The sequence below is a fragment of the Panthera pardus genome, unplaced genomic scaffold, assembly GCF_024362965.1.
Source record: "Panthera pardus isolate Hobbes unplaced genomic scaffold, ASM2436296v1 HiC_scaffold_10, whole genome shotgun sequence".
Classification (NCBI taxonomy): domain Eukaryota; kingdom Metazoa; phylum Chordata; class Mammalia; order Carnivora; family Felidae; genus Panthera; species Panthera pardus.
Window position 1 is genome coordinate 20743093 of NW_026526655.1, and position 60948 is coordinate 20804040.

The following is a 60948-nucleotide window of genomic DNA, read 5'->3' on the forward strand; positions in this document are numbered from 1 at the left end:
TCTAATAGTTAAAACGTGGTTCCCATTATTGTGTTTACAGTGTTTGCTTGTGAAGGAAAGAAGGAAACTAATGTTCCTGGGTGTCTGGTGCGTGCCAGACGACATGCTGAGTGCCTTATAGGCATATTCTCCTTTAATTCCACGGAAAAAGTACCATATTGTCTTAATTTGACATATGGGGAGACGGAGGTCTTTAGCTCAGAGGGCAGGTAACCCTCTAGGCTATACCACCCATCGTTTCCCCGAGTCAGGGCTCAAAATCAAGCCTGTGCTCTCAGCACTACGCCGTATCTGCTCCCACTGTAACATTCTATGTGTCATCTAGTTTAATTCTCAGAGCAACTCTTTGAGGGAGACGTTATTCTGCTCATTGTTACACATGAGGCAACTGATGCTCACAAAATTAAATTATTTGACCAAGGTCAAAGAGTTAGTAAGTGACAGACCAAGTGCCTTCGAAACTGTGGTCTTTTTCTAGAGTCCGTGCGGCCTCTCCCATCGCCTCCTGTTTGAGATAAAGTCGAATTTCCATCCGGGCCTGCAAGAAACCACCCTGGATGGGGATGTCGGAGAGACGTGGATTCTCCTCCTAACTCTGTCACTTATCAGCACAGCAGCCTTGGATAAATCGCTTTGCCTCTTGGGGCCTTTGTGCCCTTATCTGTCCAGAGATAACACAGGGCTCACACCTGCCACAGGTCTCCAGAGGAACGACAGAGAAAACAGGCTGAGAGCAGACTCCGCTGGCATAAACCCGGGCTAGGAGCCCGCAGAGACGCCCAAGGAGCGAAGAGGGAGGAGGCTCCAAGGACGAACAGTCTTGCCGCTGTGTGCCACCACCTATATGCGAGAGGGGTCCTCAGTCTTCTACCTGCCGGACAGGGAGGGGCAGGATGGCAAGTATATGATTTCTTCAAGACTGGGACATTCCGTCTCACCTTTGCAAACTTCGGCAAACGTACCTGCAATGCCGTGTTATCAGGCTTTTAGGTTAGACACGGTCCCTGCCTCATTGGAGAGACAAGACGCACTCCTGAAAGAAACAGCCCAGTGTGGAAGCACAGACCGAGGCCCACGGGAGCTTAGGTTTGGGGGCAGGGCTGGGAGAAAATGGGAAAGACTTTCCAAACAAAAAGGGAATGGCCCTGGATGGGGACTCAGGGAACAGGTCCCGGAAGAAAAGGGAATAAGGGCATCCTGGACTGAGAGAGTGCTGGAAGGTGAGGATGGACAGGAAAGGACGTGTTTTGAGGCTAATTGATAGATCAGGTGTCTGCAGCGGGGGGCTCACAAGATCTTCTGGAAAGGTAGAGTCCAGGCATGTGGTACTTGAAATACAAGATCGAGAGACATGTTTTTATCTTTTTATCCTTAAAGAATTTTGAGCACGAGAGTAATGTGATCATAACAGGCCTTTGCGGCATTACGCGGAGCCAAGTATGACAAACAGGTTAAAGTTGGGAAAAGACGGAACAGTCAAGAAAAGTATGATAAGGATGAGCAAAGGTGATTTGGAAAACAAGGCACCGTTGATGACCTTGCAATGGCGCTCCCCAGGGTCAAACCAGGTCACCAAGCAGGGAGGAAGGGGTCGGCAGTGCCGAGATGGAAACGAAGAGCGTTACAAATCTCACGAGAAGCTTCAGAGTGGATGGAAGGTCCATAGGTTAAGGGCCAGGTTCAAGGAAAGTTTCATCTATCACTGACCAGGTTAAAGACAAAAAGGAAAAAGCCCGCAGAGAGAAGGAAGGAAGGCGTGACAAGAAGAACAATAGTGGGCAAGACTACAGGGCGGAAAGAGCTCCCAAGGAAAGGTAGACTGGGCTTGCCTGGTCCTTCCTCCACCCTTCACTTCCAAAGCTCAGATATATGGACATATTTGAAAGTTTTATGGGTTAGATATAGAGGCAGTTGGATGAGTTTATATAGACGTCCCCATAAACTCAGCTGGCCTCAGTGTTTTCCATAAAAGCGGTATTAGGTTGTCAGCTGTGAGGAAGATAGATGGAGGAGAGAAGGGGATGTTTGGGTTTGGGTGTCCCCAGAAGCAGACTGAGACAAGTAGTTTGCTTGGGAGCTGGTTCCCGGAAGCACAGTATAGGAGCAAGTGGGTGGGAAAGGGAGGGGAAGGTAGGCAGTAAGGATGCCCTCTCAGCCCAGGGACCACTGTGGGGGCTTCATCTGGTGGGGAACTCTGGGAACCCACATGCAACACGCTCCTCAGAATTATCCTGCAAGAGACGTGAGGGAGCCAGAGAATTTATCCACCAGCTCTCATCAGTCATTGATTTAGGGCTGCTTCCAACGGGTACATCCTGCAGACGCACTGATGGACAGTACCATGCACATTGCAAGAGAGGGCATAGCGGGCTCTGGCAGCCAGGTGCAGGCAGTTGGAAGCATTCCTGGAAAGGATACTAGCTGAGAAGATACGGATCCAGCACCAAAAGCATCTGCTAGAGACAAGATCTTCGGTGGATAAAAAATGTTTGAAATAGAATCAGGTGAGGTGTGTAATAATGGTTCTTTGGGGATACGTAAAGGGAGTTCTTTTTTTTTTTTAATTTTTATGTATTTTTGAGAGAGAGACAGAGTGCGAGTGGGGCAGAGGCAGAGAGAGAGGGAGACACAATCCGAAGCAGCCTCCAGGCTCTGAACTGTCAGCACAGAGGCAGGCCGACACGGGGTTCAAACTCATGAATGGTGAGATCATGACCTGAGCCCAGTCAGACGTTTGACCGACTGAGCCACCCAGGCGCCCCCGTATAAAGGGAGTTTTAACAACTGGAGAGTCAGCTCAGAGTAAAGGGTGTGAATCTGTAATGATCTAACGAAGCAAAACTTGGGACCCAAAAAGATTCCAGACACACAGAGGTGAGAGCAGGGACTACAGATGGTCAGGATGAGCTATGGCCAGGCATAGGCAAGAAAAAAGGTCATAGCGGAAAGTCAGGGGATGGAAAACATTCCAAGCTCCGGAGACCCACCAATGGGCTGGTTGTTGCTTCCTCCAGACATGATATGAGGATATAAAAGTGAACACCACCGAGAACCTAAAGGGCTGGAAATAGATTATCGGTTCCACTGCCCTCGTTCAGCTGATAAAGGAGCTGAAAGGGGCAGAGGGGGGAATCTGGAGGCCGTGGCGTGGCTAGTGAATTTCAGTGCCAGAATTACAACCCACATGTTCCACTGCTGCCTTGGGCTGTTTTCCCCTGGGACAGATTCCAATGATTATGAAAGGTCGACTCAGCAGATGGAGGGAAGCAAGAGAGTAAAGAAAATGTAATCAGAGCATAGTCAGAGCTGGGGCATCTGCCTGGAAGTGACAATGGAGCAAAGTTTCCGCCTTAAGTAGAAGGAGACAGTGTGGCTTTGCCATCAGGGGAGCCGTGCTTCTGGAGCTCTCACGGAGGAAGGTGGGGGCAGTCTGGTAGGAAGGGGTCTTGTGAATGTGGCTCGCAGCTGCCTTTGCAAAGTAAACGATGTTTTCTCTTAGATTAGGAGGAGTTCTTGACGGAGATTACAGAGAGCGAGCTAAAGCCCACTCCCCGCTTTCAACAAACCACCCTCTGGTCCCGTCCTGGATCAAAACAGCAGATAGATGATCCATGCGCACGTCACAGAGATGGAGTGTGGAGGAAATGTTCGCCCTAAGGTAATGCAGCCCTAAGGAATGAGGGGTTTGGTCAGACACCGTGAAGATGAAGGTCAGGCTTTTGAGAACAAGCATGGAGCCCACGTGTCTTTTCTACAGCCTCCTGCACTATGGAGGCATGACAGGAAGATACAAGTCTTCCTGTCTAGTAGGTCTGCCCCTTGCCCAGGGTTGGGGGACGCTTAGGGATGGGGACAGAGCGAGGAGTTAGCCATGGAGGATCACATGATAGTCGTGCTTGGAAACGGTGCATCAGCTCGGTCTGCCTGCTGAGTGAGGAGACCTTCGGTCCCGGAGGCACCCCGTTGGCCTCCTGCCTCTGGTCTCTGTGACATTTAGTGGCGTAAGCAAGCCACTAACCCAAGTTTAAAGGCTACTGCGACGTAATGTCCGGGATCTTTGGGGGCCACCTTTCAGTTATATGGGAAGGCACTGTCTGAGGTGACTGGGAGTCGTCTGCATTGGCAAAGGCACCCTAAGTGAGCAGCAGCAAACCGCGAGAAGGCTCCTAACAGAAGTGGCCCCAGGCTGCCACAACGGGTTGACGCTAGTACTGTGATGAGAGGGCCGAGGCAGGAGAGGTGGATGAGACAAGACTTCAAGAGAAGAGGTATTTAGTGTGAACGGTTGGTTTTTAACAAGCACTCAAAGACCATTTCATGGGGAAAGCACAGTCTTTTCAACAAATGGTGCTGGGAAAACCGGTCAGGCACATGTGAAAGAATAAAGTCGCACCCTGACTTTACACCCTATACAAACGTGAACTCAAAATAAATCCAAGACCAGGGCACCTGGGTGGCTCAGTCGGTTAAACGCCCGACTCTTGATGTCGGCTCAGGTCACAATCTCATGGTTGTGAGTTCGAGCCCCGCGTTGGGCTCTGTGCTGAGTGCAGAGCCTGCTTAAGACTCTCTCTCCCCCCACCCTCTCCCCTTCTCCCCTGCTCACTCTCACTCTCTATCAAGTTAATAAATAAATAAACTTTTTAAAAAAAGCACAGGAAACAAAAGAAAATCTACCAAAATCAGATTTCATCAAAATTAAAAGCAATTGTTAGGAATTATTATCAGGAATAATTAGGAATTATTAATAAGGGACCAATATCTAGTTTATATAAAGGATGATAATGCAACAAAAACACCTCAGTTAAAAATAGGCAAAGATCTTCAAAGCTCTCATCAGACAAAAGAAGTCTTTCTGTAACTGCGTGGTGACAGATGTTAACTAGGCTGATCGTGGCAATCGTTTCTCAATATACACAAATATCAGATCATCGTGTTGTACACCCAAAACTAGTGAAATGTTGCGTGTCGCTTATACCTCCATAAAAAAGAATAGGCAAAATGGTAAAGTTTACATTATGTGTATTTTACCACAATAAACAACAACAGAGAAAAGACATGCAGTTTGTGGGAGCAGAATAATCATACAGAACTGAGACCACGGAGGAACCAGAAGCCAGAAGCCAGCTGCCCGCCCCCCCCCCCCCCACCCCGCCAGCCACCCCGTCTCAGGGGAGGAAAGTGGTGTCATCAGGGGAAGAAAAGCACCTGAGAGCGTTTGGGGTCAGCGGATGTGTAGATGGGTCTGAGCATGCTTGGAAAAGGTACCCGATGCAGAAGGGTTTTTGCTTTGAAAAAAGAAAAAGCCAAACATCCCTGTGGTTTAGGGATTAGAGAGGGGGAAGAGCCAGCTAGGGATCAGTGTGGGGTGGGGGTGGGGGGCTAAGTGGGATGAGATAAGCGGTAGGAGTGGGGGTGTTGCTGGTGGGGGAGGAGAGGGGTGGTGGGTAGGGAGGGTAGCTGGCGTGGGAGATGTTGCCCACGGATTGTTTTTTAAGCCAATAGTTCCAAGCTTGGAACGGGTGTCAAGGCTGGACAACGAAGTGCTGTCTCCTATGTGCTCCACGGTGTGTGTTTGTACGAAGTCCTCGGGGCCCTCCCGTGGGACACTACGCCTGTCTCGCAAGGACAGATGCTGTCCCTCCCCTCTCTTCTTTGCTGTACTTCCTACAGCCCCTGTGAACTTCCCCATCTGGCCGTGACCAGTCTCCAAAGGGCATGACCACGGTTCTAACTCGGCTTTTCATGTTCCCAGCTCTGGCTTTGGAAGTCGCCCAGAGGAAGGAGCAGGATTAAGGAGAAATGTGAACGCATCCTTCCTGTGTATTGTTTCCCCCAGAGCCAGGATGGCCAGCACTTGGACATATTTTGAGCCAGAGATTTAGAGTCTAAGTTAATTTGGGAGAAAGGAGCTTTTGTCCTTAAGGAATTTAAAGCTCAAGAAGAGGGTGTCACATTCTATAGCTGTGACAAATTGAAGAGAGAAAAAAACGGTCTTTCCAAGGATGGGGTTAATTTACACAGTATGCAGAAAACTGAGCCGGGTCTCAGGAAAATGAAAATCAGGAAAGCCAGCAGTGGCCCGGGCAAAAGCCAAATTAATCTCTAGAACCTGCGTTGGCTTGTCGAAAAGTAAACACAGGTGAGTTCCAACGGGAATGGAGGTAAAGGAAGGTGGGGGGCGTTCCTTCCCCTTCCACCGTGGGGACATAAAACCCCCACCAGCCTGTGAGCTGCCCGAGGTAGAAATCATCACATTTGGCCCCTTGGTGACTTACAAGATGTCTGGCCCTCAGCAGGGTCTCACCCACCACGGGCAGAATGAATGACTGAATGCCAGACCCAACAAAGGAAGGAGGAAGTGAAAGACGAGCGGATAAGGCCCCATTCCAGCCCACATGTCACTGATAACGGTGGTAAAATGAAGGACAAAGTGGACTGAGTTATGATAGCACTTCGACTTTGTCTGACTTTGTGCAAACACTTCGTGTTCGGCTGGGATAATGGGAGTCCCTGGACGGGTAATAAACAAGTAAGTGAGCAGAGAAGTGGTGTCTTCCATTTGCAGCCATTTACAGTTTACAAAGCTATCACGTGCACATTTTTTCCATAGAGTCTGTAAACCACCCCATGCACAGGCATGACAAATAGTACTTTCTCCTTTGATGAATAATCAAACTGCAATTTGAAGGCCTGAAATAACTGAAATCACAGAGCTAAAAGTGGCAGAGCACACATTTTTGACCTGTGGTTCTGGCTTTCAGGGGGCCCACGCTCTGGAACAAAAAAATCCCACCCATGTGTTCAGCCCCGTCAACGCCACGCAGAGCCTTTTTTTTTTTTTTTTTTTTTGACCCAGGTGTCCAGGAATAACATTGGGTCTGGTTTTGTGCAGGTTGTTCATTTTTTTTTTTTACAAATTTTTACAATTTTTTTTTTTTTTTTTTTTTTACAAATTGTGCAATTAAATTATGAAATGTGTGACTCAAAAGAGTCACATCTCCTCCTGCCAACAAAACCATCCATTTCTCACATCTCACGAACGAACGTCAGAAATGCCCATTTTCGTTTCTGCCCTTCCGGCGATTTCCCCACCTCCCCGCTGTCTGCCCCCATTTCTTTGCTCGTTTTCCCCAGGCTGGTCTTCCTTTCGGAACTTGAGAAGCATTTTTGCCTTCCCACTTGCTGCTGTGCTCACTTCAAATGTGTGCTCTCCTCCTCCCTCTTTACTTTTCCCCAAGGCCCTGGAGTTGCTTTCTTTGGAGACAGCCTCTACCCACTCTTTCTTTCCAGCGCGGGGGCCAGCTGGCCCCCGAAATCAATCAGGGGCCCATCAGAGACCGGGTTAGCCGCTGTCACTCCCGCCGTGGAATTTAGGTAAGTTCCCCGGAGGCCCTTTAGTGCAAACGTGTCCAGAGTCGGCTCTGCCTCACGGAATCCTCCCATTTCCTGACGGCTCCTGCTCCTGACGCCTCAAGGATGTCTTTATCTGCTAAGCCATCGAGTTTCTACTGGAGGAGCGTGGACTCTCTTTGTGTTCCTTCCCTTTCTCCTGTGTCTTTTTTCTTTTTTAAAACGGGCTGCCTGGTCTCCCAGGAGGCTGTCAATAGGCTTCGCCCACTCTGCCCTCTCCGCAGCTCTCTCTTGTCCATTTTTAAAGTTTCCCTTTTCAGCACCGATTTCAGCCAGCCTCCCACGCCCTTAGCCTTCCTGGGGCGGCGTGCCCTGTACTGCCCGGTTTAGGTGCTGGAGGAGTTTAAGAGAACTTTCAGTCCGGGAATTCCAATCCTTTGTGTGTTTTCCTTGTGGTCCATCCATGCACTTCTGGGGAAGCTGGGATGCTCCAAAGTCTCATGCAAAGGGTCAAGGGTCTGGCCACTAACAGGGTAGCGGGCGAGAGACCCCACAGATTCCCATTTTGTTCCCAGGAGGCTCCCCTGGCCCAGCCCCCTCGTTTCACAGATCCGCAAATGCAGTCCTGTGGAGCTAATGGGTGCGAGCTGGGAGCTCCACTTGGGGCCTCTCTTATTTGTGCTCTGCCGTATCTGCGTGGATCTTTCTGCCCCTCGAGGCTTCCCTCAACACTCCTCCTCCGTCCCGGGTTTTCCCTTTGGATTCTTGCTTTCCCACATGGGCACACACATCGCATACTCCCTTACGCTTCCACAGGACTGGGGGCTCGCTGCATAACTGGTGGGGCCCACGGCAAAATCGAAAAAGTGGGTCCCAGCAGAGGGTGGGAACGCGATTGTGAGTTTGGTGCAGGGCACCTGCCTGGGTCCCTGCATGGGGGATGCGTGGGAGGTCCATGTTCAAGTGTGCATTGAATCAGCCGTGGAGCTGCAAACCCGGGAGGCCGCCATACCTCACCCCACATGACACACTGTGGGGCACACGCTGACCCTAACCCTCCCTGCACCTGAACCCAGGCCAGGGCACATGGCCCACCATGGCGCCAGGCAAAGGGCGGCCGCCGTGGTGGAGGGGGTGGGGGAGGAGAGAAGAGGCCATCCGGGGCCTGGGAAACAGGATTCAGACTGCAGGCTGTGGCCACCCCAGCCCAGAGAGGCAATGGGGGGTGGACTCCACGTGAACAGAGGCTCCAGGCCTCCTGCACATGCTCCATGGTCCCACTGGACTTGACTTACACGACCAAAGATGGAAGTGTTAGGAAGCTCCAGATGGCAACAACTGAACATCAAACCGAGTGTGGACCCTCCTGCTTGGGTCACGTGCCCATGAAGTGTCCTGACAGCCTGGGACAGTTTTCAAAGCACATTCACATCCTTGCCTTTGTTCTGACCTCTAGATAGCCCTTTGACTCAAACCGATTGGGTGTCTTAAGCCTTATTTTACAGGCAAAGACAAGACTCCACCAGGCATAGCTTACATACGTGAGTTCTGGAGTCAGACAGCTCAAATATGGGCTGGGCCTCAGAGGGGTGAAGGTTCTTCTTCAGGGTTGTTATGGGATCACAACAAATAATGTATGGAACACGTTCCCTGGTGCCAGATGCAGTCAGAATGCTCCATAAATGGAGATGTTAGTGTGCCCAGCGGATGTATCTGGCTTTTCCCAAAATTCTGTTCATGAACACTGTCACCAGTTTTCAGTTTTTACATCTTATCTGTACCATTATTGGCTTAATATTTTTTAAATTTAAATCTATCTACTTCTTTTACACTTCCAATGTTATTTAATTTAATTTTATTTCAAGTGGTTTTTTACATTTATTTTTGAGAGAGACAGCGCAAGTGGGGCAGGAGCGGAGAGAGAGGGGAACAGAGGATCTGAAGGGGGCTCTGTGCTGACAGCAGATGTGGGGCTTGAATTCACGAACCGTGAGGTCACGACCCGAGCCGAAGTCGGACGCTCAACTGACTGAGCCACCCAGACGCCGCTCCCATTTTGTTTTATAGGGTAACTTCACTTTACTGTCGAGAATGAAAGACCAGCATCACTCATCTTAAATAGAAAGGTAAAGTAAATTCGTGGAAAACAACAATGGTATGCAAATCTGGCCAGATACTTTTGCTTGCTGAACACTCTGAGCTTGTACCCATTCTTTGTTAAAGAGGGAAATTAGCAAGGATTAAAGACTCAGCCTCGCCCTGAGATTTCTCTTTGACTTCATCGGCAGGAAATCATTTTGTCACTATCCCATTCAATGTTACCCTGTGTCCAGCTGGTGCCTGTACCATGACCACGAACTCTTGTGCATTTCTTCGCCTGCCACGCTTCGGGAGAGCCTAGACACGAGGTTAGGACGCAGTGGAGCTAAGTTTCACAAAACGTGTAGCATGACTGCAAAAAACTAGAAACCCACACAAAGCAGCTCCAAATGTTTTTCAAGGACACATGGACTGAAAGAATTCACATTGGCTCCTTAATAGTGATCACCTCTGAGGAAGGGAAGAGGAAAGCGTTGTTGGCAAAGGGACTTGCACCAGAATCCTAACATTTTAATTGTTTTCCCAAAAAATGCTTGAAATAGGGAAATACTTTTACAGTTGTTAATTCTGCATCATGAGGGTGTGATTATGTAGCGTTCTTCAGACTTTTACGTGTTTTTGAATTTTCTTAAATGTAAAAGACAATAAAAGGGAAAAGGAAGAAAAGAAGCTCAATCAGGCAAAATGCTCCCAGATACGGATGCAGGGAAGGATCAAAATGCTTTGGTAAATCAGGGACTGTATCAGTTTGCTACAGCTGCTGTAATAAATACCATTGACTGGGTGGCTTAACCAATAGAAATTTATTGTCTCACAGTTGTGGAGGCTGGAAGTCCAAGATCAAGGTGCCAAAAGGTCTGGTTTCCTCTGAGGCCACGCTCCTTGGTTTGCAGGTTGCCACTGCCTCCCTGTGTCCTCGCACGGTCTTCCCTCTGTGCGTGCCTGTGTCTTAATTTCCTCTTATAAGGACACCAGTCAGACTGGATTCGAGCCCACCCAAATGATCTCATTTTCCCATAACTACTTCTCCAAAGACCCTATCTTTAAATGTAGTCATATCCTGAAGTATTGGGGGTTAGCACTTCAACATATGAATTTGGGGGGCACAGTTCAGCCCATAACTCTTTAATTAATGACCCCTGCTGACCTACTTCATTATACAGGAGTTTCTTGTCACCTCCCTTTACTGATTCTATCGACCTTCCCTCTTCTTCCCAATGTCCTGGACATCCAGGCAGGGTTTCCTGATTGCCCCACTGCTTGCTGCTTTTTGATCCTTCCTGGAATCAATTGCTGCTTCCTCCAGCCAGCCTACAGAGTTCCATCTGTCCTCCTTACCCCAGCTTAGCCCATCTCTCTCTTTCTCTCTCTCTCTTTTTTTAACGTTTATTTATTGTTTGAGAGAGAGAGAGCGGTGGAGAGGCAGAGAGAGAGGGAGACACAGAATCTGAAGCAGGCTCCAGGGCTCTGAGCTTTCAGCACAGAGCATGACATGGGGCTCGAACCCACGGACCACAAGATCATGACCTGAGCCGAAGTTGGCTTAACTGCACCACTTGGGCGCCTCTAGCCCTGCCCATCTCTTTGAGTTCACTCCTGTCTTTGGATTCTCCACTCAGGAGCCCAATGGCACAACCTCCACCCGGGTTGAATCTCTGCAGCTTCATGAGCCCAAACTACCTGCTCATTGACTGCACATGCGACACATTTCTCCCGCCTCCCATCTGCACACAAAATGCCTACGTCCTCTATCTTGTCTCCTTTCTTGAGATGCCTCCAATGGGGCTGTTGGTGGCATTCACCTGCCCTTTCTCCCTGTGGTTCTTACCGTTTTGAGTTCACAGACTGTATCAGTCAGCATCCAGTCAAGGGAGCAGGAACATCTCTAGACACTTAGCCAGATTAGGAACATACTACAGGGAATTGTTCACATGAGGGACGAGAGAGGAGAAGCCAGGCGGGGCGTGGTGAAGGACAGGAACATGGTGGCCCATGTGAACAAGGGCGACACGCTAGTGACGGTGGAAAGATAGCAGGACAGAAAGAACCTGGTCCCGCCATTCCCCGGAGCTGCTCTCTAGCTCTGCACCATGTGAACCCAGCCTGTTAAGTGGAAAGAAATAACTCCTGTTGCTTGCTTGGAGTCTCTGTTAGAGCTGCTTAGCTCAGACCCAGGAAATGCATCTCTTTTTACGTTGTCTGTTTGAGGGAAATCTGCAGAGACAGGCTCTCTCCCTTCCCTGGGGAGACAGAGCTGTGGCCTTGTTCTTGCCACCTGAAATGCCTTTAAAGGCCTTAAGGGCGCTCGTGATACAAATGCTGCAGCCTGGGTGACCAGCTGTCTCTGTTTGCCCAGGAACAAGAGGCTTCGTGCATGTAGAATTTGCATTGCTTAAATGGGGAGAGTCCCTGGCAAACCAGGATGGGCCTGTCACCCTCCCTTCTTGTGCTTGTAGCAAGCATCTACTTCCTCAGACAGAAAATCACCTGCCAGAGTCTCAACCCCGACCTCTCTTCCTGGGTCCAGGGTCAGACCACAGCCATTCTTGGTGAGTCTGGTTGCCTCCCGGTGCCTCTTTGAACGAGACATGGCGAGTTCCTCCGTGACCCCTGCTTCATTCCCGACGAGAATAAACACCATCTCCAGCCTCGACCTGCCGAACAGAATCACCACAGAGTACCTCCAGCAGCCCTGGCCCTCTGCACCCGAGATATTTTCCAAGATAAATGCAATTTCTCTGGATCTGAGGCGCGTGTCACATTCCCTGCTTCTAGGAATCTGCCTGCCCACAAACGCAGGTCTCTGGTCTCATCCAGGTAGACGACAAGAGACAACGGGGTTCTCCCACCACACAGTCCTTGCTCAATCGCTGTTTTCCTCCTCTCCGAAGGTAGCCTCTTGGCGAGGTTGTACCCATCAGCACGTTCCTTCTGTCATCCTGCTTTCATCTGGGGCACAGCTTGCTGGATTGGAGCAGTAGATTGAGCTCAAGCCTCTGTGTTTGGAAACATGCCTCTGCCTCTGTTCTCCCTATCGTGTCGGGCAAGTGGCCTCACCTTGCAGAGCCTCAGTTTCCCCACCTGTATAATGGAATGGTATGGTAGGCTGAAAAATGGCCCCGGAAACATATCATTATCCTAATTCCTGGAATTTACAAATGTTACCTTATTTGGAAAAAAAGAGTCTTTGCAGATGTGATTAAGGACCTTCAAATGGGGAGATTATCCTGGATTAGTTGAGTGGCCCCTAAATGCTATGACAGATGCCCTTAAAAGATGGAGGTAGAGGGAAACTACAGGGACAAAAGAGGAGGGAGCAGTGTGACCAAGGAGGTGAAGATTAGTGATGCTGCCACAAGCCCAGGAATACTGGCTGCCACCAGAGTCTGGGAGAGACAAGGAGCAGATTCTCCCTTTGGGCCTCTGAGGGAGCACATCTCTGCTGTTATGGCCTGACCTGTGCCCTCTCAAAACCCATATGCTGAAGTCTTAACCCCCAGTACCTCAGGATACAGCCACATTTAGAAATAAGGCTTGTAAAGAGGTGGTTGAGTTAAAATGAGGCTATTAGGATGGGGCCCCAATAGGACTGCTGTCCATATGAGGTACACATGTGTGCCCAGAGGGAGGACCGCCGAAGACACAGTGAGAAGGCGGCCATCTGCAAGTCAAGAAGAGAGGCCTCAGCAGAAACCAACCTGGCCGGCATATTGTTCTTGAACTTCCAGCTTCCAAACTGTGAGAAAGTACATTGCTGTTGGTTAAGCCACTTAGCATGTGGTACCTTATCATGGCAGGCCCCGGGAATTAATGTGGGTGGTGATACCTAACCCAGGCTCGTTCTAAGATCGAGATGATCACGAGGGTGCCTGCTGGGCTGTGGGTGAGTACTTTCTACATTTTAGTGGTGTCTGAATTCTCCTTTCGTGGAGACTTTTCTACACCCAAGCAAAAGTAAAATAACAACTACAACAATCACAAAAAATGATACACCAGCCATAGTGACTTTTTTCCTTTGGTCTTCTCTACTCCCTGACCACCCTTCCTATGTGTGTGTGTGTGTGTGTGTGTGTGTGTGTGTGTGTGTGGGTGTGCACATGCACACCTATTTCCCACCTTAATATTCCATCTTCCTCCAGTGAACTGCATCATCTATTGGGACTCCATGAACAGCATCAATTTCCTGTTTATAGATCTGTCCCATCACCACTTACTAGTCGTGAGGATCGCAAACATTTACGGGATACTCATTTTATATGTAGTCAGGAATTGTGCTTTTTCTAAATTGTGTCATTTAATGCTCTGAGTATCCCTTCAATGTGGGTACTATTATTATTCCAACTCGACAAATAGACAGACAGAGTTTGACCGAGGAAGCAGCACAGCTGGGAGGCAAGCCCAGGTAGCTGGTGCCCAGGCCCACACCCTCACCTCCTCTTAAATCTCCCGAGGGCAGGAATCCACCCTGCCTTAGTCAACCTTTATTCTCTACCGTGTGCTTGGCACAGAGTTTGGACTCAACAAAGGCCGGCTGGATGAACAAGTGAATGACACTTTCCACATGCCAAAGAAAAGTCAAGAAGATGTTCTCCAGAAGATGTTCTGCTCGGTCCAGCATCTCTTTATCTTGACTCTGCTGCTGTTACTGCTACAGCGGTCCGACCACAGACAGTCCTACACGGCCCACGTCCATCACACGCCTGTCACACTCTCTGCCCTCAGCCTTTTTGACCACGGAGCCGAGACATTGTGAGTGGACGCAGCAGCCCCCGCTGCCCTCTCCATCCACTCCATCCACTCAGCAGTGGCCTTGTCTCCTCCCATGGCCACTACTCATCCGTGTGGATGGGAGAGACTGGAATTCTCAGAAGTCTAGTGAGAGAGGTCTAGATTCCACAAGAATCTGGAAACTGCACAGGGCCATGGTAACGCCCCACATGTTTGCTCTTCCAACTTACAGAAGAGAAAACTGAGGTCCAGAGGTATTAAATCCTTGCCCAAAGCCACAGAAGACTGGGTGTCATGTTTGACTTCCACTCGGGCCTCTTTCCAATATACCAAGTCAGTACAAAAGTGACCCAGTCTAGCAGAGAGAAGAAGATTGGGCTCAGAGCCTGGTTTCAATTCTTACCAACCATGTGTGGTTAGGTATGTTATGTAAATTCCCTAAGCTTGGGTCCCTTGGCCCACACAGTGAAGACAAGGCTATTTGCCCGCTGCCATTAGAACTAGTGCTGGCCACAGAAGTCACCTGGCCAGACTCTACTGCACGCAGATCGCAGACAGAATCCTGAACTACATACTTCAGGAACTGACCAGTCCAGACCTTGACCTGTCTCATTCCACCTGCCAGTCAAGGCCCTTTTGGGGAGCAGGCTGCTTTCCTATTAATAACGGGGAAGGGACTCAGAAAACCTTGATTCTCTATCACTGGCAGCCCCATCTGTCTCCAGACCAGGATCAGGAAAAAGGAGGGAAAAATGGTAGCTCGCCTGAATAATCCCATCCCTGAGTAACCTCATAACATCTCTTTGGAGTCAGGAAAATATTTACCTGGCAATGACATTCTAACTTATTCAGTTGTCCCTCCTTCGTAATGAATGCCGAATCACTATGGAAAATAATCTCTTCTAAACTATGTATTTCATAACATAACCCATACCAGAAATGTGTTCCCACGTCTCTTTTCTTCCAAATATTTTAAAACACATTTGAATGTAAACACACACACACACACACACACACACACACACACACACGCAACGATGTTCTATTTTTCTTAAATAGAAATCTGCAATAATGTTTTCATTGAACATAAAAGAGGCCAGCCCTGATGCCATCATTGTAAACTCCTAGAGCAGGGTTTCTCAACAGCCCCGCTATTGACATTTTGGACCAGATAATTCTTTGTTGTGAGGCCGTCCCGCGCGGCATCGGGTATTTAGAAGCATCCCTGGCTTCTACCCAGTAGAAGCCAATAGCACCTCTCTTCCATCATGACAATGCAAAACGCTCCAAACATTGACAAGCATCCCCTGGGCGGGGGGAAGGAAGGGGGGAGATGCAAAATCATCCCCTGTTAAGAACCACTGTCCTAGAGAAAGAGACGAGGCCTGTAAGACTCTCTTTGCCCTGCCCCACCTGAATTTAAGTTCTCTATAGAAGTGCTTTCGACAACACTGATGAATTAAATGTAAGGGTAGGAGTTGCGTGAGCAGGGAAGAAAATACATCCTTCGAATATACAAAATGCACTAGGCACTATGAAGGAATAGTAATACAATCACAAACTACGCCACGATTGTACATGTCAGCGCCCTATCCTTCTGTCTCTTGGACTGAAGATGGGCCATCAGTTGATGAACATCTCAGAAAGTCTTCATGGTCTTTATCTGTTTCCTTTTGTTGGTCCTTAGGAAGTAGGTTGTGTTAGAACAATTATATTCTGAATTTCTTTGAACAGAAATTAGAGATGAAATGGAGAAGAACCAAAAGGAAGCACAAAAAGACCAATAGTGAAGAACCCTGGGCTTAGCAACGATGGGGAAGCAGTGACACACTGTTAGGGGAGAGAATGTTGTTGCCAAAGCCCAGCCGGAGGCCAGACAAAGGCTTACGTACTGGAGGAAGGGCTGTCTGATGAGAGGACTGCAAGGCAGGGATGGGGCAGGGCAATAAACTCCCCGTGTGTCTTTCTCTTTTCCTGCTTTCTAATATCTAATCAGTACCTCCATTGGTGAAACCCAAACAGAAGGCCAGGGCAAAGGAGCCCGGATGATGTCGTGCATAGAGGTCAGCCCCCCAAAGTCTTGGAGAAGGGCAGATGATGCATCTAGTGAGTTCTAGGGGCAAATGGAGAATCATCAGCCACACAAGGTATGTTCAGAGAAGAGTCCATCAGTCTGAACTCTTTCCAAGAAAGAGTCCAAACACAAAAATTTCTCTGAGTCTCAGTATTCCTGACTGTGAAATGGGCAATGCCTGTGTCATGAAGTGGTAATGAGGATTCTACGATATGCCGTACGGAGGGACCAAGCACAGGGCCTGGTACATTCTGGAGGCTCCATGTATGTCAGTTGCTTTCACCTTTCCTGCACCTAAATGGCCCTGGACCGGATTACTTTTCCTGGTCTGGTGCTCCAAGTGACCTCTGTGCCTCTTTCCCCTTCTCAGTTCATTCACCCATTCGTTTATTCAATAAGTATACATTCCCTGAGCATCAGATATGACCACTGCACGTACCAGAGTGGACAGTGCAGATGTCTGTGGTCCTTGCCTCTGTCCCTTCTTTCCTCACAGACCCGTCCCCATCTCTTTGATCGGGGCCCCTGGTTCCTCATTCCCGACTCTCATTGCTTTTATTTCTTCAACGTGTACCTAGTGCCTACCTCTGACAAAATCATGAGGACGGCGGTAGGAAGAAAGAGCCCTTGTTTTTACCTGAGGAAGTTACTTAACTTTTCCGGGGATGCTGAGCCCAACGAACAGAAGGCAGAAAAGTGGTTGGCTTTATTTTGACCATGAGTCCCTGCCAGGATCAGTTACACAACCACGCATGCAAGTGAAAAGGGTCCACCAAGAGAGTCAGAGGTGGAAAGACACGGAGAGGGCCCAGAGGCTTTCTGAACCATCTGTCGTCAGATTGCCACAGGCTTGGAGGCAGGAGGGTGTCCAGAGAGGACCACGTCCAGAGAAACTCTGGACGTGGTCTCATTCTCAGCCTTTCATGTTCTGCTTATTGCCTTGCAATTCTAATCATCTGTGCTTCCAGACGAAGTGTCACCTTCTAAGGCTCAGGGTTGTGATCTGTAACATGAAGAGGTTGGAGCAGATGAATTCTTAGTTGCCACAGAATAGTCTAGCTCTAATATTTTGAGTCTATAATCACGGGAAGGCTATGGGAGCTTTAGAACTGATTTTATGGTTTTGGATGTTCTGGCAGCTTCAATCATTTCAAGAAGGTTAAAGACTCTGGGATCTGGACAAGTTTCCTTCCGAGCTACCACCCAAACTATTCTTGAAAAGAGCCTACAGAATGATTTTTCTACCAGGGGGCCTGAAGCTGGCCTCCAGATATGCAAACAATGCAAAGGGAGTGTGAATCAGAAGACAAGAGCTAATTGGTGCCCTGGAGTCTGAGCCAAGGACCGGCTTGGGTGTGTGACCCTAAGGGGTGTGACTGAACTTGAAGGTTTAGTCACTTCAGCTATCAAAAGAATTATATCAAACTTGATGCAAAGCTGAATGTGGAGACTATTAATACATAATCACCATAATGATAACTCTTTACTGAATGCTTACACTATGTCAGAGGCCATGCTAAGTACTCGATAGGAATCTAACTCCATTTTCGCAGCACTCTAAGGTACGTATTATCATTCCCAAGATACAGCTGGCAAAACTGAAGTTTAAAGGCGTAAGTAACTTGCCCTAAATCCCTCAGCTATTAAGTGAAGGATCTGGATCAGATCTGGGATTGAAACCCAGGTCTGTCTGACTCTGAGATCACTGACTAACTACCCGTTACGCTCTCAGAGCTCCAGCGGACTTTGGAAAAACTTTAGTTCATTATGTCTGCTTCTGAGGGACTGCTCGGTAGGATCACAATGTTCCCGATTTAAAGACCTTTGGGATAAACTTTGCAGATTTTCTGTATTCATTACCCCATCTCTGACCACGCTAATGTCTCAGCCAGCGCCCCTCCTCCCCTGTCCCCAGAGGTCTCTGGACCATGTTAATCTGTCTGGTTTACAAACTCTCTGGCTCCACATTCTCTAGCTGTTTCCATCTGCTGCCCTGTCTAAATTCTCTGGGAGGCCGCAGGAAAGGAAGATAGCAAGGTGAGCAGAGGGGCCAAAGCAAGCAGAGGGATATCAGAGTATGTGATACAAAAGCTCTCCATGTCACCTACGGGATCTTTCAAAGTTCAAGTATGCTGCCCTTGGTCACCTTGATCTAGAGTTTATGAACTTGAGCTTTGGAGTCAGCTAGAGCTGGGTTCTAGGGGTAGTTTGGAAGTTAAGTTACCTCCTCTCTCCGAGCCTCAGCTCTCTAATGAAGTAGGAAGAAGTCCGTGAGAGGTTGTTTTTTCCACTCCTGGAGGTCATGCCTCTGCAGTTTTCAGCACAGCACCTGTCGGTCACGTGGTAAATGCTCCAGACTGGTAGTTGCTATGGGTGGTAAGCTCTCATTGGCTGTCAGCTCAGCTCCTTCTCGCGTATGCCGTGTAGTGCCAAGCGGCTCATGTCCTTTCTGGGAGGTTCAAAGGCTTGCCTGCCTCTGAAACTCCCTTCTGATGCTGTTCCCCTTCCCAGTTTGTGAACAGAAACAGGTCCAGTGAGGCACCTGGCTGGCTCAGTTGGTGAAGCGTGTGACTGTTGATCTCAGGATCGTGAGTTCCAGCCTCATGTTTGGTGAAACAAGTCCCACGGCTTTGAGAAGACGCATGATTGACTAAGCACTGTTATCTAAGCACCAACTGTATACAGAACACTAAACTGGGCATGGAGGAACTATCTTCTTATGGAGTAGAGCATCTAGTTGGAGAAATAAGACCAATACTCATGAAAGAAGTAGGCTTTAAGAATACAAGACTGGGGCGCCTGGGTGGCTCAGTCGGTTAAGCGTCTGACTTCGGCTCAGGTCACGATCTCGCGGTTTGTGAGTTCGAGCCCCGCGTCAGGCTCTGTGCTGACAGCTCAGAGCCTGGAGCCTGCTTCAGATTCTGTGTCTCCCTCTCTCTCTGTCCCTCCCCCGCTCATTTTCTGTCTCTCTCTGTCTCAAAAATAAATAAAACATTTAAAAAAAAAGAATACAAGACTGTGCATAACTCAGTGTTTTGCTGGGACAGCAAATGCTAAAGTTGGTTAAGACTCAACTAATGGCTCATCCAAATCCCTGACAGATCATTATCAGAGGCTCTGGGGACCCCAGGAACCTCATACTTAGTTATAAGTACAAATAGCCTGCAAGAGTCAGAATCATATTGCTGGCACGGGCAGTGGCAATGATTTGTGTGTGGGCTGTTTTTTCCATTTCCAGAGGGCAGAGCTCATGTTTGGGCTGGTAGGGTGTTTCCCACTCAATAAACAAAAAGTGGCCACAACCGGATTGGGGCAAAATGCTGAGGACAAAGAGCACTGAACTAGAGGTCAGGGGACCTGGGTCCTAATTCCATCATGACCATTGACTCCTTGTATGACCTTGAACAAGTCTCTTGCCCTTTTGTTTATGAAATGAAGAAGGCACATCAGATAGAAATTTTTGAATTGTGTTTCTTTTATTTTTTAATTTCTTTTAATGTGTATTTACTTTTGAGAGGGAGAGAGAGAGAGAGAGAGAGAGAGTGAATGGGGGAGGGGCAGCGAGAGAGCGAGACAGAAACCGAAGCAGGCTCCTGGCTCTGAGCTGTCAGCACAGAGCACGATTCGGGGCTCCAACTCACGAACCGTGAGATCATGACCTGAGCCGAAGTCAGACGTTCAATTGACTAAGCCACCCAGCCACCCCTTGAATTGTGTTTCATGGTACCCTAAGGTTTCTAGAAATTCCGGAGCTTGGAGGAAGCTAGTGGGTCAAGGGGAAAGGTGAGTGGTGGTTTGAGACCATAGGCTACCCCTCTCCTACCTTTCTGTACCTTCGAACAGAGCAACTCCACTTATATCTTTTTACATACGGAGATTCTATGGTAGCTTTCTTGGAAAGTCACCTAACTTGTTTCTCTCCACCATGTTCCTCTTACACAAAGGTCAGCTGAGTCTCAGAGAGGTGAAGTAACTTGGTCAAAGTCATACAGTGAGTGGCAGGAATGGTATTAAAGTCTCCTCTCTTTTTATTTTTATTTATTTATTTTTAAAGTTAATTTATTATTTTGAGAGAGAGAGAGAGAGAGAGAGAGAGAAATAGTTCACACACACGAGTGGGGGAGGGGCAGAGAGCTAGGCAGAGAGAGAATCCCAGGCAGGCTCCACAAACTCACAAACGATGAGATCACGACCTGAGCCAAAGTCTGACGCTCAACTGACTGAGCCACCCAGCTGCCCCTCTCCTCTTTTTTGAATATTTATTTATTTTTGAGAGAGAGTGAGGGGGAGAGAGTGTCAGTTGGGGAGGGGCGGGGGGGGGGGGGAACGGAGAATCCGAAGCGAGCTCCATGCTGACAGCAGAGAACCCGATGCAGGGCTGGAATTCATGAACTACAAGATCATGACCTGAGCTGAAGGCGGATGCTTGACCAACTGAGCCACCCCAGGTGCCCTTAGAGTCCCTTTTGTGATGATGACAATTATGTGGTTGTTCTCCCGCAGATTTGGAACAGGTATGCCTCCTAAATTCTGAAAGGGGCACCCTGAAAGCAGGGCAAAGGGTAGGGGCTGAGCACCCATGAGCAAATCACATTTCAGCAGCAGCTCTGACAAAGTCCACCCGAAGTCCCAGCAACATCCGATGGAGACGCTGCCACGAGCCTGGGTCCTTGATGACTCCCCCCCCTTGGGTCACCATAGGGGACCCAAGCCAAGGCAAAGAGGCCCACTGGTCCTTCCGAGGCATCTCTAGAGTGATGGTCACCTTCTCCACCCTCTGGCTCCCTAGCCCCTCTCCCCTCCTTTCTTCTGCCTGACATTCAAACCAGGACTCTGCATCTTTGCTGCCCCTCAAAGTCCACGTTCGATCCCAGCCTCTGTCAGTTCTCCTGCGAAGCATCTCTTGAATCCTCATCCTTCCCATCTCCCCTGCGGCCACCCGGTTCAGCCCGCAGCCACTGCCATAGCTGCCTGACGGGTTCCCCGCTCCCCTGTCTCCCTTCCACTGGAATCCCCAGACCGCAGCCGGACTGAACTCTCTAAGAACAAAATCTAATCAGGTTACTTTCCTGCATAAGTCCTGTGACGGCCCCCAGGGTCCTCAAAGTCAAGGCTTATTCTGACCAGGGCTTACAGACTCCTGCGGACTCCCGCCTGCCTTTCTAGCAATATTTCTCACTGCTCACCTCTCATTTTTGATTCTTCAGAAAAGCCGAACAACGTGAACTTCTCTGACTATATCTCGCTCTTTCCTTCTCTCAGCTACTCTTACTTATTCCTCTCAAGTCTCGGTTAAGTGTCCTCACTGGCGTGACTACCCCCTCCATCATATTACTCCCCAGGCTACATCATAGTTACTCATCGGCATCTGTCACTAGACTCTAAGCTCTGAGAGGGAAGGCGGTTTGTCTGGATCACTGTAGTGTCCCTGGCCACTGAGTGCAGTGACTTGTCACATAATCATCACTCCGTAAGAATGTGTCGACAGAACAAGTTCTCCTTAGGCCAGCCGTGTCTTCACGTCACCGGGCCAGTGAAATCAAAGCTCCTGAGTGGGTGATGGGGTGAGCTGAGTGGTACCCCACCTAGCTCCTCATTTCCCTGGGCTCGGCCTTTCCTAACCCATTCACATTTCTCGGCAGGTTGTGCAAGATTCCTGAAGGGGGTTTCCTGGGCAAATGCCTAGCAATTTTGCATTTATCAACAACAACCTGGGAGGCTGGAGGCCACAGAGAAGCACCAACTTGTATGTGAAGTCAGGGTTTTCAGGGACATCTCCTCCGCCCAGAGCATACCCTAGTTTGGCCCAAGCCAGAATTTTTCCTAGTAGGGTCCATCTAATCTGATCAAACTATAAAGAGGGGAGAGGAAATAAGGTAATGTATGTCATTTTCCATCAGAAAATGTCGACACTGCACACAGAATGGTTAATCCAGAGTGAAATAACAAGCATTTGTTCAAAGCTGATTTAACGTTTTCTTAAGACACTTCACATTGTTGCAAACCTCTCTGTGCTATAAAGAAGAAAGAAAAAGGAGAAAGAAAGAAAGGAAGAAAGAAAGAAAGAAAGAAAGAACAGAGGGAAGGAAGGAAGGGAAGAAGGGAGGGAGGGAGGAAGGAAGGAAGGAAGGAAGGAAGGAAGGAAGGAAGGAAGGAAGAAAGGAGGAAGTGAGGGAGGAGGAAGGGAGGGAGGAAGGAAGGGAGGAATGAAAGAAAGAGAGAAGGGGGAAGGAGGGAGGAAGGAAGGTAGAAAGAAAGAGAAAGAGGGGCGCCTGGGTGGCTCAGTTGGTTAAGCGTCCGACTTCGGCTCAGGTCATGATCTCACAGTCTGTGAGTTCGAGCCCCGTGTCGGGCTCTGTGCTGACAGCTCAGAGCCTGGAGCCTGTTTCAGATTCTGTGTCTCCCTCTCTCTGACCCTCCCCCGTTCATGCTCGGTCTCCCTCTGTCTCAAAAATAAATAAACGTTAAAAAAATTAAAAAAAAAAGAAAGAAAGAAAGAGAAAGAAAAAGACAAAAACGAAACAAACAGCCATTTGGATTTGGGAACAAAGAGTCCCAGGACAGTTTCATTTCCACACCACAGTCACTGCAAAACAAGCCTTTGGAAAATGCTCTTTAGTTAACAAGCCTATTTACATGTCTTATTGGGTCCTTGCAACAGTGCAAGAACTTCCTGCATCTTTTGACACCAAGAGCAAATCCTTTTCCTGCTTTTGAAGTCATCCTTGGTTGGGGGGGAGGGGAGGGTGGGTGAGGGGTATTGAGGAGGGCACCTTTTGGGATGAGCACTGGGTGTTGTATGGAAACCAATTTGACAATAAACTTCATATATTGAAAAAAAAAAAAAGAACAGGCATTCTTCAAAAAAAAAAAAAATGAAGTCATCCTTGATCCCAGCCCCTGCCTTGACCCACCCCCCCCCCCCCCTTTTCCAATTCGGCATGTCATGGAGTGTGTGCTAAGATGTGGGTCCTGGGAACACTCCCAATTGCATGGTCGTCGTGGCTTCGGCCAGGGCATTCTCAACCGTAATGGGTTTTGGTCTTTCTGCTTTCTTTTACAGAGTCTGTCTGCCTTTGGCGTTCTGCAGTTTCACGATGGCGATTCTAAAAGAACATTTGGTTTTATTTCTCTAGTTTGGGGTTCATTGTAATTCCTGAATCTAAACGTTCTCATCATCAAGTCTCAGGGAACTTGCCTTCAAACATCACCTCACCTCATTCTCTTTTCTCTTCTGGAACGTCTATTAGCTCAATGTGAGATTTTTCATTTTATCCTCTGTGTCTTCTGGAATCTCTTTCACAGTTTCCATCTCTGGGCTCTCTCTGGATAATTTCCTCGATTTACCTCCAAGTTCACAAATTCTTTTTTCAGCTCTGTCTCATCTACTCTGTAGTCTGTTCCTGGAGTTTTAAATTTTAATGAGTACTTTTTTTTTTTTTTTTATTTCTAAGAAAAAGTACTACAGATGGTCCCTGACTTACAATGGTTCGACTTACGATTTTTTGACTTTACAATGGTGCAAAAGCAATACACATTCAGTAGAAACCATGCTTCTAATTTGGGTTTGGGATCTGCCCCCCAGCAATATGTGCCGCGATGCTCTCTCCTGATGCTGAGCAGCAGCCGGAAGCGCAGCTGACAAGGTGAACGGTCACAAGGTGAACAAGGTGAACGGTCACAAGGGTGAACAGCCTACACGATGACAACCATTCTGCACCCAGACAGCCAGTCTGGTTTTTGCTTTCAGGATTCAACAAATTACATGAGATAGTCAACACTTCCTTATAAAATAGGCTTTGTGTTCATGTTTCCCCCCACATTGCTGGCTCATGTAAGTGTTCTGAGCATGCTCAAGGTGGGCTAGGCTATAGGATGCTCGGTAGGTTAGGTGTATTAAATGCATTTTTGACTTCTATTTTCAACTTACAATGGGTTTATTGGGACGTAACCCAAGCGTAAGTCAAGGGAAATCTTTTTCTTTAATCTGCCTGATTTTGTTGACATTCTAGATACTTATGTTTTTGAAGCTTTATTTTATGCTACTAGTCATTTTAACACACTGTTTACAGTCTCTTAGGATGCTTCTATAATCCAAGGTTCTGGGACATCTAGTGCTATTGTTTGTTGGATCTGTGGACTCTTGCTCATGTTTTTCTATGAGTGTCTTGTGTGATTTCAGATTGTGAGCTCATCTGCAACAGGGTCTTAACCTGGTGAAACCAGTATAATCAAAGCGTTTGCTTCTAACAGATGACCACTGGTCCAGACCAAATTTTATGTTATTTCTTAGCCTAGGGGTTTCTAGGCTGTTCGGGAACTATTTATTCAAACCCCAAAGCCACTAAAGGCTCATGCCAGTGGTTTTGAATTCTCAAGGGAGACATTTTCCCCTCCTGACCTAGAGCTCAGCTCAAGATAAACAAGATCTCTTCCCGCTTTTCTAAGCTGGAGATTGACTATTTCTGGTCTACAATTTTTTAAACGATGTTGTCCTTCTAGGGTCGTGGCTTTCTGTGGATGCCTCAGTGCCAATACTCCACCTCCCAGGGACTGAACATCTTGTTTCTTATCCCTGAACGGTATTAAAAACTCAAACCCCTGTGTGAATAAGACCAGCTCTAACATCAGCACCACTTGTCCACCCCCGTGGTAACTGCAAAGGGCAGCCCATGCAATTACTTTCCCAGTTCTCAGTTCCCTGTTGGTTTCTGACTCCTGGAGAGTTTTTGTATACTTAGCTTTGTCAATAACAGGTAACGTTTCTAGTGTGTAAGCACCTGGCATCATGCTAAGTGCTTATCCATACTAACTCGTTTAACTCCTGTAACCCCCCTTCAGAGATTGAGATATTATTATCAGGCTCATTTCATATAAGGAAATTGAGGCCCAGAGAGTAACGTAACTTGCCCAAGGTCTCGCGGCTGGTAAGTAAAGAAGTTCAGATCCCAAGTGTAGGCACACTGGAGGCCTGTGCTCTCACTACTCTTCACTGGTTTCTTATTTAGATACTTCGGTGTTTTTGTAAAAGAAACTAGACTCCACGCTGCGGTTTCATGCTGTTTCTCCCAAAACATCCAAATCAAGAATAACTGTGTGAATAGACATGCTTTCTGACACATAGACAGACATCCCGGCAATTTTGACTAGCTCGTCTCGTGGAGAAAAGCGCAAGCCTGTACCTCAGAGGAGAAGCCCAAACCCCAGGCTCCATCAACAGGCACGCGTACTCGCTCCAAGTAAATACTTACGGTTACGGAAACTTGGGTACGTCAGACTTGTCAGGGACATTAGACGCAGCCTTTCTCAAGGGGTGGTCTGTGGGCCACCTGCACCAGAATCAACCCAAGGTACTTCCTAAAAATGCAGATTACGAGACCCTATGCCAAACCCACTGAATCAGATCTCCTCGGGTTGGGCCCAGGAAACTACTTATTAAGATAAGCTCTCCATCGGGTTCTAATTTTAACATACGTTGGAGTTTGAGAACCACCACTCAGCACTTGCTTTGGAGCCCACGCTGGGCTCGAGCTCCTCCTCGATGTATGACCATGGCAGGCACGTGAAAGGCACCTTCTCTTCCTTTTGTGACCTGGTCCCACCACTTAAAGCACAGACACGGAAGCAAGCCCACAGGAGGGGGCCCTCTGCTGGGGTCCCACTGCACCCGGGTTCCTCTTGGCACACCAAGTTCCACTCTATGATATACGCAATAGCCTTGACTGCTTGTTTTTCTCCCCGTGTCGTCTGGGAAGATGGAAGATGTTCTGCTTTGTCGCCCCAGCGCGCAGCACGGTACCTGACGTGTAGCGATTGCTCAGTGTTTGTTGACTGAATGGATACGTTGATTTGCCGAAGAGCCTCCTGAGAATCAATGATGCTATGAGGGCCAGAGCTGAGGTCTGAATTACCCCAAGGAGCCTCTCAGACTTCCAACCCTGCCGATCCAGCAGGCACTTTCCTCCCATTCCTCCAGAGGCCGATAGAATTTTTTTCTTTGCCAAAAGGACGTCTGAGGTCTGGACAACAACTCATTCCTTCTCACCCGCTTCATCGGGCTGAGACACAGGGATTGCCATCCAGCTACCTCACCGGGAGGGGGTGTAAGCAGACGGGGTCAGACCATTTAGAAGCTGCGGTGTGGGAATCATTGGAAAGTGCTGTCTGGCAGTGACCCAAAGGGCTCGGCCATCTCCAAAGAGTTCCTCACTGTTGGTCCTCGAAGGCAGGGAAGCTGGGCTGAGATGCCGGTGGGCTCCCACCTGCCTTCCTCCAGCAAACATGACCCTGAAACTTGCAGGCCTGCCCCCTCGTCCCTGCAGTTCCAGCAAAGCTTGGCAAGGAGACTCTGGGTGAAGGGAACTAGCCCCAATTCTCTGTCAACACTCGCAGCAGACAGAATGTTCCAGCAGACTCTCCACCCACACTCCCTTCCTCACACCAGGTTAGCCCACTCACTTGGGGTTGCCCTTCCTGGAAGCCATGCGTTAAAGTCTTCTAGCTCGTTTCTGTGTAAAATGTTTTGCTCTAGAGATGCCTGGGTGGCTCGGCCGGTTAAGTGTCTGACACTTGGTTTGGGCTCAGGTCATGATCTCACAGTTTGTGAGCCTGCTTGGCATTCGATCTCTCCCTTTCTCTCTGCCCCTCCCCTGCTCATGCTTTCTCTCTCTTTCTCTCTCTCTCTCTCTCTCTCTCTGTCTCTCTCTCTCAAAATAAACAAATAAAACTTTAAAAATAAATAAATAAAATATTTTCTTCTAGGTCTTTCTATGTGCCTGGCCCCGTGGGGTCCTCTGCAGATTACTGAGAATAGGCCTTGCCCCCCGCCACCCCACCGTAGACAGGAAGACAGACCTTCCCACGCACACTTAACACGACCCTTGACAGATCATCCTCCGGCTGGGGGTGGTGGGGGGTGCTTTCCGGCTCGCGGGGAGGCCTCCCCTCCTCCTGCCTGAACTCTTCAACCCTGCGATGCAGCTCTGCAGGTGCCACATCTTGAGGGGTGATGTTTCAGCGCTCCCGGGGCTCGTGGCCTGTGCACTTCTGTGCCCTGGAATCCCCCACCTCTCCATGGAGCTCCCCCACACAGGGGCCTAGAAGCAGCTTCAGGGCTCCCCTACCCCCTCCCCTCACTCCTGGCTCCGGCTCCCATGTTTCACCTCTGGCTCCCACCTGACCTTATGTCTAAGTTCTCACCGGTCCAGAAGCCTCCGTGACACTGTTCCGGGGCGCTTGCCGGCAGGAACGGTGAATTCTCAGCAATTCCCCATCCTGCTGCCTCCCACCCCGGATTCAGGAAACGGGTGAGTCCCTGGCCACAAGGCCCCCAAACACCAAGTGGCCTGCTTAGCAGTTTCCCGTGGTCTGTCCGTGGACACACTTTGTTCGCTCGTTTGTTTGTTCAAACGTATATGTTTCAGACAAAAGGGAACGTACTGGCTCGGGTATACTCTGAGCCTCTGGGCGTGGAGCTGAGGCATGATGTGGGGAAACTGATTCTCCGCCTGGGCCTTGGTTCCCCTCGCCGCATCTCTCAGCTCTGCCAACTCTGGTGGCTCCATCCCACGCATGTGCCCACCCCCCCCACCCCCCCCCACCCCCCCACCCCCCCGCATGGTGGCAAGACAGCCACAGCGGCCCAGGCTCCCCCCTGGTCTCCATCCCCTTCCAACGGAAGCGCCGGACTGGCCTCCCTGGCTCTAACTGGTCTGGACTGGGGCGTCTGATCACCCTGTTTCCCAGGCCAGGGAGACGTGATTCACCCACTGGCCAGATCTGAGCTTCCTGCTACTCCCTCTTGGGGGTGGAGTCAGCTCCTCAAGGACCACGTGGGCAGGAAGGAAAATGGGCCACCAAGCAGGAAACGGAGAGAACGAATGAGAGTGATCCAGAATGGCAAAGGTCTGGAAGAACTAACACTTTGAGTGTTAGTTAGTCTAGTTAACTAGTTAACTAGTTAGTTAGTTAGTCTACACTGGAAGTGCATTCTTTTATTCAGTGCCAACCTTGTGAGGGAGGTACTCCTATTTCCACTGAATGATAAGAAAACCCAAATATTACCTCAAATGGTGGAGAAGGGGTAAGACCCCAGGCCCCCCCGATTTCAGAGCCATTCTTAAACCATTTTGCCTACAAATCACTCCATCTGACAAACCAGTCAAGCTTGAAAATTCATTCTTCTTCCACTTTTTCTCCCTCACTCCCCGAATCTAATGGTCACCGGATCCTGCTCTTTCTACCCTGAATTTCAGGTTCCCCTGACCTACGTGGCCTCCATTACCTCTCTCCTAAATGTAGACAGTAGCTTCCTGAGGGATCCTGGAGTCCCTACCACAGGATACCCCAGTGATGGGCTGAGACTGGACATAACTCAGAGACATGCCTTAGTTAGCCGGATTTTTTTAAAAAAAATCGAGCCAACAATTTCAAATTAGAATGTTCCTCAAGCGTATTATTTTTTCCAACTTATTTTGAAAAAAATGGAAGATCTGGCAATATTAAGCCTACAGTTCCCCCCCGCCGCCCCATCCCCACGCCAATAATGGATAAAACTGCATAGCTATCGCCTGCCTTTAAAAGTGCATCTGTGCTTTGGTTTGCCAGTGTTCCCACGTTCTTGTTCTTCTTTTTTAAAACGAAATTAAAATATTTGAAAAAGTACCATATCCACTGATTTGGAAGATGGAAGTTACAAGCGGGGGATACAGTGAACAGTCTTGCAACTCTTATGCCTCCCTTGTAGCTTTCCAGAGGTATTCTGTACATAAACAACCAAGTACACACACACACACACACACACACACACACACACACACCTTTTTCCTGATCTTTACGAACACAACAACATGCCAAACTCCCTACCAGTTACCTTGCTGTTTTCTCTTAACAATGTCTCTTGGAGATTATGTTATGTCTGTACAAAAAGAGCTTCCTCGTTTTGGGGGTTTTTACAGCCAGATAGAATTCCATTATATAGCTATACCATAATGTATTTAACCAATCACCTATCGATGGACTTTTGGGACATTCCAAATCATTCGCTATTACCAACACCACTAGAATGAATAATCACACACAAGTGCTATTTCACAGGTAAATAAGAATACACTCCAGAAGTAGAATTGCAGGGTCAAAGAGGATATGCTGCAATGAAGCTTTTAATTGCAGGGGACAAAACATGATATCCAAAAATTAAAGATGGCTCTTGCTACATCACCGACGCACCCATACTGATGTCTCGACTCTATCTCTCCCACCAGGCACTAAGTTCCAGCAAGACAAGAAGCTCATTTGTCTTACTTATCATCACATCCTCACCCTCCAGCACCATGCCCGGAACAGAGTGTCAACAAATAGGGGCTAGAGGGAGGGAGAAAGAAAGCGTTATTTTTGAAAAGAGTTTGTTTATTTTTAAATGTATTAATAAATACATTTTGAGAGAGAGAGAGAGAGAGAGGGAAAGAGAGCAGGGGATGAGAGAGAGAGAATCCCAACCCACATTGACAGTGAGGAGCCCAACGTAGGGCTCAAACCCACTAACAGTGAGATCATGACCTGAGCCAGAATCAAGAGTCAGACATTCAACCGACTGAGCCACCCAGGTGATCCAGAAAGGATGATTTTAAATAAAGGCTGGTTCTTAGGAAGCTGTGCTCACCCAAAGGCCCTGATTCCATGAGCTAATAGAATAAGAAATCATCAGGCCCTCCAAAAAGTCTCCAAAGTACACCAGAGGGAAAAATAAAAGTAACTCAACCCTAAGGTCTGGCCGTAGTAGAGTGAACATGCCTCCTTCTAAGACAAGGAGCTGTATTAGATGCCATTCTCCTACTTGGCCTGAGTAAGAACAATATTGTGGAAACCAATCTCTCTCTATTCCAGGAAGGGAAAAGTTGGGTTGGAGGTAGAAAGATGGTCCACCAGGGGAAAAGATAACCAACCCTCTGTTCTTTTAATTTTAACTAGATCCACATTTGCTCTCCAGCTTGACAGAATGATGTTGATAGATGCCTTTCCTTTTCATCCAGATATTTCCCAGATGGCTTCAGGAGTCCCTGAATGGTATGTTTTGGCACAAAATATACCCAGAGGATCTTTAAGAGGTCTTACTCCTAAGCAAATTCAATAAAACAAAGTGAACAAGTCCTTGGCACTAACTAGAATTTTCTCCAAACCCAATATTGAGGCCTGATGTACTTTCCAAAAGTGGAAGCTACCAGTAGGCCCTTGGTATTTTTGGAACGTATGAGTGCCTGAAGACAGAAGTGTAAGGAGATTACACCAAGGATTTGAGAGCTCCTTCCCTCCCAACCCAATAACACCATCCAAGCTTGAGAGGAGGAAGGAGAAGAAGAAGGACAAAGAGAAAATGGGGTAGGAGAGATTTGGTCATGACTGGAGGGAGTTGGGTGACTCTGGGAGGGAAGCAGGAGGGCAGTGGTTCAGCAAGACAGAGAGAGAGAGAGAGAGAGAGAGCAGGAGAGGAGAGAAAAACAGAGGGAGGGGAGAGGAGAGCTGGGGACACAGGGAGACGTGCAGGGCTTAGGAGGGCTGCTTCTCCCCACGCTTGGTGGAGACTATGCCTGAATCCCCCTGATCTCTTTCATGGAAAAGGCAGGTCTTCCTAGAGGAAGACCACAGAGGTCCATGACAGGCTGCCTCCTGGGAGGTTATGGAAACAGAGGCTGTGGCCAGGCCAACTGGAGAGGCGTTTCGGCGACGGTTTGCCCTGGTATGTGAAAAATTTTTCCTGCTTAGATAGTTGGCAAACATTTTAGAGGCAAAATGGAATTTATTAACAGAAAATATTTGTCAAGGATTGTTCCTTTCCCCTCCCTCTGTTCTTTTCTTCCTTTTATTCCTTTCTCTCCCTCTCTCTCTCTCTCTTTCTCTTTTATCTTCTTCCCCGGGTGGAGGACTTCATCAACAAGGTTCTTTCATCTTCCTCTGTGGTTTGGATCCCTAGGCCTGACCTGAAAGAAGAGGGAGATGGCTTTAGAGGAAAAATTTGGTCCTCAGGACGGCTTCCTTCTCTACATGCAGGTGTCAGCCTTCCGCCCCAGAAAGAGCCTGGACCGATATGGAATTGTCTTTCTGTTCTGCTCTGTTCTGTTCACCCTGGTGTAGGCTTGAGACCCCACACACTTAGGTTTGACTCCATGATCTGCCACTTATTATTGGTGTGGCTTTCACCTTTTTGCGCCTCCGTTTCCTTAGGAGAGAAAGGAGGGGGTGTGATCCTTGCCGCTTGCCATTGCTATGAGGCTGCAGTGAGAAAGTGTATGTTAAATGTCTGGTATGTGTCTGGTATGGCGATCGGCCCGGAGTAAAACCTCAGTGGATGCTCACTCTGTTACTTCTGATAGAGGACAGAGAGCCTGTGCTAACCTGCTCCACACAGTTACTCCACTAAGAATCAGAGTATGGCAGCTACGGGTATCGGTTCATATGAAACCTACAGTTAACCAGAGGCAGCAAAAACAGATGATGTTTATTGAGAGTTCACTAAGGACCTAAACAGTCTATCAGTATTATTTAGCCCACACTACAAGCCTTCCATTATTACAAAGTTGTGGTAGAGTGGCTAAACCAGCATTTGAACCCAGACCATCTGGTTCTCCAATGTGCTTTGTTAATCATAATGAATGCTCTGTCCCTGTGGCGATGTAAAGGGAACCATGGAATAAAATCACTCTAGAAACCAGATGGGCTTGAGAGATCAGCTTTTCCAGATCTGTTTGGTAGAGGAGGGAAATTAAGCCCAGAGAAGGGAAATTCTCACCCAAGGGGATTTCTCCCATATAGTGGGAGAGCCAGGACTAGAAGCCCAGCATCTGGAATCTCAGGCCAGTTGTCCTGTCACTGAGAAGAGAGGAATGGTCAGATTTGCTGGGGAGAGAGACTGCTGGTTGGCCACCTGCCCTCGAGAACCACAGGTCTTAACTTAAATTCTCAGATTTGGCCCACAAACCAAACTTTTTTCAATCACTTTTGATCGGGCGTCTGCCATGAGGGAGGCATCAGAGGGTGCATTTGCCATGAGAGAGACTGAAGACAGAGAACCCCTTCTGTGTGGAACTAGGAATAGGCTTTGGGTCATGTTAAACTCATCTCTCCTGAGCTGGAACGAGGCAGCTTCAGGAACACTGAGCAAGAAACCAATGTTGGGTTCTGTGTGGAGATCTAGAAGGAGAGGGACCTGTGGTACATCTCTTGAGGGGTCAAGAAAGACCTATTTGCAATGCTCCTAAGAAACCAAGGGCAGGGCTCCATTTTTTTCTGATGCAGGGAGAGCCCAGCCACACCTGCACGTACAGGTATAGCCCAGCAGCTCTTCAGACACTGAAAACATCCATACCACTTGGAAAATAGCCACTACCCTGAGCCCGAGGAGTGCCCTTGCCACCCCGGTCTCTCTACTGACGCCTTTATACCTCCCCCAAGTCCAGCAGCTGAACAGCTAACACAGGCCTTAGCAGATGCCTTCTGGAAGCTTGCTCCCGCCCTCAGAGTTGGCCGTTACAAATAATCTAGCACTAAATTCACTCTTACTGTTTTTAACGTTTGAATGTCACCTCCAGATGAAGCTACCCAAATGGAATGAAGCATCTAAACAGAGCCACATGGGGTCCATCTGGGTGGCTCCCCAGAGGACAGATCCCGCAAAGGAACTCTGAAGGGGTAAGAGATGCAATTTAGTGGCTAGGAGAGTGGGGGTTTGGACAAAAGCTCTGATTAAGGGGCAGTCCTCTCGGTGCATGCCGAGATTTAAACACAGGGTTCAGGCGCCTTTCGCATCCCTCTGCCCTCTGCTGCCCCCTGGCCCCTCCCCTGCGACAGACTCAGAGGGCCGGCCCAGTAGCCAGCGGCCGCATTATTAATACTTCTTGATCTGCCGGACTCCCTGTGGTTTCCCTGCCAGCGATGCCCTCCCTCCCCTCATTGCACATGCTTGGGGCTTATGCTCCTAGACAACTCATGCTGGAAGAATGCAGGTCAGAACAGCCACAGAGGGCTCCCCAGCAACCCACCAAATCCTCGGCCCGGCACGGTCCTCCAGAGGTCACCCAGTCAGGGTCCGAGGTAGGAGGCCGTGAAAGCAACGTGGAGACATTTTGCAGGGAAAGAGGTTCAATAACTTGCGGGGGATGGTGTCCCATATCTTATGACGGTTGGAAAAGTGTTCCTTAAGTCTTCCCCACAGGCCCTCCTATTCAAAGGGAGAAAGAGCAAATTGGGACAGGGAGAGAGGGAGGGCCGGGGAGGGCCAGAGCTCATTCACCTTCTCCTGTGTTGCTATGGAAATGTAGATGGCAGTTCATCCCGCTGGCTCTGGAGCTGGACAGCCCGGGTGGGGTTCACATCCGGGTGCTTCCTCTTACCAGCTGTCCGACTCTGGATGGGTAATGGAACCTCTCAGAGCCATTTCCCCATCTGTAAGATAAGAATAATGGCAACACAGAGTCCTTACAGGGATTAGATGAGGTAATGAATGCAAGGCATAGACCCATGTGACCATCGTTAGTGGCCTTCTCTTCCTTCATCATATTAAGCTGGACAAGGAAACAAAAACGATCTCCCAAGCCGTTCAAATTTGCATAAGATTAGTTCAGGAGTGTTTTCCGCCAGCTACAGACTTTCTCACACATCTTCACCTGGGTTTTCTTCCCTTGGCTTCCCTATCTCCGATTCTCCCCCAGGAATGAAAGAGTGAGCGATGCCTAGACAGTCAGGAGATGGTTCCTGAAGCCACACAGATATTCCAGAAGGGGTTTTCTGCCATTTTGTACCTCCTTCATATTAGGAGACTCCCAATGTTCTGTGTTTAACATGAAAAGTCCGCCTCTAGGAAGATTAAAGATACAAGGATAAGGTATATCTGGGTGGTTCAACTGACTGGGTGTCAGACTCTTGATCTCAGTGTCGTGAGTTCAAGCCTCTTGTTGGGCTCTGTGCTGGGGGTGGAGCCTACTTTTAAAAAAAAGTACAAGGATATGAGATACACATACATATATTTGATGTACATAATCATACATAGTACATGTTATAATGATATAGGTTGTGATATTATATATTTTTATATACAATTATATATTAAAATATAATCATATATACTATTATATAATAACATACATATCACAACCTGAATGTCAAATAAACAATGCTGAACAAGTTTAACAAATAATGAAATAATTAAATACATATTTATTTATTTATGCTAGACCACTATCAGGCCATTAAAAAATTAGGTTTAGAAGCGCCTGGGTGGCTCAGTCAGTTGAGCGCCCAACTTAGACTCAAGTCATGATCTCACGGTTTGTGAGCTCGAGCCCCGTGTCAGGCTCTCAGCTCTCAGTGTGGAGCCCCCTTTGGGTCCTCTGTCTCCCTCTCTCTCTGCCCCTTCTCCACTCTCTCTCTCTCTCTCTCAAAAATAAATAAACATTAAAAAAATTTAAAAATTGGGCTTGGGATAATAGAAAGAGTCTTAAAATAGAAAATACGGTGACAAAGTCAAGACACAGAACCATATTTATGGCATGATCTCCATATATCCAATAGATGTTTGAGTACAGAGGAATGGCTGGAAGGAAGCTCACCAGAATGGGAATTCTGGTCAATCCTGAGCATTGGAATTGGACGTGAGTTTTCTTTTCTTCATTACAAAAGCAATCCATGTCCATTGTAGAAAATTTGGAAAATGCGGCACGGTAGAAGCAGAAAAGGTTGATTTTACTTTTAAAATGTTTTCGAAAAAGAATGGTCGGTTTCCAACGGGCTCACCGGGAACCTCGGCAATCAAAAGGGTCTGTTCCTCTACTACCCGATACCCACCCCCAACGTCTGCAACACTGTCCCCTGCACACACCAGCACACACACATGCACGTACACATGTGCACGAACACACACGCTCACACATGCATTCACCTGTGCACACACAGCACACCCTGAGATTTCACCAAGGCGTGCGGTTCAGTCCCCTGGGGGCATTGCGGGGACTGAGAAGAATGTATCTGCTGGAGAGAAGAGGAAGGCGTGAAATGACAAGGGAGGGAATGGCCTTTTGGGAATACAGTTCTTACTAATCGTCGTCTTCATTCAGAGAGAGTCTCTGCCAGAGAAATTAGAGTCTGTGGGATGGCGGGCAGGCTGCTGTTTTAAGAACAATACAAGCAAATGTCTAGAAGGACTTGAGGGCCCTTGCTCACCAGCCCCAGCTCCCCCGTCCTCTCTTGTCCTGTGCCAAGCAGCTGTGTGACTTAGTGGCTTCTAGGAGCACCACGTACTTGCGGTGATCGCGTACCTATAACCTGGGCAGGGTTTGCTGGGGGCCGCGTGCCTCTGCTCCACATGCTGTAGGCTGGGCAGCTAGACTGGGGGCTTCAGGACGGCTCACTCACGGGGCTGGCACGCTGGCACCGGGCGCTCCGCCAGGGCCGAGGGCTGGGAGCCTCGGTTCCTCTCCACGCGGGCTTCTCCTCCCCACGGGCTGCTTTGGCTTCTTCTCAGCGTGGTGGCCAGGTTCCAAGGGCAAGCAAGCATCCCAAGAGACAGGAAGTGGAAGCTGCCAGCTTCTGAAGGCTGGGGCCCAGATATTGGCACGGTACCTTGTGTACTCCGTTCATTTGTCTAATAGTCACAAGGCCAGATTTAAGGGCAAGGGAGACATCCCACCTGTCAAGGGGAAGGGGATCAAAGAATTTGGAGGCCACGGTTCCAAAGTGCCACAGACAGACACAGACAAGACCTCTTCTTGGCCAAGCCACCATGGCCCTCACGAAGGACGGATGGGATGAGAAGTTTGTCGAATGAACAACATCACACCACATCCATCAAGAAGCAGGGAGCTCTGGCCTGGAAAAGGAAAGCCCACTATCTCTCTCTGGCCCACCTCCCCAGCTCCCACAGAATGGATCCCTCCAGCCTCTGGGCAATCGTCTCCCATCCCCTCTGTCCCTGACAATTCTGAACCACCTCCCGTCCCTGATGGTCCTCAGGGCAAAGGCCTGTGTGAGCAAAGGGAATGTTCTGTGACTCCTCAGAACCAGCTCTAGAAGCCAGGTGACAGAAGAATCAGGCCACTTCTCTCTCGGCGAATAATGAAAGGGAAGAGGGAGCCAGCTGTGCTTTGTCCAGTCAGTGTGCAGCTCCGTGGGACTGCCCTGCTCGCGGGATGGTGACTCCCGAAGCCGCTGAGAAAGGACCTCACAGACGGGGTCCAGCCCCTCATCCTCAGAGGACACTGAGGCTCAGAGCAGGGAAGAGGCCGGCCCGGCAGAGCGGAGCCTCGAGCCCAGTTCTCCTGACTCCAAGTCCAGCGGCCCCTGTTCCAGGCCACCTCTTAGGGCGCATTTGTTCTTTCCTATCTATGGAGCTTCCGCTGTGAGTGAGGTTCTTACACACACGGGAGCTCATCTCGCACACACACCGGCCTGCGCCCCTCTTGCCCAGGGCCAGAGCACAGCCCCAGGGCGGGGGTGGGGGGTGGGTCCATCACCTCACCCATGTATGGTGGCCTGCAGTGCTCGGGAAGATTTGCCACCTGCATCCAGGTATCTGGGCACAAGAGCCGGGAGCGTTAGAGTTCTTCCCCAAGCAGTCAGGTCACCCCACACGCCTGTGCAAGTCATAACCTGCCTTGGGGCACCCGGATGAAGGGGCAAGCGAGCGCTGACATTCTGCGTGGGGCCAACTTGCCCAGACATGCCCTGCAGGCAGCCGGGACCCCGTGCCCCTCACCCTTCCCCACCGGGAAGCAGAACCGCCCTCCCAACATTTCCGGGGGACGATCATTTAACAAACGTCTATCGAACATCAGGTATGTGCCTGGAACTGTTACAGACACTGGGAATAGAGTGAAAAACCAGGCAAATGAAATCCCTGCCCCTGTGAAGGTACTGATCTCATGGAGGAGACAATGTAACGCATGGGGGTGGTGAGTGCTATCGAGGACAGGAAAGTAGAGATGGGCTGGAGAGGGCTGGAAGAGAAACATTGCACACCCTGATCTGGAAAGATCTCTTTGAGGACGTGATGTGTGGGGAGAGACCTGAGTGGGGGAAAGGAGCCACAAAGAGATCCGGTGGCAGCATGAGCCAAGGCGAGCAGGGGTCAAGTGCACACCCCGTGAGCGGGGAGGGTCTGGAGGTTGAGGCTGGAGTGGCCTGTGTATAGGAAAGAGGAGAGGGAAATGAATCTGGAGAGGTGATGAAGGGCCCCTGCTCTCTCTGCGCCGGAACAGAGCCTGAAAGGGAGAAGCTGTAACAGGCACTTGTTTAGTGTTGACCGTGGGTCCAGCATCTCCAAGCACACGGAGACTCACGGAAGTTACCAGATCACACAACACGCAGCGGTGAAATTGGGATTTGAACCCAGGAACATATGATTCCACAGCCCATTCTGTTTCTGCTCCGGCATGTCGCCTTCTGCGAAATAGGCTTTCCCCTTTCAAGAACAGAGACACTTTTGTCTAAGCAGTTATGGCATGGGACACATTGACTCACTGTCTGAACATTGGACACACAGTGGTAAATACCTGCCCTTTGGGCATCAGCTTGGACAAATGCAGACAGCAGAGACTCACTCTTACCTGTGCACTGACCCCTGTCCCCAAGGCTCTGGAAGGGCTATGGTTTGTGCAGCCACGAGAGGCCCAGGAGCCAGAACAGAAAGAGGACTCTCTGGTGGGCCTATACCCTCATCTCCTCCAGGTCCCTGGGCCTTTGAATCCCTTCTTTTTGGGAACAAAGGAAGAGTGAGACGGTAAATGAAGAGAACAGAGGGGCAGAATCAGAGAAGCAGAGAGCATGGTGCCATTTTTAGAAATGCAGAGAGCTCTACGTCGATTCTATGGTAATGCTCCAGAAACCTTTGCTTTCTGTAGTGAAGGTTCTTGAGAATCAAGGTCAGGGAACCACAGAGTAACTGAGATGGGATTAGTCAATCATACACTTTCTCTCTTCCCCCTACTGTGGAAGAAAGAAGGGACAGGCCAGAGACGCACAGAGGATGGCCAGGTGGAGCCCAGGCCTTGACCTATCTAGTCAGAAAGTTCCAGCATCACAGGCAGAAAGCACAGGTTGAAGCCAAGTTGCTTTAACTCGGCCTTAATCCCAAAGCACCAAGCCTTGTCTCCATCCTGTTGGGGGGAAGATTGCTACTTAATACAAAAATTGGTTTCCCTTTCAATTCTGAAGAGTCACGATGTGTGTTTTTGTTTTTTTTTTTTAATTTTTTTTAATGTTTATTTATTTTTGAGACAGAGAGAGACAGAGCATGAACGGGGGAGGGTCAGAGAGAGGGAGACACAGAATTGGAAGCAGGCTCCAGGCTCTGAGCCATCAGCCCAGAGCCCGACACGGGGCTTGAACCCACGGACCGTGAGATCGTGACCTGAGCCGAAGTTGGACGCTTAACCGACTGAGCCACCCAGGCACCCATCACGATGTGTGTTCTATCCACTTCATAGAGAAAGCCTTCCATCAAGCTTTCTTTGTTTGTTTTATCTTCCTCCTCTGTGTTTGAATGCGCGCTCTCTCTCTCCATCTCTCCCTCTCCCTCTCTCCCTATTGCTCTCTCTCTTTCTCTCCCCCCTTCCCCTTCCCTTTCTCTCCCTCTCCCTTTTCTTCACAATGTAATTCAATGGCATATTTGGGGCGGGGGCGCTCATGGGGGCATTTCTGACATCTGGGAATGCAGCCAAAGTGTATGTATTTATATGAGTTCTGTCTCAAGAATGTGCTTCACGACCCCATTCCTTTGATTATAATCTAATCGCACGCAAGTGCAGGAACACCTTCTGCTGCGACAATAGCCTGGAGAGAGACATACTACCAGTGATCAGAGCCTCCTCCCTGGTTTTTCAGTTCAGAGGACACATCATACATCCCCAGGCCATTTCTTACCAAGCAAAAGTCTTAGAAGAAGCATGCTTCCAGAAAAATAAATATGCTATTTTTAAAAACATCACTCATAAAACTTGCTCTTAGCTTCTTTGAAAGACTAATAATAATAATATAAAAAAGCTTTGGAGTAGATCGATCTGGGATTCAGGTTTTCAGGTTGGGATTAAAAGAAATACATGTATGATGTCCAATGCTAACAATGACTCTAAATGCACATCAGCTTTATGTGTTAAATCGTCTTTCCGACTCAGTGCGTTTGTAAGTGCCCTATGCCCCACCTTAGAATAAAGACAGGGAATAGTAAAAAATGCTTTGTCATCAAGGACTTTGTTATCAAATGTGGACTCAGCCACTTACCAGCTGTAGGTGTAAAAATCCTTCTCCGAGCTCCAGTTTCCTCATCTACAAAATGGAGACAAAAAATATCCAACTCTTAGGGTTGAAAGGATTCAATGAGATAATGTCATACAGCCTTGGATAAATGTTAATCTCCCTCATTCCCACATCTTTGCTTTGGATGCAGTAGAGAGATCATTCAAACACGTATGGCCACATCCTTACCACCAGGAAGATTACAACCTTGTCGAAAAGACAACACTTAGTAACGTATAATAAACTGCCAAATTGGTAGGAGATTGGAAATGATCAACACATAACAGGTGACGTCATAAAGGGGATGGCCCAACTGGGAACACCTCACAGAAAAGATGTGTTGTGAAGGACGGGCAGCTTGGAGCAGAGAGGAGGCATCAGTTCCGGCCCAGGCGTGAAGGGAGGAATCAAGTGGAAGATGTGTATTAGAGAGTAGAAGACAAGACGAGCCAGACCAGGGAAGAGAGGCCACGGAGGGGAGCCACACAAAACGGTATGGCAGAGAAGGTGCAGGGGCATGGGGTGGGGGCATTGAGCAGCCAGGCAGAATCAGGTGGGCATGATTTCATCGGAAATGAGGTTAATTGCAGGTTCTGATATCATGAGATCAGAGTTTTATGAAATGAAATGCTAACGGCCTCCTCCCTCCCCAGACAAGAGGCAGGAGGAGGGAGTGAGAAAATCGTGAACAAAGGAGGGAAGGGGGAGGTCCACCAATGGCTCAGATGTGGGGGATAAAGGCGAAGAGGAATCGGGATGACCTCTGGTTTGAGTCATGATAACAAGGGAAGTATATGGACCATCCCAGGGACTCAGGGGTTAGAAAAGGGGGTTGACTGAAGAAGAAAACCATTTGGTCAATTTTGGACAAGTTTATGGTGAGGTAGCTGAACAAGGGCCCTCTGTGTGCATGTCTCCGGGGAGTGCATGCCCCGAAAGGCAGGGCCTGGTTCCACTTCTATTTAATTCCATCCCCTCCCCTCCCTTTACTCCAGCATCGTGTTCCTTAAAACCTCAACGGGATTCATAACTAGGTCTGCCTGGATGGAGGCAGGAAGTTATTCAAGCTGTCCGGAGGAAGCCAGAGGCGTGTTTCACACCTGTGTTTCCCAAGTCGCAGTTGAGTCCCTGAAATAGTCAGCTAGTGGTCCCGTAAAACTGTTCAGACTCCCTCACCTTTTTGCAGCGAAAAATAAGAGTTTCTGGAAAGGATTTGACTCCATATCAGAGATTCTCATGTCTTAGGGAGAGCCAAATGCTATAGAGAATCTTAGAATCCTAAGGTAACCTGGAGATGTTCTTTTATGTGCCCTTGATAATATCCTTCCTCAGTCATGTGTATTCCAGACATCTCCTCCCTGTTGGTAGTTTGTCGTGTCTCTTTCTGTAAGGTACCCTTTGATGAATGCTCAGAGGTACCTTGGATGGATTCTCTTGCCCATGCATTCTGCCTCCAGGGAAGCCCACCCTTATCTACTGCTGTGGTTGACCATGACTTGGGCCAGCATTGCTGTGTGGGATTCCGGGCACCAGAACAGCAAGCAGGCCTGGAGGCCGCCAGCATTAAGGAATCGAGGAAGAGAGTTCCAGATGGAAGCAGCAGAGTGTGAAGATGCTTGACTGCAGGCCAGCCCTGGGGCGGGGGGAGAGGTGCGGGGGCTTGGAATGCCCTAAAAGGTTCCAGACCGGTGGAGAAAGGCTGCTAGGAAAGGCTGAGAGCATCGGCACGCAGACCCAAAGGAACGTCTGGTATTCAGCCCCTGTGTTAGGAAGATCTGAGGCATTACTGACTCCCCAGGATTGAAATCATCCTCACCCTCAAATTCTCATGTCCACACTCCAGCCTCCTGCCAAGATCACCAAAGCAGTGTTTCACGAACCGAGAAGGAAATGCGCCATCACCCTTGTAGGTCATTCATTCAAGACCCCCTAACACTTCCATTGCCTTCTATGCAATGTCAAGAAGAATTAAGAAAAAAAAAAATCAAACTTCAGATTGTTCTGAACTAGAAGGAAACAGATAAATGCAGGGGAAGTAAGGCACACTGAGGAAATGAATGAAAGCTGGAGAACAGAAGGAACAGCCAGGAGTCTGAGAGGGTATGACATACAGACCATACTCTCGAAAGGGCGTCTCGATGTTCTTTCATGGAGAAGACAACCACACTAGCCTCTGTTTCCTCATCCATAATATGGGGAAACCACTCTCTACCTTGCGTTATTGATGTCACAAAGGGTAAAGCCCGTTTTAGATGCTAAAGACCTTGACATGTCGAAAGGACGCTTCGCCCCCAGATCCTCTTCCAGAAGCCCTGGATGAGTAAGTGGGGCCAGCGCCATCTGTAACGAGCTCCCAGACTGTGCTCATCCTTGCAGCTGCCAACACTCTTCCTGCTTGCAGATCATAACTTACTTCCTTCACCAAATGAACCATGACTGGACCACTCCCAGAACTTGGTGATCCCAAGCCCTCCAAGACCATTTCCCACCAGTCTCCATCAGAGCTCCCACGTGGCAGACGCAGACCCCTCCTGGAGGCAGGGACCAGCCACGGGCCCACACGGAGGTGAAGAAAGAACACTGAGGACTGGCTTAGAGCCAGAAAAGCCTGAAACATCATCTTAACTCCTGTGTTTGAACCGCAGCCTAGGGAACTCTGGAGTCTCGCTGAGGTGTTTCGATGGGGAACAGGGGTAGCTGAGGATTAGTTTTCAGTCCCCTACCCCTGCCTCAACCACAGAAGTTATGTTACTGGTCTTATATACTGGGGTTCCATATATGCTTTTATTTACAAAATGGGTCGTGTCCTTCTAAATTATGTTTATAAACCATCTGCTTGCAATAATACATTTTATAGATAAAGAAACCAAAGTTTAGGGAGGAAAAATTAATTGTAATCAAGACTCCTTTAGGATCAAATACCAAACCCAAGGGGAGAATTCTATTGAGAAAAGTGCCCATGCTGTTGAGCCCAAACTAACATGACATGCACAGGAGTCCCTGTGTAGCCTTATATTTTTGCTGAGCCCTCTCCTTTCTGATTCCTAAGTACTTCTAGGACAGGTAGAGGTGCTATTTAGGAAATGTCCTCTGTGCATCCTCACTCTAGGGCTCTGTAGGTCCTTCCTTCAGCCCTGCTTTGTTCATCCTCCATCATTAACACTCTGTATAACTGGTCAATCTAGACTATGAACACTCTGAGGGCAGAGACAGGGTCTAATTCCATAAGTCTCTGTAGTCTCCACATTAAGCACAATGCCAATAACTCATGAGAAGCCCGATAGATGGCTCCTAAATGACTGAATGACTGAATGAATGAATGAAGACACTTCTGAATGAATGAAGACACTTCTGAATGAAGACAGACATAATCCCCTGGTTTCTCTTCTCTAAGTAAGTTAACCTCCTTCACGTTTTTCCCCCCTTCTGGGTTACAGAGGGCTAATGCTGTAAATTCTCTCTAAGGGAAAACTGGGCAGATGTACTTGGGAACATTTAAAAAACTAGGTTGGCATTGGAGAGGAAACAGCCAATATATTTAGCTACCCATGGCATGCCAAGGCCTTATTGAGACAGAAATAAGCACTGGAGGAGGAATCTCAATTAAATATTTTTCTAAGCAGTCAGTTCTGGGCTTTGCCTGAACATGGCTCTGCAGAGCTGGGGTGAAGCACAGGACAGAAAGCCAAGAGGATTGCGAGTGGGCCTTCTGAATCATCTTGGACCTCGGCGGCTTGCAACGTAAAGCTGGCGACCCCAGGGGTGGGAGACTGGCCTACCTTCCTTGGTCCGAGGATCAGGACACCCTAGTTTCAGGTGCTTTCCAGGATCCCCTACATTGGAGGGACGCATCCTCTCCTCTATACCTATTCTTAAGTGGTACCATATATCTGAAATATTCCTCCTGCGAGTTCCCCCCAACGATTTCCATTAGTCAACAGTTCCTGAGAATCCTGCCTCATCAAGAAAGTATTCTAGGAGTGACCTGAGGGGAAACAATGACATCTTGGGCACTGACTCTGCCACGCGTCCTGCTTATCTTTGTTAAAACACACAGCACTTCAGTCCAGAGTCAGTAGGATGACCACCACCCACTGGCTGGGGCTTGGGGACGGGCCCTTGTGCCACGCAGGGTGGATGGAAGCGGGTACCTGGTGCTGGCACAGGCAATCCAGTACAGAAGCCAGATCAGTCTGCCAGGGGACACACATGGGAGTCATAACAAATATCTCTCTTTTTTCATATTTTGAGAGATCTTACTGTTTTGAAAACAGCTTTTCTCACTTAAAAATGTATCATCAACATTTTCCCATGTCATTGAGTATTCTTTTAGAACATGATTTTTTAACATCTATATAGCATCATGCTCTCATTTGGAAGTCAGACTTTATTTAGCCAACCTCCAGCTGTTAGGCATTTAGATTGTTTCCTGTTATTATAACGCTGAAATGAAGACCCTCAGGGGTACAACGTTGTGTTCATTTCTAATTGGGTCAAGAAGCAGGATGGCCGGGTGGTTAAAATCAGGGGCCTTGCAGCTGTCGTCCCCAGATCTCAATCCCTTACCTCAAATGACATAACCTCTCTTGGCCTCATTTTCTTTATTTGTAAAATGATGATTTGCTTGGGAAAAGTATTAATACTTACCTTACAAGGTTGACCTGATAATTTCTGAATATAAAGTACTTAAAACAATGTCATCCTTGACACTGTGTCGTTGGTTGAGAAAGTATTCAAGCTTTAATTATTATGTCTTTGGGGTTATATTCCTTGAAGAAGAGTTTCTGGATCAGCAATTTTATATATATTTTCAGGTCTTGGAAACATATTGCCCACTGCCCTTCTGAAGGATTATGCCAAACCCACAAGCAGCTTGTAAAGATGTTGGGTTGTCCACAGTCTTCCAAATCTCTTCTTTTAAAATACCCAAGATGTTTGCTTTCGCCAACCTGGACTTCTCTGTAGCTGTGGGATTTAGGACTACTGACCTCTCTTTCCTGAAGCCCTCGAATCCCCGGGTTCTGTCCCCGTGTTCTCTGGGTTCTCCATCAATGTCTCCGATCTTCCTCCATGTCTCTTGTTGGGTGCACACTCCTGGGACCAGGCAATCCTGGATGTTACCTCAGGTCCAGGCGTCAGTGGTCTCCTCTCCATTTTTTCCAAATGCTCTTTCTTGGAGGTCTCATCCCCTTCCACCCATGCCCTTGGTTTGCTAGTTGACATGTCTAGTTCTCACTTGTCATGAATGTCCCAATCCCACATCTCCACGTGGGTGTCCATCATCTCAAATCTTCAAGCCTGATGCCAAATCTGCCATATCCTGCTTCCTCTCCTCCACCTCTGCCAGGCAAGCTCCTTGTTTCTATTTTCATGTCACCAAAGCTTGAAATGTCAAAGACACCTTGGATTCTTCCTCCTCATCCTTGGTCATCAGACCAATCCATAATTTTTTCTTAATAGCTTTGTAGGGTGTCTCCCCCTTGCCATTTCCAACACTTTCTCCCTTATTCGAACTTTAATCATAAGACAGATCCTCTTGTCTTCCAGCTCTCTCCTCCTGCACACGCCTTCCTTTGCTCGACTTTACAACGGATCTCAGGATGCCCAGTCACCCCCCTGCTCAAGGATCCTCTCATTGCCTGAATAAAGTCCACACTCCTCCACTTGGCATTCAAGGATTTCAAAGACTTGACTCTACCCTAGATTTCCAGGTGTGTCGCTTTCTATTGCAGCTCTCTTTGCCTGGAATGTTCATTTGCTCTAAATTCTATCCATCCTCAAATCATTCTCTTCCCTGAAGGCTTTTCTGACCATTCTTGCCTGCAACCATTTTAGTTAGGACTGTTAGCACTACAGGTAATGGTTTCAGAAACACTCGGACTGGTTTCACCCACAAGGATATTTGCTGGCTTCCGTCAAAGGAAATCTATAGGTAGAGTAGCCAATGAGGTCAACTATTGCTAACCAATATTTGTCTCTCTCTCTTTCCCAACAAAACTTCAATGTTGTTCAAGTCCCCACGTCCCCTTCACACAGCCATGTGCTCCAGGGAGGCTGACTTCATTCTTCACTTGAGTAAGTGGTGATTAAGGACCCAGGTGCTGGAGTCTGAGTTTAAAACGTAGTTCTGCTACTTCCTAGCTGTGTGGTCCCTGGGTAAATCATTTAAACTGTTTATTTCCATTTCTCCTGTATAAAATGAGAATATTAATAGTATCTCTTCTAGAGCATTATGATACAGCACTTAGGAGAGTGCCTGGTCCATAATAAAAATTATATTATGGAGGGCTTGCTATTTTTACCCCACCTAATAAGACAATCATGGCATTCCAAGGGCACTTGTGAAAAAGTCATGAGGGAAGTCTGCCAGGGGCCTCCTGGGGAGATTGTTCTAACTCTTAAGAAGGAGGCACAAAATTTCTTGACTCTCATTTTCTCGACTGCGCCACGTCTGAAGTCTTTGTCTGGGATGTACAGCCGGAGGCAGACGGACCTCAGTGTTGATCGAATAATGTCATCAAGGACCCCGACTCTCTTGTCTCCTTGCTCATCCCTCTTCCACGCGCTGGCAGCAACCAGCAGCAACCAGAGGAGTAGAGAGACTGCCCCTTCCTGTGTCTCTGCAGGAGCAAGACAAGTTTTCCCATCCGCCGCCCGGCATTCCTGCCTCGTTAGCTAGAACTGTGTCGCATGGCCTTCCTTGAACCAACTGATGGCAAAGGAAATAGGATTTTCTGTAGCCCCATCAGGGCAAGCACAGCGCTGGGAGTGAGGTCATCATTCTCCAAGACGACAGTGCACTTTCCGGCAGCACCTCTGCGGGCTCTTTGTCCACCGGCAGTGATATCAAAATAAAGTATTTCCACGTAGGCTTCAAAAGACCTGGGTTCTGATCTGCACACTGCTGTTAGCTAGCTGGTGATTCTCAGCCAGTCACTTAAATTCTCTGGGCCAGTGTGCTCATCTTGAAAGTGGGAATAGTCACCCTGCCTTCTTGTAAGAATCCAACAAGAATGTGTGAAGGAGCCCCTCGTGAGCTTGGAGATGCTCTATAAATGTGAAGTATGTGAACTCCGGAGGGCTGTTGTCCTCTTTTACGAACTCCCTCTCATGGGCAAGAGAGCCCCTAGAGTCGGCAGCCAGCTCCGGAAGTGAGTCAAGAATCGGTCTCCTTCCACTCATCTGCTCTTTTGGGCTCCCTCATCTCACAACCCACTCTTGGATCCGCAGCCCCACCGGGTGTTGTCTGTCCATCTCTACCCTCATGGCCCCAGACCTCTTTCGGACCGGTTTGTTTGCTTGTTTTAGTTTTCTTTCTTTTTTTAAAAAAAGTTTTTATTTGAGTATCATTGACACAACGTTACAGTAGTTTTAGGCGCACCACCACACAGTGATTCAACAGGTCCGTATGCTACGCCATGTTCACAAGTACAGCTTGTCTGTCACCAGACCACACTATTATAATACCGTTCACTGTATTCCCTATGCTATACCTTTTATTCCCATGAATGCATTCCCATGATTCATTCATTCCGTAACTAGGAGCCTGTATCTCCCACTCCCCTTCATCCATTTTGCCCATCCCTCACTCACCTCCTCTCAGGCAACCATAGGTTTGTCTTCTGTATTGAAAAGTATGATTCTGCTTTTTGTTTATTCATTTGTTTTGTTTTTTTGTAAGTTCCACATTTAAGTGAACTCATATGGTACTTGTCTTTCTCTGACTCATTTCACTTAGTGTAATACTCTCTAGGTCCATCCATGTTGTCCCAAAGGGCAAGATCCCATCCTTTTTTTTATGTCTACAGAATATTCCATTTGGACTGGGGAATCTTTAGGAAGGACTCTTTCGGATGCCTATGCCTATGGACCGCAAATCTCACTTCCAAGAGGGCTGAGATGTTGCATTTTTCATCCAGGAGCTCTGTGCTATCTTTCCTTTGACCCAGTCTCTTGAGATCTGTCAAGGTCAGACAGGAAACATTTTAGAAAGTAGTTGTTAAAAGCATGAGCTCCAGGAGCACCTGGGTGGCTCAGTCAGTTAAGTGTCTGACTTCGGCTCAGGTCACGATGTCGCGGTCCGTGAGTTCGAGCCCCGCATCGGGCTCTGTGCTGACAGCTCAGAGCCTGGAGCCTGTTTCAGATTCTGTGTCTCCCTCTCTCTCTGACCCTCCCCCGTTCATGCTCTGTCTCTGTCTCAAAAATAAATGAACGTTAAAAAGAAATTTAAAAAATAAAATAAAATAAAAGCACGAGCTCCAGAATCAGGCAGTCTCTGGGTTAGAATCTGGACTTCAATGCTCAGTAGCTGGTTGATCTAAGCAAATCCTTTAGCCTCTGAATCCAGTTTCCCCATCCTTAAAACGGGACTATGGGGCTATGCCTATAAGGCTGCTCTGGTAAAACATGTGAACCGCTTAGCACTGTGCCCGGCAGGGAACAAGAGCTCACCAGGCAGAAGTTCGGCTTTCTCGTTGATTTGTAACAATTATTGGGGAAAACGTGAAGAACCCAATTCCAGCTCCTCTCCAGCCCTTGAGCAGCCAGGAGCCTTGGCAAGAGAACAAGGAGATCCGGTCCTGGCGCTACGGCCACAAACTGCTCTTGGTGACCTCCTTCCTCTCCGAGCTTCCATTTCCTGATCTACAGTGTGATGGGGGCCGCGTGGGGTGATCTGAGGCCCCTCCTCGCGCAGATGCTCACGGGCTTCTTTTCGTGGCTTCCAAGTTCTCCCGTGACAAGACTTTCAGAGTCTCCTCCCATCTATCTGGTTTCCAAAACTGGCTCGGGGGACAGTCCTGTCCGGGGCGTTTGCTCCGGGGGGCCCCTCCCGTTTCTGGGCAGGGACACAACACTTCCAGGTGGGCGCGGTTAACCCTTTCACTTCCATCCGGGGCTCTTCCTGCCCTGCCCCCACTCCAGCCCCTCTCCGCGATCCCCCACCCCACCCCCCTCCACTCCAGGCCTCCGTGTCCTCTCACTTTTTTGTCTGCTGCGCAAATTCCTGGCTCCCTAAGCCAGGTAGAAAAGCGGTTTAGTTCGACCCAATCTGGCACTTTCTCAGAACCTCCCCTGTCTCTGGCACATTCCTTGTGTTTGGGCAGGACCCAGAGAGCTAGAGAATTCCTCTCCTCCTTAGCGTGGGTCCTCGTGTTGGCATGCCAACAGCCCCAAATATTTAAAGCAATCATGAAAATGAGCTCAGAGTCCCATGCCAGCTCCTTGAAAGGAATTAGGCTAAAAACAGGACAAAGGAAGAGGTGAGGGCAAACGGAAAATGCCATGGAAGGCACTGCCCAGCACGGCCAGGGCCCAGAACCCTCCTCACAGCCTTCATTCATCTGCAGCCAGGCCCTGTGCTGGGCCCTGGGGATGCAGAGTTAAATGCACTGTCACGCCTGCCCTCCAGGAGCTCCCAGTCCAGCCGGGGAGGCTGTACAAACAGACCATCACGGTACAGGACGGTAAGTATGGCCGAGGTGCCACCAGAGGTCCAGTGGAGCCACCAAGGAGGGGCATCAGTTCAACTGGGGAGGGTCAGCAGCGCACCTCCAAAGGCCGGGCCCCGGGCCTGACTGAGGACGGGCATTCACCAGGGGACGAGGCAGAGGGCGTGCTTCCAGGCAAAGGGGAAACAGCGGATACTAAAGCACGGGAGCAAGAAGCAGGGTGGAGAGAGGAATAAAGTGCTCATGCGTAACTGCTTTGTAAACCGTGGGGGCCCAGCTTCTCTCCCGGGCGTGTTGATGCACACGGAATACACAGGACAGAGGGTGGGAGTAGACCCAGCCCTACGATGTAAGATTTTAAAAACTGTTGACAGAGATGGACACTTGGATGCACATAAACAGAAAGTCTGGAGCAGAAAGCCTTTATCAGCAGGGGCTTTGAGTGTGAGCAGAGCCCCGTGTGTGCAGGGGAGGTGGGGGGTGGGGGCGAGCACGTGCACGGGAGGACCTTTCCTGTGATGGGTCTCGCTGGGTTGCTGGAGGGGAGATGGGATTTCCCAGGTCACTTGAGTGGTGGAAGAGAGTCAGCTTGGCAGGTGGGGAGAGCTGGCAGGCCCCCAGGCACCTGGCACAGCTGAGGGGAAGGTGCCAAGGTCAAAAGCAGATGCCTGAGTGAGTGAGTTATGACTCCGGGAGCCCCAGAGCCTGCTGGTTCCCAGGATGCGATGGGAGAGGCGGGCAGGCCCCGGGCCTCCTCCTGCCAGGGCACCTCAGAGTCCTCACAGTGGGGGTGGAGAGTGGCTTTGGCCTGAATCTTGGGGTGCTGGCCAGCCACGGGGCAGCCTCCTTGGGAAAGAAATGAGCAAAACGAAAGTGACACACGCAAAGATGATTATCAGGCGCTATAAAAAAAAAAAGGAATCTGTTAGGACCAAGACATCTGCTAATAGCAGTGTGTTATTAGCATCGTCATCATCTTTATTTATTTAAATGGTTCTAGCATTTACTAAGCACCTACTGTAAGCCAGGCCCCATGGAGCCTCACCGGCACTTAACCTTCACAAGAACATCAAGAGAGTGGTATCCTTACTGATCCCATGTCACAGAGGAGGAGATGTCTTCTTGGGAGCCTAAATGAGAGGTCCAGGGGGCCCTACAGCCAGGCAGCGTATATTTAAAAAGTGGCAAGTGTTGGGGGCTGAATCACGTCCCCCCAAGTTAGTATGCCGACTCCCTAACCCCTGGTACCTCAGGATGTGGCTGTATTTGGAGACAGTCTTTCAGGAAGTGATTAAGGTAAAATGAGGTCATTAGGGTGGGTCCTAATCCAACGTGACTGGGTCCTAATAAGAGAAAATTCGGGTGCACATGGGTACAGAGGGGGGACCATATGAAGACACAGGGAGAAGCCCGAAGGGTCCTCACAAGAAACCAACCCTATCGACCCTTTGATCTTAGACTTCTGCCCTCCAGAGCTGACAGCCGGTGGGTACAGCCTGTTGATTGAGCCCCTCGGTGTATCATATTTGTCACAGTGGCCCGGAGGGACTACTTCAGGGGTCGGTGGCCCAGGAGGGCCTCAGAGAAACCAGGAGCGTCAAGTCTGTGAGGAGCATGTGGTGCCCACACAGAGGAGCTAACCACCTCCGCCTCGTCCTTGGCCATGGGGAACCCAAGGATGCTCCGGCATCCTCCGTTCCGAGGGGGACGGTGGTTTCTTCCTTCACAAGGTCAGGACTGGAAGTCAGTGGATCACAAACTGGGGTTTAAAGAGCTTAAAACACAAGGCCTAGAACAAAGCAAAGCCATCATAATCTTTCCACTCTAGAGGCTTTCTTGGACGGACCTCTACGAGACGTGAGGTCAACGGGGGCAGATCGGTATTTCTACCTGGTTTGAGAAGGAAAACTGATGCCCAAAAGGAAGTCGTGTTCTCACATGAAATGCACCAGAGCCCCGAGGACACACTCGTGAGAGAAGTCATCAGGACGGGTCAGTAACTGGGTCTGTCGTCACTATTGTCTGGGCTCTTGGACTCCTCAAAGCAAGTTCATCATTAAGGAAAAAAAGCAACGGGGCACCTGGCTGGCACAGTCAGTAAAGCATGTGGCTCTTGACCTCGGGGTCGTGGGTTCAAGCCCCACGAAGTTACTTAAAATTACTTACGAAATTACCTAAAAGAAACAAAATCTTTAAAGAAAAAGGCAAAAATATGGTCTTGAGGTTTGGGTAATCAGAATTGGTCTAGTTAGAGACTGGGGTGGGAAAGGGGGTTTTGAGGGTTCTAGTCAGCCCCTTATGTAGGGTGACCCAAGTCACCCTCGAATCTGCAGTCAATATGGAAATCACCAGAAGTACAGAGGGCTGAGGGCTCCAGGTTATAGGACTGTGGGGTCTGGAGACAGGGGGTGCAGGGGAGACATCCTGAAGCGTAAAGAAAGTGGGATTTCTGGGTTGAGGGCAGACTTTGAAATAGGTACAGGCTACTAGGACAAAGAGAAGGCCAGCCAAAGATGGGGATCTGAGATGAGGAGGGCATTCTGGAGGAGGCACTCTGGGAGCTGGGCTCCAAGGGAGGAAGGAAATGGACCTCAGAGGACAGAGGAAGATGCTTTTTCCCATGGCAAGTGTGAGAGAGAAACTCTAGAAGGTTCAGTGGACAGCAGGCAGGAAGCCCTCAGTGAAGAGTTGAATGCCAGGAGGGGAGCCCTGGGCAGCCCGTGGTGTGTGTGTGTGTGTGTGCACGTACACGTGAGTCCTGGCACTTTCGTGGGGCGGGGGGGGTTACCTGGTCAAACATCTCCTGGGCGGAGTAGGGCTAATGCAGCCAGAGCTAACACCGGCGAGATTTGGAGAGAGCTGGGGGGATACCTCAGGCGCCTTCCGTGGGGAAGGGGGAGCAGGGATGAAGGGTCAGGAGAGGGGCCTGCTGGATTTTCAATCAGACCTATAGTGTCAAGTTTCAGCTTGAGTGATGTCCAAATGTCTCATATTTCTATTTTATCATTTCCACACTTACTTCCAGTAAGCAGAGCACGCCATCTGCACGATGTCGGGCCAAGGAAGTCAGACCGGAGAGGAAATTGCACTACGCAGCCTAATCGGTCCGATACGCCTGGGATATCAGCTGAGACATGTGTGTCTTCACTTATCTAAGTCCTGACGTCCTGATTATTCCCGAACAGGATGTTTCCCGTTTGGTCTGGCCGACAGGCGGCTCCAAAATGAACGACGGAGCTGCAGGCTCCCCGAGAGCTTCTCTAACCCGCTCCTAAATCACATTTTTCCCCGGTCGCTGCGAATGATTCTCATGTGTTGACAGGTTCTGCAGTTCAAGACAAGACAGCGGCCCCAGTCCCGGTCTGAGAGAGAAGCGAACAGTGCAGCGGGGAGGCGACGTGAGGCGATGCTCAATGACACGGGCAGGAGGGGGCCTGCCCGTCCTTCCCTGCCCGCTCCTTCTCGGGCCTGCTGACGTGTCCTCTGCAGCCCTTGGGGGCAGTAGCCCATCTGGGGCAGGGCACGTACTCTCCAAACCTTAGTTTCTTCTTCCTATGAAAAGCCGGCCTTGTAGGGCTGCGGGGAGGGTGAACGTGTTACACAGGAAGAGCTCCTAACACAGTGCCTGGCACATAATAGCCACTCAAGAAATGCTTTCAACAACGATAACTAACAGCGGGGGCGCCAGCTGGCTCGGCGGGTAGAGCGTGCCGCTCTTAATCTCAGGGTCGTGAGTTCAAGCCCCAAGCTGGGCGTAGAGTTTACTTAAAAAATCCGAACGGTGAATACTTATGTCAGGATGATTTTAAGCCCTTCACGTACAGGACAAATCTAATCCCTCACAGCCCTGTATGGCAAACTCCCTGATTGTCTCCACCTCACAGAGGAGGACACTGAGGCACAGGGAGGTTCTGTAAATAGCCCATGGTCTGGGAGCTGGTAGATCGGGGATTCTGACTCTGGCTCCAGAGGCTAGCTGTGAATAAATAAATGAACTAATTAAAAAGTTGATATATCGTGGGGTGCCTGGGTGGCTCGGTCGGTTAAGCGTCCGACCGGCTCAGGTCATGATCTCACGGTCCGTGAGTTCGAGCCCCACGTCGGGCTCTGTGCTGACAGCTCAGAGCCTGGAGCCTGTTTCGGATTCTGTGTCTCCCTCTCTCTCTGACCCTCCCCTGTTCATGCTCTGTCTCTCTCTGTCTCAAAAATAAATAAACGTTAAAAAAAAAAATTTAAAAAAAAAAGGTGATATATTGTTGGATAGATGGATGGATGGATGGGTGGATGGATGGAGAACACGGATACGGAAATCACCAGAAGTGCGGAAGGGGCGACACGCGTTATCAGTAGGGGTTAGGCGATCTAAGCAGCACACGGACCGCTTGAGGGCCGGGAGTTCTAATCCCGGCCCCAGCTGCCCAGGAACGACGCTGCTGTCAGTCATCGAACGTTGCCTCCCAGAAGCCTGGCCTACACTCACCCCGCAGTGCAGGATGCCTCTCTTACTGCAACAGGGATAGTATGCCGTAATTTGGAAGGTTAGACCTGGACAGGACCTAGAGATCACCTGACCCCTGATTTTACGTTTGAGGGGATTGAGGCAAGAACAGGGATGTGACCAACCCAGGGTCACGCGGCGTCTGCTGCGACACCCGCATCCGTGCCAGCCCTGTAGTCACTCTACCCTATGGCCTCGTCTTCACCCCAGGAAAGTCATGTCTGCAGGTCGGGAGGGGAATTATGGAAGAAAAAACAAGTTTGAAGAGTTGAATACGTTGCATGGCAGATGTTTTACAATGTGTTCTTTTGTTGCAAGCAGGTTCTTATTTAGGAGAGTCTAATGCAGTCACCAGGCCCCATCTCTCCCCACCCCTGCTTGAAGTCATAGGGACATCACTTGTACAGGACGCTTGTACAAAACGCACTATCCTCGGGCCAAACAGGCCGCTTGCCGTTCCCCAAACAGGCCTAGGGCCTTCCACATCCCCGCCAGCCAACAGACATTTGCTCCCTCTGTTCCCTCCGCCTGAATCCTGCCCCGCCCCTTGCTTCCCCCTCCACACGTGGAGAAACCCTCCCCAGCCTCAAGGGGGCAGCCTGAGAGCTGCCCGCTCTGTGAAGCAACCCCAACCCTCACAGTCAGAATGGACTTTCTGGGCTCCAGCGGCACCTTGGGCCAGTGGCTAAATCCCGGCTCCCACGCCAGCCAGGCCTGGGTGGGAATCTCCGTACAAGTACCTTAACAGTCTCCCTGTCTCCACTTCCCCGCTGATCAAATGAGGATAACCATAACCCTAACCCTCTCCTCGGGGGGCTGCGTAAATGAGATCAACATACGTACATTAAGAATTGAGCACAGCACCTGGCACTCGGTAAATGCGAGGCATGAGCCTCCCCGGGAGGTCTTAGCCTGCATGCTGTTTTGATTTATGGTTGTTTGGGGTTTATGTCTTATCACCCCTCCTAAGGAGATACCTATCTTGTTGTAGGAACTAGGCCAAGTTCATCTTTCCACATCCATTACACCCTAAGCCCTGCACAGACCTGGTGACCATGCGTTCATTGGAAGTATACTGGACGCAAACAAGATGTCAGTGCAGCCAAGGGCAGAGGGTTACAGCGTTTGTAACCATGGTGACTGCCTTTTCAAACAGGCCTCAGAGGTTCTGTCGCCCCGTTACTAGCTGTCTTATGGATGATAAAAGCTCTGTCGAGGTCAGATAGTGCACGTCAGGTTCTTTACAATCTTACTTCATGCTTACGAAAACCCTATGAGGTAGACGTGCTTATCCCTATTTACAGATTGGGAAACTGAGGCTCAGAGAGACTGTCATCTGCCAAAGGTCAGATGTCAAGTGTGCGGCAGAGCTGGGCTTTGAACCTAAGGCTTGTCTGACTCCCAAGTCTGTGTTGTCTATGCCAGGACTCTGAAAATGCCCTCACCGTCTGCCCCGGTGCCTGTTTCTGTACGGCCATCAAGGCGGGAAGGGCTTTTAGACTTTTAAATAGTTGGGGGAGGACACGTGGGTGGCTTATTTGGTTAAGTGGTGACTTTGGCTCAGGTCATGATCTCCCGGTTCATGGGTTCAAGCCCTGCGTCGGGCTCCACACTGACAGGGCAGAGCCTGCTTGGGATTCTCTCTGCCTCTCTTTCTCTACCCTTCCCCCACTTGAACTCTCTACCTCTCTCAAAATAAATAAATAAACTTTAAAGATAAATAAATAATAAATGTAGTTGGGGGAAGAAATCAAAAGGAGACTAATATTTTGACATGCAAAAATTACACAAAATTCAGATTTCAGCGTGTGTAAGTAAAGCTTTATTAGAACACAGCTACATCCATTCGTGTATGTATCGCTCGGCTGCTTTTGTACTATAAGAGCTGGAATATCTTCAGGAGAGATTGTCTGGCCCTCAAAGCCTAAACTATTTACTATCTGGCCTTTACAGAAAAAGTTTGCCAACTCTGGCTCAATGCCATGCCGCCTCCTACAGATAAACTTCCTGCAAAGGAAACTTCCCTTTCCTAAAAGTCTGCACCCATAAAAGGAAAGGCACCCATCCTTCCAACCGACAAGCTTGGTCTCGGATTGACTTTCCCTACGCACACTGAGCCAGCCCTGGCTTCTCCCTGGCTTCTCTCGGCTGTCACCTGGCTCCTGGCACGATCTGAAAGGCAGAGCTGAGGGCAGCCTCTAGACTCCTCCAGGCAGGGACAGGCCAGAGCAAGCTTGGAGGAGAGGGAAAGGGATTTAGACCCAGAAGTCAGCTCGACTTCATTAATGCCTTCACCCCCTCCCCCGCCTTGATTCATGGTTTCCTGCCACATCTTGTTCAGCCATGAACATGCCCGGGCCCCAAGCAGCGACAGGCAGGCCGGGCTGGATGAAAGCACAGGGGCCCCAGTCCCCAGGATATGCTCTATCAGGCTTCCACCCTGGCCAGCTGGCAGAGGCCCACTTGGCAGAGCCCTCCCTGGGGGGCCTCAGGCAATTCCCTCCTGACCTGAGCCTCAGTCTCCTCATCTGTAAAATGAGAGGGCAGCGTGACTGCTCTCTCACCTGCTCCCGCACACCCGCAGAAGGCAGGCCCCGTTTAGATTGCTTAAAGGCCCTGGGAAATTCCATGACACCCTTTGCCCTTCCACTGGCCCCCCTGTGGGGTCAGTTCCAAAGAGCGGATTTTGCTCTTTATGGCATTCCTTCTTTCGGCAAGAATTTTTGAGCGCTGTGTGTCCAGCTCTGTAGAGACACAAAGGAAATAAAAGTAACAGAGAAGCTTTCTATTGGTTTCACGATACCAAATGCACCAGGTGAGAAGTTACAGAACAATCCCAGCAGATTCAGATTCCTTGGACAAATGCCGAGTGCCAGTTACATATTTGGCACGCTCCAGGTGCTTTCATATCCAGGCTTTTACTTAAACCAAAAAACGCTCCTGTGGCCCAAGCATCCTTAAACCCATTTTCAGGTAAGGAAACTGAGACTCTGAGAAGTTGCTTGAGATTAAATGGCTGTAAAGAGGTGAAGCTAGGCTTTCAGTGCAGGTCTCACTGGTTCCAAAACCTGTGTATCTTCAAAGAACGGGGCTGCCCACTCCGGCCCCCAGCCAGAATGTAGTCGGGTGCCTCGCTGGATGCAGGATGGGGATGTTTAGACAAATTTCTTGAGAAGAAAAATCTTAATTGAGCCCTTTCACACAGTAGCAGAAAGAGCATTGGACAGCGATCAAAAATTCTTCTAGGGGGCGCCTGGGTGACTCGGTTAACTGTCTGACTCTTGATTTCAGTTCAGGTCATGATCTCAGGTTCATGAGTTTGAGCTCCGAATCGGGCTTTGTGCTGATGGTGCAGAGCCTGCTTGGGTTTTTCTCTCTCTGCCTCTCTCTCTCTGCCTCTTCAGCTCTCTCTCTGTCTCTTTCAAAATAAGTAAATAAACTTAAAAAAAAAAATTCTTCTAGACCCAGCTCTGCATTTTAATGAGCCAAATAGCCCTGGGTGAGATTCCCCACGCCCCCCTCCCTGGGACTCAGTTTCCCCATCTATAAAACTCCAGTGGAGAAGCTGGATGGACTGATCTCAAAGTACCAATCACCCTCATCGCTTCTTCACAGATGCTGCACCTACTGCATTGTTCAGCTCTGACTCTGAATCATAAAACTCAACCCTGATGCCTGTATCAGGAGTGTAGAAAGACAGAAAACCCCTAATAAAACTCAGATAGTTGGGCTATATGGGTTCAACCACAAAACTCATTTTAATAAAAGAACAGAGACTAAACATGTTGGTTAGGCGGTGTCTTCCCTTCCTAATTCCATTCTGCTTGGGTTTTGTGGAATTTTCTTTCCAGGAATAACTTGGGCTTCTGTTGAATTTGAGGTTTTGGAGCCTCCTGCAGCAAGAAACAAGACAGGAAGGAATGTTGAAAAGGAAGCCGGTGTGAGGGTAGGTGGTAGAGGGAGGACTGAGACCTGAGGATGGGTAGGATTTAGGCAAAGTGCGGGCCACAATTTAAATGAAGAAAGAAGGGCGCCTGGCTGCCTCAGTCAGTAGAGCATGTGACTCTTGACCTTGGGGTCGTGAGTTCGAGCCACACGTTAGGTGTAGAGATTACTTAAAAATAAAATCTTAGAAAAATTAATAAATGAAGAAAGAAAGGGAGGAAAGGAGGAAGGAAGAGGGAGGGAGATCCCAAGGCCTTTTGAGGAAACAGTGAGGTTGCCAGTTGACTTAGATGGGCATCATCACGGGGGTTAAGAAGAAGAGACGGAAAATATGGGTGTCCTGAATGCTTACAGCGAATTCAAAATGTTACTTGACACTCAAGTGGCTACATGTACACCCAGCATCCAGATCTTGATTTCTAATATCATTCTCCAATACAAGGAACCAGAGTTCTTTGGAGAAGTGGCTGATTCTAGGACTGCAGGAAAAAAAAATACTCACGCACACACACACACACACACACACACACGCATTATGAACCTGGAACATCTTACAATGCCAAAAAGTAGGGAAGTGCTCAAAAAATATTAAAAGCAATTTCTTAAACCTACATTAATAGGAGTGTGTCAAAGGGACACAGGAACCAACTAAAAGGGCTCTCAATGGACAAAGCTGGAACAATCTGTGCAACAAAGTAAAGCAGCAATGATTTCTAACCCAAAGTGTAGTCAGGAATCCACACAGATATAAATATATGAATAAATACATAAATGGCGAAGAAGAGAAAAATCTCTCTTATAGAAGAATTCCAAATGATTTGTATAGATAATCCTTTCTCAAGAAGAGGGGAACATAACCCCCCACTCTACAAGTGTGGGTTGGGCATAGCGACTTCCTTCCAAAGCACACGGTATAGAAATGGAAAAAGAGTAACTTTACAGTGAAGGAAGTTGACAAAGATGGCTGCCCTCTCGCCACATCCTCACAGGTCCCTTCCTCCTCTTACAAGGCCACTTGCTCTATCGGATCAGGGCACGGTCTCAGTTCACCTTTATCACCTCCTCACAGGCCCTGTCTACAACATTTGAATTCTGGGCAGACACAAACATTCAGTCCATAATACTTTTGTACAAACCAAATGATATATGTTAAATCTCGAGGTCTGGAAAATAAAGTGATACAAGAAGGAAAAATAGGAAGATACTCATAGATTTTAGATAGAGCTATATCCATGATGACACTATTGTAATAGCAAAGAAAACCAAAGATTCATCCATAGGATGTCTGGCTTAAATAAAATCTGGTAGGTGGGCCTGGGTGGCTCAGTGGGTTAAGCGTCCAATGCCTGATTTTGGTTCAGGTCATGATCTCATGGATCATGGGTTTGAGTCCCAGGTCGAGCTTTGTGCTGACAGCGTGGAGCCTGCTTTGCATTCTGTCTCCCTCTTTCTCTGCCCCTCCTCTCTCTCTCTCTCTCTATCTCTCAAAAATAAATCAACATTAAAAAAATGTATTATCTCTCCCTCTGCCCCTCCCCCCTGCTTGTGCATGCTCTCTCTCTCTCAAAATAAATAAAAAAATAATAAAATAAAATAAAATATTTAAAGAAAAAACATGGGGGTATAAGTAGATTTGCATTTTGTCACATGTGCATAAAAAGCCCTAGGAAGGTTATACTAGAAATCCATCTATTGGCAATGAGAGGAGAGCGGATGCGGGGTGATGGGGGTAAGGCAGGTGGAAGAATTCTGTTTTTCTGTTCCTGTTGCTTTACTTTTGAATAAACTGGAAAAAAACAAAGTGAGATGGTTTACAGAAAATGATTAACTTGAATACTAGTGAGGTGCTATGTGAATATGATGAAAGTCATAAGGGTTCTATGCAAAGAGTGTAGAAAAATATCACCAGCCTCATTCAACTGCCTCCCTCGCAGGAGAGCCCCAGTCCGGTGTCTAATGATTGACTGATTACTGATCACCCTTTAGATCTTCTGGGTTGAAAAATAAAGTAATAAAAGAAGAAAAAAACCACAGAATTATTCACAGATTTTTAGATGGAGAAGACACTGAGGGAGCTTCTAACTCGGGGACCTCACCAAACAAAGAGAAAGCGTCAGGGAAGGGGAGCAACTTGTCAAGGCTTGTTGGCAGACTGACAGCTCCTGGGCCCTGGACACTTGAGCTTCTGGAGGCTCCATATCACATCAAGCATGTCCGAGTGCATCCACACGGAATAAATTTTGTCCATTCAATCTCGAAAGCGGATTTTTAATTTTGCTTTTGGAGTGGTTTGACTATTAGTAACTTACTAAATTTATGGTTGCTTACGATTCTGGGGTGTTAATAGCTGTGTTCCCTGGGATTCCTGCAAAATATGAAAACCTCAACGAAGAGCTGTTCTCATAGAAAATTTGTACACGTTATGTTTACTAGCTAACGAAGGTGTCACAAGGAGAAGTTTTAATTAAACATGTATTCACTTTCGTCATGCAGTTTCCTCTTGCTATCTTTTTTGTTTCAAGACTTAGAATTTTTCTTCCTCCTGCAACGCTCTTAAGGCACTGTGAGTTGGTGGCCTGGGCGGTAGGAACCCACACTCACTTCCTCCCAAACCACTGCGCCCTGAGATGGCCAATCTCCGCCAATCGCCAATCGCTGCCCGTCTCCCCTCCCAACCCCACCCCCCAGCATGGGCACTGTCAGACCCTTCCACGCACACTGATGCCGTTTATTTATGGAGGCGATGGAGCCCAGGGCCTCCAGTCCCCCACCCAGCCCCACCCCACCACCTCTGAAACACCCCGTTGTGAAAGGGGCTGGCCTTCCCTCTTTCAGCGCCTCCCACCCAGCCTCCCATTGACTCCATAAATCAGCAGGACTGCACAAAACTCCCCTGCAAGGTTTCCAGAAGGGATCAGCTTTCAGTAAAACAAATGGGGGGAGGGGGGTGCTTCTTAAAGGCAGAAGTAGGAAGAAATTGAGAGTGCAAGCTGGGGACTGCACGCTGGTGCCGGCCGGGCCTTTGTCTTCCCTCCAGGAGCTCGAGCCTCTCCTGCAGCCTCATCTTCATTTCCACGTGAGGTGGGGGGCTGGCAAGGGGGAGCTCTTTGGAGGGGCTTCCGGGCTGGCAGCCCCCGTATACTCGTATACTCGCAGAGGAAGGTGAGGCAGGGCTGGAAGAGGCCAGATGGCCGGGATTAAGAGCTTCCCAGAGAGTCACGCTTCTCTTTCCCTTTAGGGACCCAAGGGAAGACCGTGAGGCCAGACAAAGGGCGTGATGCCGTCTGTTGTACGGGATGTGGCCGCACAGGGCTGCTGTGTGGCCACTCTTACTCCTACGTCTCAGAGAGCACAAGGGACACAGAGCCACCCAATTCGCTTCGCATTTGCACCAGCCGCGCTGTGTACCAGTGCCAGTACGCAACGAATTCCTGTACTTGTTACATGCTTAGCCTGTGTCTCTCACACTTGTCCGGCACACGCCTGGTGAGCAGCCGTAGTTAAGGCCATATATATATATATAT

The 60948-nt window shown here is 48.8% G+C and overlaps 2 long non-coding RNA genes across 2 annotated transcripts; one reads left to right on the forward strand and one right to left on the reverse strand.

Annotated features, from left to right (window-relative positions):
* Window positions 1-16942: 16942 nt before the first annotated feature.
* Window positions 16943-18874, reverse strand: LOC109265092 (uncharacterized). The gene is made up of 2 exons (XR_002079019.2): window positions 18480-18874; window positions 16943-17258 (listed from the first exon to the last, which is right to left on the reverse strand). It is a non-coding gene; the product is annotated as an uncharacterized LOC109265092 (long non-coding RNA).
* Window positions 18875-48763: 29889 nt separating this feature from the next.
* On the forward strand, window positions 48764-52990 carry LOC109265093 (uncharacterized). The gene is made up of 3 exons (XR_002079020.2): window positions 48764-48996; window positions 50810-50973; window positions 52304-52990. It is a non-coding gene; the product is annotated as an uncharacterized LOC109265093 (long non-coding RNA).
* Window positions 52991-60948: the final 7958 nt, after the last annotated feature.